Genomic DNA, 60,948 nt, shown 5'->3' on the forward strand with positions numbered 1-60,948 from the left:
ATATTAATGATTTGGAGGAGGGGGCAGAGTGTAATGTATCCAAATTTGCTGATGATACAAAAATAGGTGGGAGGGCATGCTGTGATGAGGGCATAAGGAACCTGCAAGGGGATATAGATAGGTTGAGTGAGTGGGCAAAAACTTGGCAGATGGAGTTTAATGTAGGAAAGTGTGAGGTCATGCACTTTGGTAGGAAGAATCAAAAGACAGACTATTATTTAAATGGAGAGAGACTCCAAAAAAATGCAGCACAGAGGGATCCAGGTGTTCTTGTGCATGAAACACAAAAAGTTAGCATGCACATGCAGCAAGTAATTAAGAAGGCAAATGGAATTTTGGCCTGTATTGCTCGGGGTTGGAGTTTAAAAATACAGAAGTCTTGTTACAACTGTACAGGGTGTTGGTGAGGCCACACCTTGAGTACTGTGTATAGTTTTGGTCCCCGTATTTAAGAAAGGATATACTAGCATTGGAAGCAGTTCAAAAGAGATTCATTAGGCTGATTCCCGGGATGAAAAGGTTGACTTACCAAGAACGGCTAAACAGGTTAGACCTTTATTCATTAGAGTTTAGAAGAATGAGGGGTGATCTTATTGAAACGTACAAGATTCTGAGGGGGCTTGACAGGGTAGTTGTTAAGAAGATGTTTCCACTAGTGGGGGAATCTCAAACTAGGGGACATAGTTGCAGAATAAGGGGACATAAATTTAAAACTGAGATGCGAAGGAATTTCTTCTCTCAGAGGGTAGTGAATGCCTGGAGTTCTCTACCCCAGAGAGTTGTGGAGGCTTGATCACTGAAAGTATTTAAAGACAAGGTAGATAGATTTTTTGAAATATCGGGGAGGTGAGGGTTATGAGGAGCTGGCACGGAAGAGGAGTTGAGGCCTGGGGCAGATCAGCCATGATCTTATTGAATGGCGGGACAGACCTGAGGGGCCAAATGCCCTACTCCTATTTCTTGTTCTTGTGTTAAATCAGTAAAACTGGAAAATGAAGTCCCATTTATATAATTTTAATATTAGACATGTCAGAGAAACAGGTTCCCTGGGTAACCTGAGTGGTTAATTGTACTGTCAGGTCCCAGGCTGGATCAAAGGCCAGTGCTGGATTAATCAATGTCAGTTGGCCTCAGTATCTCTTGGATACAAACTGGGCAAATTGTTTGCTGACAATCACTGAGATGCACAGGATAGGCCAGGCTCAGGTCAATGGTGGTGTTTTATGCAATCTCATGGTTTGTCAACACTCAGACATGGAAGAAAGAATTTGCATTTATATAGCACCCTCACAACCTCTGGACATCCGAAACTACTCTACTGCCAATTAAGTACTTTTTTAAAGTATAATCACTGTTTTAATGCAGGAACTGCAGACGTTTTGTGCATAGAAATGTTCAAAATACAGCAGTGATAATGGCCATATTAGGTGATAGTTGAGGGATAAATATAGAACACCAAGCAGAATTCCCTGCTGTCCTTTCAAATTGTGACATGGGATCTTCTATTTCCACTTCAGAGGGCATGTAGGGACTCTGTTTAATGTCTCATTTAAAGATGGCAACTCCAACAGTGCAGCACTCTCTCCCCACCAACACTGCAATGTAGCTGGAATGAGACTTGGAATCTACAACCTTCCGGCTCAGTTGAGACTGAGACAGGCTTAGCCATAGCTGTGGTCACCTCGATGATGAACAGGAGAGCTGTCGTCAGCCATGGAATAGTATCGCAGCAGAGTTTCAGCACCTTCAGGAGAGCATGAGGGAGAAAGGACAGGGAAGGAGAGCATGAGGGAGAAAGAACAGGGTGCCAGGTATTAACTGAACTTATTTTGTATTTATTGACATGATCCATTTATTTATTTGAACATTTTTTCAGAATCTTCTATCAGAAAAGGCAATGAAATTTCAGGTATTGGTTTCGATGCTGACACCTGTCACAGAACCATAATAAGTTTCATAATGTTATTGTGGTTTATTGTAAAGTAGGTTTATGGGTGAGTGTAGATGGTTCTGTGTGATTTAATTAAATTAGAGTCAGGCTGCAAGCTTGAAATTATCAAAAGAAGTTGGGGTAAAAGACATTTGAAATGCTAATGAGTAAATATGGATGAGGTTTTAGCATGTAGGATGTGAAGGAAATTTCTATTTTTAGATAAGTGGAGTCATTTGGTTTTCAAAGGGATGGTAGAAGGTTTACAGCTAACAAGATAAATAGGGCAAGGTTATGTTTTTTTCCCTGAAAGGTACTGACCATATTGGCAACATGAAAGATTTTTATATTATGGGAAAAGTACATTTCCAAAGACATACTGAACAATGGAATTTACAGATTAAAGAGAGAGAAACATAAAAAGTCAGGAAGGTGAGGTTGTGGGGCCACGTGAGATCTCAGAGAATAGTGCAAAACAGCCTTGGGGAAGCCTCTGGCCATGTACACAAAAGTCTGCTATGTCCAGTAACTGAAGTTAGAGAAAAGCCTTTGGAATTCCACTGTCAAGTGGGTACTGTGATAAATTTGCTGGCTTGTTTTTTAAATTTAAAATCTATTTTGAACTGTTGCCTTAAAGGGGGTGTGTAGTTGGGAGACAGTTTAATTAGGAATTTTGGGATGTTATAATATTAAGTAACTGCAATATTATGTTTGAAATGTTTTCTTTTGTTAATAAATGCTTCAATTTAGTTTTTAAAATCTCAAAAGTGTTAGTGGACTCATTACTTCTGAATTCAGTACCTAAAGCTTCTCATAAATACAAATTGCAAAATCATTGTGACAGCGTGGCCTAGTTTCCCTTGTGGATTTGGTCCACCTGGCACACATCACCAACCACATCATAACACACCCCATGGTCATGCTGTGGTCTTCTCGACACTGAGGACACCAAAAGCAAGTGGGTGATTGCTTTGTGTAATACCTCCGTCAGTTCGCAAGTGTAACGCCAAGCTTCTGATCATTTTAATCCTCCACCTCACTCCCATAGTGTTCTCTGCCTCCTACACTGTTCCACTAAAGTTCAAAGTTAAGGATCGCAAGCTTCAACAACTGGATACCAAAACCCCTCAGGATCTTTCTTCCCCTTTAATTGTCTCTGACCACATCCCTTCTTTCAATTTTACCCCTTACCGTGTTTTCACAATCACCTCTCATTTTTCTCTCTTATGACACTGAACAATCAGTCCTTAGCTTCATCCCCTTAAATGCACCCCCCAACCCCCAAATGCAATTCGAACCCAGTACAAAGCTGAGCTATTCTTCCATCGTCTTCACTTCCCTGCCCATCTTTGTTCAGGAGTCTTTCCCCCACACAGCTGACCACTTATTCTGTCTTCAGAATTCTTATTTCACCTGGACCCCTCCCTCTGGTCTCGTGTTCTGTAGATCTTCTCATTGCAACTATTGGTGACATTGGCGGTGTCAATTTCTCTGCTCCCCTCTCTCACTTTGACCTCTCTCTCTGAACTTACAACATTCATCTTTCATAGTCTCTCAACTCCAGCCTGCCTCTACCTCATTCCCACAATTCATACAGGACTGCCCTGGTAGACCCATAGTTTCAGCCTGTTCTTGCCCCAGAACTGATTTCTTCCTATTTTGAGTACTTTTTCTCCCCTTGTCCAGTCTCTTCCTACCCACGTTTGCAAATCTTCAATGCCCCCTCCACCCATCACAGTAATAATTTCTAGTTTCCTTTTCATCATTGATGTTCGATCTCTTTATATTATGATCCCCCACAAAGGTGGTCTGAGGGCTCTGTTTCTTCCTTAAAGAGGTTCAGCTAGTGGTTTCACCACTTGGCTGAACTTGTTCTCACATTGAACTTCTCCTTTTAACTCTACTCACTTTCTCCAAATATAGATTGTTGTGATGGTAACACATATGGGTTTTCATTTCACTTGCTATTTTGTGGATTTTTTAAAAAAATTGTTCATGGGATATTAGCATTGCTAGCAAGGCCAGAATCTATTGTCCATCCCTAATACCCTTGTAAAGTTTGTGGTGAGCCACCTTTGTGAACTGCTGCAGTCCACGTGGTGTACGCCCACCCACAGTTCTGTTGGGAGTAGCAGGATTTTGACTCAGCAACAGTCAATAGATTGACGAGTTGCTGCAGTGAATTTTGTAGCTAGCTACCACTGTGCACCAATGTTTAAGATGGTGGATGAGGTGCCAATCAAGCAGGATGCTTTGTGCTGAAGATGCAACTCCAGCATGATGCCACCACCAAACACATCTTCCCTTCACCTCCCCTGGCGGCATTCCGCAGGGATTGTTCCCTCTGGGACATCCTGGTCCACTCCTCCATCACCCCCTACACAACCCCCTCCCACGGTACTTTCCCATGCAACACCTGCCCCTTTACTTCCCCTCTCCTCACCGTCCAAGGGCCCAAACACTCCTTTCAAGTGAAGCAGCATTTCACTTGCACTTCCCTCAATTTAGTCTACTGCATTCGTTGCTCCCAATGCGGTTTCCTCTACATTGGAGAGACCAAACGCAGACTGGGTGACCGCTTTGCAGAACACCTTCGGTCTGTCCGCAAGCATGACCCAGACCTCCCTGTCGCTTGCCATTTCAACACTCCACCCTGCTCTCATGCCCACATGTCCGTCCTTGGCCTGCTGCATTGTTCCAGTGAAGCTCAACGCAAACTGGAGGAACAGCACCTCATCTTCCGACTAGGCACTTTACAGCCTTCCGGACTAAATATTGAGTTCAACAATTTTAGATCATGAACACTCTCCTCCATCCCCACCCCCCTTTGCCCCCAATAATTTATAGATTTTTCTTTTCCCACCTATTTCCATTATTTTTAAATGTATTTCCATCCATTGTTTTATCTCTACCTTTTAGCCTATTTCAATCCCTTCCCTTCACCCCACCTCACCCCCACTAGGGCTTTCTACCCTTAATTAGACATTCCTTAGATAATATCACCTTCAACACCTCTTTGTCCTTTTGTCTATCTCCACCTCTCACTGGCCCTCTTATCCAGCTCTACCTGTCCCACCACCCCCCTTAAACCAGCTTATATTTCACCTCTTCTATTTTTACTTAGTTCTGTTGAAGAGTCAAACAGACTCAAAATGTTAACTGTGTTCCTCTCCGCAGATGCTGCCAACCTGCTGAGTTTTTCCAGGTATTTTTATTTTGGATTTCCAGCATCCGCAGTTTTTTGCTTTTATCTTAGTATTCCATCGCATCCTGTACTTTTACCTGATAGATGATAAACAGTAACTCACCACCTGAATCCCCAAAGACTATGTGGTTATTGCAGGCTAGACCAGCATTTATTGTCCATCCCCCATTGCCCTTGAGAAATGATGGCGAGTTGCCTCCTTGAACTGCTTGCTCTCAATACACTCACACTCGCTACAGAGTTCCATCTCTGAACTTATAGCCACAGTACTTATATGGCTGGACCAGGATATTGATAGTGGGAGATTCAGAATGGTAACACTGTTTAATGTCGTGGGAAGATAATTAAATTCTCTCCTGTCTTCCATCCTGTCACAGGCCTTCCCTTTAGTTCCCCCACCCCCTTTGTCTGCTTCTATACTTACTTTATATCTTTTTCCAGTTCTGATGAAAGGTCATTGAACTTGAATGTTTTTTTCCAAATTAGTCAGATTTCCAGCATCAGCAGGATTTTGCTTTTAGTTACTTTAGTGTTCCATTCAACTCAAAACATATGGTTCTGCAATGCATTGTGAAAGGTCTACGTCTAAGTGCATGTTACCATTTATCATAATTGCTTTTGGTAATTATTTTGCTGTTGCCATTTACAGCTTCACTCACATTCAAGGGAAAGTGTGCTATTTTGCTGCAGATCAAGAATCATGTTCACATGAAAGAGCAGCAACTTACAGTTAACAAGCAGTTTACTAACTTAATAGGATCAAATGAATTGCAGTTAAAATGTTTTGTCCAAGAATATCAGCATGTCTTTAACCAAGTGACTCGAAGAGGACATGCCTGGCAATGAAATCTCAGAACTTAGTAAACAGCCATGAAGATTTTTCATAAGAGGCCAGAGCCAGTTAGAGCCTCAGTATTCTAGGCCCCTTTTCCAATAACTAAATAGACTAGCAATTTTGACAGTGGGAGGGTGATCCTAGCAGTTCAGAGGTCAAGTGGTAAGACAACTGTTCTATTTAAGCTGTACAGTTTCAGCTCCTGCTGACATGCCCACTTGGAGGGTTCCCAAATGAAAACAAAGTACTGGAAAAACTCAGTAGGCCTGGCAGCACTTGTGGAGAGAGAAACGGAGTTAACGTTTCAAGTCCAATATTGCCCCTTTTCGAAACGGAGGTTCCCAAGCTTTGGCTCAGGTAAACCAAACCTAATTTCAGGAAAACAAGCGTCCCTCTATGGAGAAGGGACTCCACATCTTGTAAACAAATGATACATTTAGATTTCCCAGCAGTGTGAAGATCAATCCCCGCAACAGGTTTCCCCAGGTGCATCATACATAACAGACTGTGGTGTGGGGGTGCAAGGGGAGGGGGAGAAGAGAAGGAACAAATAATAAGAGACCTAGTTAGGGTCAGCTATTCCGTTTTAGTTGTGACAAGTTGACCACCAATTTTAGTTTAGTTTTACAACCTCTATTATTGCTAATAGAGAAACAATCCACAGATCCAGGTAATAATTGTTTAATGAATTACTGAACCACAGCAAGAATTAACACGTGGCAACGAGCCATACATATACCAAGTATAGGTATAGTGTTCAAAATCACTATGTTGGCACTTCAGTTTGTAGTACACAGAACTCTCCAGATGGCAACTGTAGTTAGTTTATAGTAAAACAAACTTGCAAACTACATTTCACGAAGAATGATAATCCTAGTTTCATGTCACTGGAGAAAAGTGCCTTTAAATTGGTGAATATGCCTCAAGCAGATGTTTTTTTTAACCACTTGCATAGTTCTAATTTACAAGGTCACTTGCATAAACATTAAGCTCTAAGTACTGACACACTGCAAAGAAAATTACTGAGAAAAGGAACACTTAGTTAAATGTCTACTTTTACACTGATACAATTTTGAAAAAAGTTACAATTTAAACAGAACAAAGAAAATATCTTCCACTTATTAGGTGCAAGGAGGACACTAAAGATCTAGGTTTCTCTCACTATTTGGAAACGGCCCGTGTAAGTTGACTACAAGTGTTAATTCAAAATCCTCTTCAAACTTTAGTTGGATCTTCATGCATGGGACATGGTGGAAAAGCAGAGTTTCAAGGTGTAAGGATATGGGCCATCTAAAAACAAAATTGTTTGAGTTTCATTAAAATGTTGGCTTCCAAACAAAACTTTATGAAGTACATTAAACATTGAAAAACAAACTAAAATATACATTTTAACAATACTACAAAGTACAAGTTGTTACTATCTGTAGAATCCCTTGCCATTAATTCATAAATTGGAATTTGAAAACATTTGCTATTTGTTCATTCCAATTTTAATGTTAAAAAAGGCTTCTCGTTGCATACATTGGCACATTATCTAAATTGAGATATCACTTGCTAGCTCAAATATTATTTACAGTTTACAATTATATTCTTTGGCCACATATAACCTACTGTAATCAAGTGTGGGCATATCACAAATCAAAAACCCATTCTATTCTTCTATTAGGAAAGAAGGCTTTACGAAATTGAGCAGGCACAAGCTATTTTGACAACAATAATCCATTATTTATTTGCTGTAAGATGCTGAAAATGAAGACTTTGAAAGATGTACATCTTTTACAAAATGCTCAAGTTTCAATTTCATTCCAATCAACTGCCACCTTTGTTCAACAAAATGTTTCAATTGAATTCTGCCATTCACAACTAACCTACCAGAAATTCCTGTAATGTACAATTGCTCAATCCAAAAACTGCTTTAGCACATGAATAAAGACTCGCTGACCCAGATGTGTGGAATTCAATACTCCTGGATGTACAAACTGCTCAACAAAATTTTTGTTCACCTAAAGTGAAAAAATTTCTCCTTGATAGATATAGTTAGTGATAACATAGCAGCAAATATCTGATCATTGGTCTCTATTATTATTCACTTTTTTTAATGCTCAAGTACTGCTCTCAATACTCATCCTTCTTGTTCTCCTTTTTGAGTCTGCTCTTTCCCACTGAAAATTAGTTAATTACCATACAAAGATTTACGCATTATCTCAGCGTGTAACATGAGGATTCAGCTTTCTGACTGTTTCCTATCGATACATCATGACTCTCATATTTTGGACTCCTTTTGCTCCCTCGAGGGGAGTCAATCTTCAAACTAATACTTACCACCTCCCTCTCCCAAATAAACATACAACAATCCATAAGTATTGATGTAATTGAATCTCACATTTATTGTAAATGCTGTGATCATGATAATCTGTATTGTTTGTAAATTGTGGGGAAATAAACATCAAATATTTGAATATGGACTTGTACAAGAAACTTTAGTTGGCTATTCTTGCTGTTCATCTCAATTCAGAAGAAATATCTGAACTGCACTGACAGCTGGGAGAACAAACCAATTCACCATACCACGACCAGCTTCAGATTCCAAACAAAAACAGAAAACACTAGAAAATGCTCAGCAGGTCTGGCAACATCTGTGGATAGAGAAACAAAATTAATGTTTCCTGTTCTAACAAAGGGTCACCGAGCTGAAATGTTAACTTTGTTTCTCTGCCACAGATGCTGCCAGACTTCCAACATTATTCGGTTTTCAGGTTTCAAACATCTGCAATATTGACCTGTTGTTTTAGATCTCAATCGTGCCATCAGGACACAAATGAGCATGGTTTAAGTGCTTCCTCCCCCTCCCCCAAAGATTAAGGATCAAAGTAGACCACTCTTCTATCTATCCTGAGCATCTGAATCACAGAATCATAGAATTGTTACAGCGCAGAAGAGGCCTTTTGGCCCATCATGCCTGCACTGGCTGACAGGGTAAATTTCTCACTCTGCTCTCATTCTCAACTTGTGGATTGCAGTCCTCATAGCAGCTGTGCAGCCTTTTCCCCAAATTTCCCACATCAACCACTATGGCTCAAAGGGTTTCACCAATTAATTTCATACTGGGGCCCTCAAGTAACTAAATTGAGACTGTTTAAATTCAGCATACAAATTGACAATCCCAGGGTCCAGAGGCGAAGACAATCCTTACCTGTCAAAACAATCTGAACCTTTTAAGCTTCGACAATCTCATTTATCATGGAACACTTACTTGTGTTTTTCATCTGGTAGTGATTCAGGACAGTCAGTGCTTCCACAGCATCGCTTTTAGTTTCCCACTCCAACAAGCCGGATAAACTCCTGTCGGCTAGAAAGACAGATGATTGAAAGTCATCTTGCAAGCAGACTATCATAGCTTACTAAGCATCCAATTAAAGCAAAACTGGAAAGCAATTTTAACCTGGCATCAACGCTATCTGGTCAGTAGTGACTGTTCACATGCAGTCAAGCTTTGTCATGCAGTGTAAAAATGGCTGCAAGCCCATCCTCACATCTTGTCTATTGTCAAACTAACCTCTCTGCAGACGAATAAAGGAGGGCTGGAAACATTTCAGAGAATCCAGAAATTCCAGACTTTAAATACAGCTATCAATTCAGGGTACAGATTTTAAAATCTTAGTCTAGTGTTCCACCTACGAAACCCCTCTCCAATCATACATCCACAACTTGCACCCCTCCGCTCTTCTAGATTTATGTGTGTGTTCTCCTTCCATCTCTTTCAGCTAATACTCCTAGCATTTAAGCTCCGTTTCCATAGCCCAACAGCTTGCACATCCTCAGGAACCTGCTTTCCTTTGGCTATAATTATCTTTCCAAAGCTCCACCTCCTAAACTTTTGTTCAGTGTCCATCGCTGTGTCAGCTGCCTCATTATATTGAAGGTATGAGACATGTAAATGGTTATCAAATTGAAGGTGATGTACAGTTGAAACTAGATTCAAAATTACTCTGAATTACCTTGAGTGGCCGAATGGCCTACTCCTCTTATTTTTTATGTTATGAATGGAAACCTTACTAAACATATGTCAATAATGACAATGCTCAAAGCTGATCTATAGTTAAAAAGCAAAGCATGGTTAATTCTCAAAACATTAAGATATTTATCACAAGTAAATTACATTTTTACAAACTAGCAGAGGATTAAAAATAAAGCATTACCCAATCATTTATAATTGGGCAGTTCTCAATTCTCCACTTTCACAATTGTATTACTTACATTTCCCAGTAAATGTCTTGAAAGTTCTAAAAGGTTTCAGTTCACAATCCTCGCAAACCTAGGCAAGATAGAGTTGCAAGACAGCAGGAAATATTATAACAGTGAGATCATCATCACCTCAGTGCACCACAATTACCAGTGTAGCATTCCTAATGAATGCATAATTGTGAACTCCGCAATTATGTTTTTAAGAGTGCGCACCTTTCCATCCCCCCTTTCCCAAAAGGAAAGAAAACATCTTCAAACAATGGAAGTTCCTAAAATTCCTAAAGGGAAATAATCTGCTTTGGGCCTCCAGACTAGACTTCATGTTCTCCCTTTCACATTCCATTCTAGTCAAACCCCAAAATATCCAGAAACTCCATTGCCAGCATTCTATCCAGTGAACAGCGAGGAGTCTGTTACTAATACTCAGCAGAATTAGGATACAGTATTGGCTAGCAATTTCGTTGTTGAGTTCAAATCCCATTATAGCCAAATTGTGGAATTTAATTCAACAAAACTGCTAATGTGTGACAGGGCAACCATTGGTCAATTGCAGGCAACCCTGCAGAAACCCAACATCTAGGGACTGTGTCCAAGTTAGGAGGAAAACTCCAAAGGCTGGTAAGGCAACAGCCTCACAATGATCCTCACAGAATCTCATCCAGCCTCTTAAGGCTCCATCAACATCCCATGGGACCCATCCCATTGGGAGGAAAGATCCAGAGAGGTAGGATCACTCCTTCCTTTCCCCATAGCCATGCAAATTTTCTCCAGTGTTAATCCAATTTTGTTTTGAAAGCCAACTGAATCTGCCTCCACCAAACTCTCAGGCAGTGTATTCCTACTTGCTATACAAGAAACTTTTCCCTCATGTCACCTTTGGTTCTTTGCCAATCACCTAAACTGGTGTCCTCTGGTTCTCGATCATTAACAATTTATCTCCATCTACTCTGCCCAGACCCTTCATGATTTTCAACATCTCTATCAAATCTTCTCTCCTGAGGAAAACAACCTCCAGCTTCTCCAATCTGTCCACATAGTTGAAGTCTCATCTCCGGAGCCATTTTTGCCTTCACATCCTTCCTAAAATATGTTCAGAATTTATGAAGCACTCCAGCTGAGGCAAACCAGTATTCTATGTACAGGTTCACCAAACCTCCTCACTTTTGCATGCTATGTCACCACTTATACAGCTCAGATCACATATGCCTTTTTAATCATTTCTTCAACCTGCCCTGCCACCTTCAATGATTTGTGCACACTCTCAAGTCTCTCTTGTTCCTACATCCCTTTTAGAATTGTGTCCTTTATTTTATATTGCCTCTTGCCTTTCCTCATTCTTCCTACTAAAACGTAGCACTTCACAGACTCCATGTCTAACAAGAAAATGCCTGCTGACCATCGCTACTGGCTCGCTTCAAGTGACAAAACCAATACTCAATGGTGACTGCTATTTACAGAATGCACTGACCAAAGGCACAGAACTTACTCTGGGTGGGGGCAGGAACACCAAATGGCCAAGGGTTGCTTAATATCATCGAACAAGATAGCTGAATCCTGGTTGATATACTTGCAGATTGGACTGCGAGGGAACCAATATGAGGAAGTAATTTGTTTGAACTGAGCACTTAGCGACCACAGATATGATAACATTGGCATGAATGACCACGATATAATCTTTAAACACAAGACAGTGATATCTTTCTCCATTGTGTTGTGTGGTACAATTGCCATGCAAAGTAGGACAAATAAAGATACGCAGTTTTGGATTGTTGCATGGCGCTAAGAGTCACCAACGAGAGACTTGTATATCATTGCAATCTATTACCTCATAGGCAAACAGATACCTCACCTCTTCTATCATCAACAAAGCAAGCCAAGAGCCCAACCCACATTTATCAGGATGTGTAGGTGGTCATGCTAGGAGCTGTACCATAGAGCAATGTTCCCTCTAATTTTTGTGTGCGCACACGCAGGTGGTTTAGTGCACGGCCACACACAAAAGGCAATAATTTATGTACAGCCTCCATGAGCTCTTTAAGGTTGCTGTGCAACTCCACAGCTTAGGGGGAAAATGTTGCCTAGTAACGCTTTAAAAAAAACGAAGTTACAGATTGCAGTGGTATTCACGTTTCTTTCTGATGGCGCTTAGCCATGTCTTCGACATCAATATTCTGGGTGGGACAGAGTCACCACCAATCAGAAATTTGACTGGGCCAGCCACATCAACATAATGGCTACAAGAGTAGGGCAAAAGTCAGATACTCTAATGAATTGCTCCCCCTTCTACAAACGTTCAAGTCAGGACTGTGGCAGAGCACTCAATACTAGCCTGGATAGGTGCACCTGCAACAATAAAAAACAGCTTGCTTGGTTAGTCCCCCTTGCACTCTCTTCATCACTAGCACTTTGGTTGCAATGTGTGTGAACCACAGGATACAGTGCAGCAACACTCCAGCCTTAACTTCTAACTAGGAATAGTGGAACTCTTCTACTACTCCATTAGCATCATAAATCTTACCTCTTGAAATATTTCCTCTGTTACACAAGGTGGAGCATTGAAGAAATGGAGTACATTGGAAGGAGGCTGGATCCTGTTTTTGGCTGCCTGCCCAGGATTAGTGAAGCGGTTATTCCTCGAGTTGGTGAACTCCTTGTAGCTATCAGTACCATCCACCAACTCATACGACTGACTTGGCACAATCGATGCCTGCTTAGAGACACTGTAGTGGCAAAGTAGTTTAGAATACTGCAGCTGTGCACAGCACAAAAATTGAAACTGCAAATTCTTCTCTATAATTGTGCAAAAATCTTTTAAAAAGGGCTTACCACAAGTTAAGTTTCTTTCCAAACATCTCTACGCTGTTTAGATGGGTGATAGCTCGCTCCACAGAGAATTCATCACCCATTTCCACCATGGCAGCATCAGGCATGCTCTTCATGAACTTGACCTAAGAATAATAAAAAATAGTTTATAGAACGAATACTCGTTTTTTTAAAAAGGGGAGCACCTCCTGAAGCAAAGAATCGTACCAAATCAAGTTACACAGTATTAATCGCAAAAATTAATTTTCTTCTTGCTGTGCTCTTTTCCCTGACTTGGGTGGCTAATTAATTTTCAAAAACATGGTTCCAATATTCTCCAGCCGTTGGAAGGTACGACTCAAGGTTTAAAATGAGATTTGCGCAGGTCCAAATGGAAACCTAGGCTCTCCTTTATATCATAATCACTGGAAAATCAACCACTGCTTTCTGACTGTAGAGCACAGAACTCACTTTTAAAAAGTCAATTCAGGCAAGTTTCAAATTGAGGAGATGCAAGTAGGCCTTATCAACCAAGATCAAGCAGAAACGGGTCAAGTCTTACCTTTTCAATATTGCCATAGAGGCAGAGAAGATTGAAGATTTTTTCACAATTCATTTTGTGCGGATTAAGTCCATAAATCATTATAACCTTGCCTTGGGGCACAAACTCAAAGTCAGGAGCTGAGTAAAGGTGCATGGGTCTGCTGTTGGAAGAGCGAGCATCCATTCTGTGTGTCAATGCCAATGGGTTGGCTTGAAAGCCTGTTCAAAGATTATTAAGTTACCTTATGTCCAATATATAAACCATTTATGCACAGATGTAGTATCAGAAATAAAAAATTTTAAACAGTGCAGCAGTTTTAATTCACCACAAATGTCAATCATGAAGTGTTTGCATCCCTCTCCCTTCCATTATCTGATTAACTATTTTTGTTCCTTTTAACCTCCAAATGTGCCAACCTACATATAAACAACAACTACACATCTGCACATCTAACTGCTCAAGCTTTCCCACCCCAGGGCCTTAGCATGATGGGTTGATGGGAAAAAAATCACGGTGTCAAAGCTTTCTAATCGCACTCATCAGGACTGACACAAGAATACAAAATTTCAAGCAGAACAACAATTTGATGAGTGCAATATGAAAACCTTCAATAGCATGTCTCTTCTTCAGCAAAACTCAAGTTCTGTACTACCAAGCAACTATATGAAGGAATGTCTTATCGCCGTCAATATTCCTTTCCTTCCATTTCTGTATATGCAACCATCATTACATAACTAGGAGCAGGAGTAGGCAATTCAGCCCCTCTAGCCTGCCCCGCCATTCGTTACAATCACAGCTGATCTCATTTCAGCCTCAACTCCAATTCCCCGCCCTCTCCCCATAACCTTTCAACCCATTACTAATTAAAAATCTGTCTATCTCCTCAAATTTATTCAGCGTCCCGGCATCCACTGCACTCTGAGGTAGTGAATTCCACAGATTCACGACCCTTTGAGAAAAGTAATCCCTCCTGACCTGTGATTTAAATCTACCACCCCTTTGCCTTAAACTATGCCCCTCGTTCTAGAATGCCCCACAAGGGGAGACATCCACTCCACGCCTACTTTGTCGAACCCCTTTAGCATCTTGTATACCTCAATTAGATTTCCTCTCATTCTTCTAAACTCTAGGGAGTTTAGGCCTAAACTGCTCAATCTCTCCTCATAAGACAAGCCCCGCATCTCTGGAATCAATCCAGTGTACCTCCTCTGAACCACCTCCAGTGCAACTATATCCTTCCTCAAGTAAGGGGACCAAAACTGTGCACAGTACTCCAGGTGCGGTCTCACCAATGCCTTGTACAGTTGCAACAACACTTCCCTATTTCTATACTCTATTCCTTTAGCAATAAATGCCAAAATTCCATTTGCCTTCCTTATTACCTGCTGTACCTGCATTCTAGCTTTCAGCAATCATGCACGAGGACACCCAGATCCCTCTGCACTGAAGCATTCTGATGTTTCTCTCTATTTCAATAATAAGTCGCCTTTTTATTCTTCCGACCAAAATGGATGACCTCACACTTATCCATGTTAAGCTCCATCTGCCAAATTTTGGCCCATTTACCTAACCTGTCCATATCCATTTGTAAATTTCTTATTTCTTCATTGCAATTTACTTTCCCATCTATTTTGGTGTCATCTGCAAATTTAGCTATAGTACCTTCTATCCCTGAATCCAAATCATTAATACAGACTGTAAATAGTTGGGGCCCAAGGACCGAACCCTGTGGCACCCCACTAGTTACAGCTTGCCATCCAGAAAAAGACCCATTTATCCCGACTCTCTGCTTTCTGTTGGTTAGCCAATCCTCTATCCAAGCTAATATATTACTCCTAACTCAGAGAGATCTTATCTTGTGTATTAATATTTTGTGCGGCACCTTATTAAAGGCCTTCTGGAAGTCCAGATATACTACATCTACAGGATCCTCATTATCCACTTTGCTTGTCACATCTTCAAAGAACTCGAGCAAATTAGTCAAACACGATTTACTCTTCATAAAACCATGCTGACTCTGATGGATTGCATTTTGACTTTCCAAATGCCCCATTACTACTTCCTTCATAACGGATTCCAACAACTTCCCAACGACAGGCGTTAAACTAACTGGTCTATAGTTTCCTACTTTCTACCTCCCACTCCCCACCCTCCCTTTTTTTGAATAAGGGTGTTATATTAGCATTTTTCCAATCCACTGGAACCTTTCCAGAATCCAGGGAATTTTGGAATATTATAGCCAATGCATCCACTATCTCCACAGCCATTTCCTTTAAGACCCTGGGATGTAGGCCATCAGGTCCTGGGGACTTGCCACTCTTTAATCCCAATAGTTTGCTCTGTACTTTTTCTCTAGTGATGGTCATTGTTCTAAGTTCCTCCTCTATATCCTCTGCACTACCTGTTAGTATTGGGGTGGTACTAGTGTCCTCCATTGTGAAAACTGAGGCAAAATATTGATTAAGCGTCTGTCATTTCTGCATTTCCCCCTAACTCCCCAGTCTCATCCTCCAAGGGGGCAACATTCACTTTAGCTACTCTTTCCTTTTATATACTTGTAGAAGCTTTTGCTATCAGTTTTGCACTAGTTTTCTTTCATAATTTACCTTTGCTCTTTTTATTATTTTTTTAGTAACCCTTTGTTGATCTTTAAAAGTTTCCCAATCTTCCAGCCTGCCAATGACCTTTGCAATTTGATAGGCCTTAGTTTTTGCCTTTATGTTATCTTTAACTTCCTTGCTTAGCCATGGATGCTTTCCCACCCCCCCCGCCCCTCCTATCATCTTTCTACTCATATATTTTACTTGGGAGGAATTGAATACCTCCTTAAATATCTGCCACTGTTCATCAACTGTCCTACCTTGTAGTCTTCCTGCCCAGTCCACTGGGGCCAAATATGCCCTCATGTCTATGTAGTTACCTTTGTTTAATTCCAGAACACTAGTGTGGGGCTCAAGTTTCTCGCTTTCAAGCTGAACTTGAAATTCTGGCACGCTATGATCACACTTCCTTAGGAGGATCCTTTATTATGAGATCATTAATTAATCCCATCTCATTATATAAAACCAAATCCAGAATAGCCTGCTCCCTGGTTGGTTCCACAACATATTGCTCCAATAAACACTCTCTAATACGCTCTATGAACTCTCCCTCAAGACTACCCTTGCCAATATGATTAGTCCAGTCTATATGCATATTAAAATCACCCATGAATATTGCCGTGCTTTTCTTACATGCTCCCAGTATTACCTGGTTTATACTGTGCCCTACTGCTAAACTACTGTTTGGGGACCTAGATTACTCCCGCCAGGGACTTCTTTCCCTTGCTATTTCTTATTTCTACCCAGACTGACTCTATGTCTTGCTCTCCAGTGCCCATATCATTCCTCACCAAAGCACTGATCTCTTCCTTTACTCACAAAGCTACACCACCTCCTTTTCTTTCCTGCCTATCCTTCTGAAACACTGAGTACCCTTGGATATTCAACTCCCAAACCTGTTCTCCCTGTAACCGCGTCTCAGTAAATTGCCCCAAATCATACCTATTTATCTCTATTTGCGCTGTTAACTCATTAGTTTTATTCCGAATGTTACGTGCATTCCGATACAAAGCCTTTAAGTTTGCCCTATTGTCAATTTTCCCTACGCTTTTATGATCCTTTGGTGCAATATGGCGTTCACACAGTCCATTCCTTTCACCTTTTGATAGCAATCAGCCTCGTCACTAACCTGCACTCTTACCCTCTCCTTAACCTTGATTTTTTATATTTCCATGTAACTGAGCCCCCACTATTTAGTTTAAAGCCCTATTTACGACCGTAGTTATGCGATCCGCCAGGACACTGGTCCCAGCATGATTCAAGTGGAGCCCGTCCAAACGGAATAGCTCCCTCTTTCCCCAGTACTAGTGGCAATGTCCCATGAATTCAAACCCACTTCTCCCACACTAATCTTTGAGCCACGCATTTACCTCTTTAATCTTATTGATCCTGTGCCATTTAGCTCATGGCTCAGGTAGTAATCTGGGAGATTACCACCTTTTTGGTTCTGCTTTTTAATTTAGCCCCTAGCTGCTCGTATTCCCTCAGCAGAACCTCTTTCCTTCTTCTACCTATATCGTTGGTACCTACGTGGACCACGACAACTGGATCTTTCCCCTCCAACTCCAAGTTCTTCTGCAGCCCAGATGAGATATCCTTAACCCTGGCACCAGGCAGGCAACAGAGCCTTCAGGACTCTCGAACCTGGCTACAGAGAACAGTATCTATTCCCCTAACCATACTATCCCCGATTACAACTACATTTCTCTTTTCTCCTCACACTTGAATGGCTCCCTGTACCATGGTGGTATGGTCAGTTTGCTCATCCTTTCTACAGTCCCAGATTACAGATAGTGAGTAAATATTTAAAGGTAACAGCCAACTTAGTTACCAATTGGAGACAAAAATAAGCATCTGTACATGTCCATTCTTACCCCCAAGTGTAGATAAAACCACACAGCAGCACTCCCATACTTACTTAATGGCTTTCATTATTACCAGTGAATTACCAGAGTTAATTAGTGCAAATTACTTTATAACCAAATTACAAAATTAACATGCCTACAGTGGTGGTGGTGGGTGGTGTGTGGAAGAGAGTAAGGGGGGAAAAGAGCACAAGAATATTAAGAGATGATTGAGGGAGGTATATTCTGGATTGCAGTTTTACAATTAAAGCTTTCTGGGGAGATGAGAAGGGCTGTTGGTAAATCTAAAACTGAGTGAAGATTGACTTCTGGTGGACTCCTTCAACTGGCTGAGAAGTTTAACAACTTCCCATTTGATTCCATGGATTTCTATTTTGCTAAACAAGTCTTATGTGGTGCTTTGAATGGCTTTTGAAAGTCTGCATATGCAACATCAATTCTGTTATTTCATCAAAGAATTCAATCAAGACTGCCAAACATGTTTTGCCTTTAATAAATTTGTGCTGACCTTATCTATATTTTTCCAAGTACCAATTAATTTTGACCGGTTAATGCCTCAAAGTTTCCCCGTTAATGTTGTGCTGCTGCCCATGGACTACACCAGGTCCACGCTCCATTTATTGTGCAGCCTCAAGGCCAATGGAAACAGGGGAAGGGGCACCAGTGTGAAGCACTGCAGAAAAGGCATGGTGCACGGGCAGAGCAACTGTATTAGAATCAAGAGTAGTTCAAAAATAGAATAGCAATGAGGCGCAAAATTTAGATGGATTTATAGTGCATGTAACTAAATGGAACCTCAATGAGCTGAGACACAAGTAGCCAGATGAGATGATATTGCAGGTAATTACTGTGACCTAGCTCAAGAAAGACACTTAATATTCCTGGCTACAATGTATTCAGGAAAGATAAGGTATGAGTAGAAGGAAATGGGCAGTATTGATTGAAGATGCTGTTACAGCACTGGAAAGGGATGTTGTATTTGAGGTTTCCAAGACAGGATCTATTTGGTTAGAATGAAAGAAAATAGAGGCACAATTACATGGCTGGGTGTATTGCAGGCCAAATATTGGGAAGGAGTGTCAAGTAAATTTTCAGCCAAATTTCAGAAAGGTCCAAGTAGCATAATGATAATTTTTTTTGGCGGGGGGGGGTTCCATTATCTTGATTTATGTACTGGAAAAGCATAACATGAGCAAAAAAAGGGGGGGGAGGGGGGTGGGTAGCGTGGTCGGCAGAAGATATTTCCGAAATGTTAATTTTTCAACAGTATATGTACAGCCCAATGAGAAAGGAATCAGTGGTGGGAAATGAAGTGAGGCAAATGGAGCTCCAAGGGCAACTAAAGATAGAGATTAAAATAAAACACAGGAAAGATGTTTAAATTTGCAGGTAATATTAAAAAAAAAAAGAACCCCACAAAGTACTTTATAAACTTAAATAGTAAAACAAGTGGATAAAGGGTCAGGCCAATAATAAACAAAAGAGATAGATCTTCTCGGAGGCAGAGGATACGGCTGAGGTACTAAATGGGTACTTGTATCCACCTTCATTTAAAGGAAATGTTAAAAGGGGACGTAATTAGAGAAATTAGAATAAAAATAGATACAGCAGGCTCTTAAAAGGTTGGCAGTCCTCAAAGGTAGATAAAGCACCTGAGCTGGATAGAATGCAGCCTAGGTTGCTGAGGGAAGCAAAGGTGGATGGAAATTTGGCCACAATTTTACAATCCACTTTAGATATGTAGGTACAACCAGAGAACTAGAGCTTTGCAAATGTTACACCACTGCTTAGAAAAACGAGAGGAATAACTGAGCAACTACTAGGCAGCAGCACATCAGCAATGGGGAAGCATTCAGAGTAATTAACAGGGTCAAAATTAATTGGCACTTTGAAAAGTCAGCACAAATTTATTTAAAGGCAATGATGTTTGACCATCTTGGTTGAATTCTTTGATGAAATAACAGAATTGATGTTGCATATGCAGACTCAGAAGCCATTCAAAGCACCACATAAGACTTGTTTTAACAAAATAGAAATCCATGGAATCAAGTGAGAAGTTGTTAAACTTCTTACAGCCAGTTGGAGACCAGAAGTCAATCTTCAGTTTTAGACTTATTCAAAGTGAAAAGTTACCAATGTATAGCTCCTAATTCTACAACCCACCACTATATCAATAAGTGTATCTTTATACTATGAGTATACCAATTAAACAAATAAACTAATAAACAAGTTAATTAGTTGTCAGCCCCCTAAAGGGGCAGTGCACAAATAATTATCCAAATTAGTGCTCCCCACCTGTACACACAATCTTAATTTATACAATTAACAGAAGTGGCTGCATGGATAAAAAAATGGCCAATTTCTTTAACTGGTTCTACTCAAGAGTAAAAAAAATGGCCAAGCGAGAGACAGAGATAAAATGACCTGACTTGGGTACAAAGTGTATAATTTTGCAGATGAGACAAAACTCAATTGTAGTAAACTTGAGGATAGTAGCAGAGCTCAGGAAGACAGACATATGACAGATGGAATTAAATGCAGCATGAATTAATTCATTTTAAGAGGAATGTGGAGTAGCAATATTAACTATCACTGTTTTAAAGAGGGTGCAGGTACAAGGCTGTGAAGGTTGCAGGGTAAATTGAGAAGGCTATTAAAGAGGAATGAGATCCTAAGCTTTGTAGAGGCAGAGTGCAAAAATAAGGAAACCTTTATAAAACATTAGTTAGGTCCCATCTGGAGTATTATGTTCAATTCCAGACATCTTTCAAAACATGTGGTGTCAAGGCTTTAGTTACGTGCAAAGATTTACTAGTCTGACAGCAGGAATGAAAGACTTCAGTTATTTGGAAAGGCTATAGAACTGAGGTTAATATGATGATAGGTGTTCAAAATCATGAAGGATTTGATTTAGAGTAAATAAGGAGAAACTGTTTCTAATGGCAGAAAGGTTGGTAACCAGTGAACATAGATTTAAGATAATTGTCAAAAGAGCAGAGGTGATAAAGAAAATTATCTTACCAGCAAGTTATGATGATCTGGAATGCACTGCCTGAAAGGGCAGTCAAAGCAGATTCAATAACTTTCAAAAAGGAACTGGATAAATATTGGGAAAGATAAAACTTTGTAGAGCTATGGGGAAGAAAGAACAGGGGCAGGGAGTAGGACTAATCGGATAGCTCCTTCAAAGAGCTGGCACCTGCACGATGGGTCTATTAGTATCATTGTGATTCTTTAGACTTTGCAATTACAACGAGGTTCCCTTTTCTGTAGAATTTACAGTAAATATTGCAGGGCAGATTCAGGTTCAGCAATGAAAATATCAATAGCTTCCTCAATGGTATTAAAAATCCAAAGATTTTCCTGCATTTTCTAATAAAGAAAAGAAAATTAAAGAATTGTACTTCTGGTTAAAAGGTTGAGGGGAAAAGGTTTTTAAAAAATAAAGTGAAATAGGTCAACGGTCACAACATTGGGGTTGGAGCGAGCCGCTTAAAAGATTCTACTAGAACTATTAATTACCCCCATATGTTGAAGGGTGATCTCCCAGAAGGGCTGGCTGTCCTTGTCGCCTTCTTTCATCTAGAATCAAGGAAAGGAGAAGAAATTAAGTGGTTTGCCGATGCTTGTGTGATTAAATAAGTACTTAAATTCAGCACCTAGGTTCCCCCTGTGCAGTATTTAAAAACAAAAACAAAACTACACATTTTGCATCAACACATTGTACAGAAATCAAAAAACATTTGCACATTTGGTCAATTTTACAATTGATAAAAATACAATTTTGAAAAAACAGTACCTGTTCTTTGTACCATAAGCTTCAAACAGCAAGATAGAGCAGTTTCAAAACGGCCTTCTTAATAACTTGCAGGAGGATTCAGCAAAAGCGAGATGCTTCGCCCCTGCATTACAGTTTTATAATCAGTAAATACAGGGTTTTAAAGGTGAAATACATCATAAACTTTACACATGGTAAAATCAGGAGAACACTTGGTTGGCCAAATCCAATGGCTTTAAACCATTAAAAATAACCATATTCTATCCAGATATTTGCTTAGGTCACTGGTTAGTGACTTCGCCGCTTAACTGATGCAGCAAGTTAAATGTTAAGTATCCAGAATTGCAGCAGAATATTGAAACTAAAGCCATCAATTTTAATGGTATGGACTTGGTCAACCAATACTGAAGCTTTATCACAAATCCAGAAACAATTTAGTGTAATGCAAAAGATGGAGTAGAATGGTCAGCCAAAACATTTCTACAACTTTTAAGACCCAAAAAACCCTGCCTTTCAAAATTAACAGCATTGTCCTAAAAACACTATTTATCATTTTTTAAAAAACATTTTTAACAGATCAACGTTTCCGCTACATTTTACTGCAAGTTAGGTTAAAAATAGGCCACTGAAAGATCTGTCAAATACGATTATTGTACTCAGTTACATCCCAAATCAATTATTGACACTATTCTACTACCAGCAATGAGTCAGACCAAGGCAGGTATATGTGCAATATTGCCACTCAACTGCAAAAAAGGGTCCACTTCTGATCTGGATAAAGAAACCTTTCTTCCAATATAGAATGCACTTAAGTAGTGAGGTGGTTAAAACTGGGAAGACATTTTTCCTCTCTTTCTCCTTTTCAGGGAGAGTCCAGCACATCTCTGCCGAGGCATCCAAACATGGAAGCCAGTAGAGCAGAGGCTGGTGCTGCTCAAAAGGTCCATATCCCAGAGTGACAGCGTTTGAAAACTACCAAACTGCTATAGTTACTACCAGAACTGCATCTTCATTCAATCTACTGGCTGCAAGTAGATTGCAGGGACCTAAGAGGAGAGAAAGAAAAAATGTGCGCAAGTGAGTGCGTCAGGCAACAAATTTCATCCATTGGGCTTTAAACAGTAATTCCAAGCACCCAGTCAGGTGCTATATAGGCCAAAACCAGAAAGATGCTCCTTTACTCTGCCCAATTTACATAAGAATTTGTGGGCAGTTTATGGGCACGCACCAATTTACACTTTCAGCACCACAATCTATACAACTGTCACAGCAGTTGGTACAGTAACTGCCCCCATCAGTTTCTCCTCCACCCCCTTTACAGCCCGATCCCTAGGCAAGTGAAACTGACTGATGCTTAACCCACTTAAGATCAATTAATATTTTTGGGTTAACTCAGTTCCACCTCATGAAGAGCACCTCCCACTAACTGCACTAGTCATGATAAAACCCTTGCTATTCCCTTAAAAACCTGTGTTATTTTCTAAATTTAGAATTTTCCAACGTTCAGATTGATTTTAATGGAAGTAAAACTTATTAAGAAAGATTTCCATTATGTAAACAATTTAAGGTTGCTTCAACAGGACAACTTTCATATAATGCCTCTAATGACCTTGGGATATCCCAAAAATACGTTACAGCCAATTAACTGTAAAGTCACTTATTTAGAAAACAAGGCAGCAATATCCCACAAACAGCAATGTGGTAATGACAAGATAATCTATTTTTTCAGGATTGAATGAGATCACGAGAACTTCCCTACTGTTAAATAAATGAATATTTGAATACATGCGTGTACATCACTGGACAGGGCGGACAGGATTTCGATTTAACGTCTCTTATCTGAGCGACAGCACCTGTGATAGTGTAGCATTCCTTTGGTGCTGCAGTGAAAGTGTCAGCCTAGATAACGGGCTCAAGTTTCTGCAGTAGGACTTGGGACACCCATTATCTTCTGATTCAGTTGAGGGTGCTACCTACCGAGTCACAAAAACATAACGGCTTCGTAACTTGAACCAAAGTTTAAAAAAAAGAAACACAAGTTCCTGAAACATCTTGTACCACTGATATTTTAGGTCTTAAAAGCATGTAAAGTATGAAGATCATTGGTGCTGTAATTTTTAAAATGACCACACTCCCCGTAGTCATTATCCCATTAAACACACTACAAACATTCTAATTGTTATATGGTGTTGGAGTTAACCATAAAAAGAAACAATTTTCCCCGATAGTCCTTATAGCCCTCCATCCAGTGGGCATTCAATGGTTCCTGGATTTGTCAAAAACCTTAAGTTAATTCAGTCTGAAACTCAACCTCAGAAGTCTCCACAGGATTTTTTAAAAAAACAGCAGTCATTAAGTAGACTTCTTTTCTTCATTTGAAATTTACAAGAGTTGCTTTTTCTTTAATGATTTATTTCACAGCATTTAATGCATTCAAATAGAATTTCATTTCAGTCTTACGATGGCACTTTGCAAACATATCCTCTGTGCACCGATGAATGGGGGGTAAGAAAAGTGTCCTTCCTGATCAAGTTTCCTGAGGATGTGTTTGCATGCAGTCTGGGTGAGCTGAGACTTATTAAGAGTCTGTTCTGTTTCTGAAGGCTGGATTGCTGTCATTTGTATCTGCGGAATGCTGGCATTCGTTGGCGAGGTGCATGAAGTGGTTAGTTTGCCTGGCTTGCCCCTCTTCTCTTTCTGTGGTGTCACTTTCGCTGGTGTACCTGAGAAAATGTCTTGCTCCAGTAGGGAAGGGGGGAAAGATCAATATCCTTTCGGCAGTGAAGATATTAATCTGCAGAAGGTGAATGTAGCTTTGAAGATTTAGTATCTCTGTAACTGAAGTCTTGGTTCTCTCTTTCCCCTTTGAGTGAAATGCTCTTGAGTACTGCGTGCGACTTTGAAAGCTGCGATTTTCTGTGCCGTAGCCTTGTTTGCATGTACAGTTCATGTAGGTGAGCTGCAGCTACAGTGCTATAACAAGTGTTGCAAGTGAACTTCAGAACATCCAGCAGAGGACAGTGCAGTTCAACACAGGCAGCTAAAACTTCTGATTTTTTTTTCCAAACAGATGTTAGACTACCAGCAATTACTGTACAAATATACAAACCATCAAGTATCAAGTGGTTACAACAATTAGAAGAGTACTGTGCATTAATAGTAGGAACCATAAAGAACTATAACTTTGGATCATATCTTCAGCTCCTATATGCAGAATGAGTACTCAAATTTCACTCCTCGATAAAAAGCTGAAGATAGCTAATTTGTTTGGCCTGTTCATTGAAGAGTCATACCTCAAACCTCTCTTTAAAAAAAAAGTTTAAAATCTCTTGATTAGTTCAGGAAACTTTGAAGAATGGAAACCAAGCTAAAGCTGTTTTTTTCCCCCCTTTTAAAAGTTACAGGATTGTAAAACATCTGAGTGCTGCATTACTGAAAAGTTACAAATGCGAATTCCACCCCCCCAAAAAATTAAGAGGCCCCTCATTTTTATACAAGAGTTAGGTGACTCAGTTTAAACCGTAGCACTGCTCTAACAAGCTGCACCACTCAGATCATACATGGGTTGCACCTGGTCTCCCTACGTTTCCTACTCTCTTCTGAAACCAGAAACTCTCACAAGGCTTTGGTCCCACAAGTGAGAATGGCTACTTTCCACATATAAAGACCAGCAATTCTATAGCGTCTTTCGCGACCTCAGGATGTCTCAAAGCTCTTTACAACCAATGAAGTACTTTTTGAAATACAGTCACTGTTGTAATTTAGGAAAAATACCAATGCCTTGTGCAAGTCAATTAATTCAGAAGAAATGTATCTTTCACACTATTAATTGTGTGTAGTTTCCACTGGGAAGCCACAGAATAGCAATTAGGAGAAGGAACCCAGTATAAATTTTCCCCTTTGGGAGCTCAGAACACCAAGGCACATCTGTCACTGCCCTCTGTTTAAAGATCAATTTTCCAGTTTCCATTAGGCAAGGGCAAGAAACACTTTACTGTGAAAGTTTAAAATGCAGATATGAATCCTCAGCTGCTAGTCAAAACAGATAGCAGTTAGTCCATTTTATGTGCGCAAACCAACTAAAAATTAGAATATGGCAATAATGCAGACTAATACACAGCTTTTAGCAGATCCTGATTTTAGCACATTTTCTGTTGCTAAGTTAGAGAAATTTCTGTCACGATTCCAATCCTGCACTCGAGGCAAAACTGACATTTGTTGCTGGAGGTCTAACATGGAACACAGAATTCTTCATGCGCACATAAAATCTAAAAACCTACACAAATAATGAGGGTACACCATACCTCGTGCAGTCAAATCAGGATTAGTGTAGTCCCAGGACTCGCTATCATTCTTGAACACATTCAGTCGAGTAGGCTAGTGAATTGAAAGAACATCTCTTTGTTTTAATATGTGAAAAAATTGAATTGTTATTTAGAAAAGTAACACAATGCTTTAACAGATTACCTTTGCGTACTCTATTTTTAGTGTGCAGCAACCAGAATAAATGTCTGCACCATTCAGAGAAGCCTTAGCCTTTTGGGCACTTTGGACTGAATCAAATGTGCACAATGTTAAGGAGTCAACAGAAATTTAAGTAAGTTAATGTTAATAATTAAACAACAGTCATGCCCAAACCCATTTCTGTCCTGTTAGTAAGAATATATGCTCTCTCTCTCTCATCCCCTTCTATCTTGCATATTTCCCCCTAACCCCTCACTCAAAACTTTCCTTGCTCCCTGAATAAAATACTTGGACTTGAGGATAAAGGAGTGACAATTCAGGACAAAAAAGAAGAAATTCACAATAGTTGGAATTCTCTTCCCCAGTGCACTGCGGATGTTTACTCATTGAGTACATTCAAGGCAGAGATCAATAGATTTTTGGACACTAAAGGAATCAAGGGATATGGGGATAGAGCAGGAAGGTGGAGTCATGGTAGATGATCAGTCATGATCTCTCTGAATGGAGCAGGCTCAAAGAGCTGCATTGCCTACTCATGCTATGGTCTAATAGGCACTTTTCAAAACCTCAGAACATCCCAATGAACTTTACAGCCCATTAAGTACCTTTGAAATGTTGTCACATTGTAATGTAGGAAACTCGGTAGCCAATCTGCATACAGCAAGATCTCACGAACAACTGACCAGGTAAGCTGCTTTAGTGACATTGGTAGAGGGATAGATTTCTGGGCTCCCTTCTCTTCACTGAATAGTGTCAAGGGGTCTTTTACATCCACTTGAGGGGGAAGACAGGGCCTCTGTTTAATATCTCATCCAAACAGTGCAGCCCCCCCTCTCAGTACTGACATGAGGCCAAATTGCATACTTTCTGGATAGAATTAAGATTTCTGGACTAGAATCATAGAATGGTTAAAAACACGCAGAGGTCATTCACCCTGTTGTCTCTGCGCCAGCTCTCTGGAAGGCCAATTCACTTAGTCCTACTCCTCTGTCTTCAAGTAATTATCCAATTCCTTTTTAAAAACCATGATTGAATCTGCCTCCACCATACTCACAGGCAGTATATTTCAGATCTTAACCATTCATTGCATAAAAAGGATTTCCCTCATCTTACTTTTGCTTCTTTTGTCACTTTAAAATCTGTGCAGTCTAGTTTTGAATCCTTCTGTCAATTGCAACAATTTCTCACCAGCTACTCTGTCCAGACCCCTCATGATTTTGAGCACCTCCATCAAAATCTCTCAAGCTCAGGATCCCACACCTTATTAACACTTTCTCAACCTGCACTGCCACCTTCAGCGAATTGTGCATTTATACCCTCAGGTCCCTTAACTTTTGCAACCCCTTGAGAATGGTATCCTTTATATTGCCTCTCCTCATTCTTCCTACAAAATGTATCACTTCACATTAAATTTCATCTGGTACATGTCCACTCACATTTCCTCCTAAAGTCTATCACTATCTTCCTCAGTCTGTAGCACCTGTAAATTTTGAAACTGTGCCCTGCATATTCAAACTTAGGTCATTAATATAAGTCATGAAAAGCAGTGGTCCTAGTACTCCTGGGGAACCCCACTATATATCTTCCCAAAAAAAAACACCATTCGCCCCTACTCTATCCCATCACTCAGCCAACTTCTTATCCATGCTACCAGTGCCCCTTTTATTCCATGGACTTCAAATTTGTTGACAAGCTGTTATGTGGCACTTTATCAAACTGTTTTTTGGAAGTCTACATATACCACATCAACTGCATTACCCACACTAATCCCACCATTAATGCATTTGTGGTCACAAGGTTGGGGCTGATGATTAATACAGGCTCTGAAAATAAATGGTGTGCTGAAGCAGCCACTAGGGGGCACACTACAAGTGGAAGAATCCAAAACCAATCCCCCAGCAAAATAAATTACACTTGTGCCCTATAACTTGATCATCAACTGGAACTGAAAGTCAACTAGAGTTGCACTTGGGGCAATGCATTTCTCCTACTGCAAAAAGATATTCAACCAGAGCCTGTATTCCATTCTTCTTGAATATTACAATACGCAGGACTGGACCACACGCGTTGCAGACAGTGTACAGAACATCCTGAAAGATAAGACAGAGATTGGTTTGGCAGAATTTTACACACACACAAAAAAAAGCAAATAGGATTAAGATGCAACAGGTTTAAAGTGCTGCCTTTTCTATCAGAGTTTGAATTTGGTCCAGACTGCAATTCATTTATTTTTCTCTTGAGCATGATGAAGACTTAAGACAGACATGCTTCAAATAAAAGATACTTCAGTAAGTTAGGTTAAGTTACCAATAGTCAGTCAGTACACCATGCTACGAGTTGCAATGAATTAAAAACAACTCTGAAGTTAGCTTCAACACTTTCAATAAAAGGCAAACCTACCGTTGTGATTGGATAAAGAGGATTCTGAATGGATAAGAACAGAACATTGTTGACATGCTTTGGGTCTTCAGGGCCCCCAGGGCGAGTAATCCTTTGACTGGTAGAGAAATTGAAGAATGCGGGGTGTCCGGCAATATTGACAATCCGCCTTTTAGAGTAAGCAACACACTTCTGGGCACTTCGCAAATCTTGAAACTCCACCAAAGCTTGTCGTTTGTTGGGCAACATCATCACATAGCTGTAATGAGAAGTCCATCAGCTATGAAGCATTGCTTTTAAATTTCCCTTTGGACTAAAAACACCTCCACAACCCAAGAAGCCTATGAGATACAAGACACCTCTTTGATCACCCCAAATATCTCCTAGAGCAGGATGTAAATCAGCACAAGTCAACATTAGCATCTAGCCCAGGGTGGCAGGCTAATCCAGTGATTAGCTCCCCATTACTACCCCTGTCCCACCCAAAGACAAACTGCATACTGACCATAAGGAATATCATTAAATATTCCATAAATATTTGTGGTCATCAGATTTAATTGATAACATGGCAGAATTTGCCCAATTAAATGCAACAGCAAATAACTAGGTTTCCTTTTAAATGTAATTTTCTATATGTAAAAACGTTTGTAATATTACATTCTATAATCATCTTAAAACAGTCTGGAATGGAGCTGTTCAACTTGATGAGCACCTTGAGAACAGATTTGATAGAGGTTTTCAAAGAGTAAATAAGGAGAAATTGTTCCTATTGGCAGAAGGCTCACGAACCAAAAGACACTGATTTAAGGTGAATGGCAAAAGAGAGGCAACATGAGGAAAAACTTATTTTTAAAAAAAGGGAGCAAGTGGTTAAGATCTGGAATGTGCTGCCCAAGAGTGCGATGGAGGCAAATTAAATTATGGCTTTCAAAGGAGAATTGGATAATTACAAAATGGAACATTTGCAGGACTACAGGAAAAAGGGAGTGGGATTACCCGAGTTTCTCCAACAGAAAACTGGCACAGACAAAATGGACATGGCCATCTGATGATACTACAATCTGATTTTATGTTGATGTAATCTTTAAGACACAAGTCAACATTTATCCCCAGTGCTAAGCTATACAAAATTACTTGGACATCAAAACTAAAAAAAGGTGTCAATAAAAACAAGAATACCTCTGGGAACTTACTGTTGTAAATGTAGAGTACAAGTATCGCAAAAAACAGTTTGCCAACTTAAGCAGCAACTGCCATACTAAGGATTGGTGACTTCAATGCTGCGAGGATAACCACACGAGGGAAAAAAATAATTAAATAAACTAACAATAACCTGGATTGTTATCTAAATCCAGCCTTAATCTAACCAGGGACAGATTAAAGATCAGTATTCTAGGTCAGGAAAGAGGCCAGGTCACAAGATTACATGCTCTAGTAGTTTAATTCCCATTAAGAGAAAGAACATATTCAGCAGACTACAGCAATGTATAGAAAGCAGAGCATGCCAACAAATAAAACCCAAGCTGAGAGAGAGGAGCATTTACATTGAAAGAGCATTCCAACAAACCCCACTGGTTCCTTTCAAAAGCATTGTTCGTTTTGGAAACTGAAAGGGAGGTACATAAAGGCCACTGGGAATTCTAAGTACTCTGAGCCATACAAGTGATTCATTTACCTTATGAGTCCAAATCGGTCAACACCTTTCACCAGATCAGCTTCAATGACGGAATCACATAGAGCACGGACATGAACCACAGGTGATGGGGCAGTCTTGTATTGACTTCTTGGTCGATCACGATCTCGGTCTCTGTCTCTATCTCTATCGCGGTCCCGATCTCTATCACGATCCTAAAATTGAAATGGTTTTATTGCTGTAAATGAATTATCTTCAAAAACTATTCTCCCATTTTAGCCCCATATTTGTTTGTGGGCTATTGTTTAAATCAAAAGTCTATGAAGTCTCACTAGTGCTATTTCTCCAATGTCTAATTTAGAACACTAGGCTGTAAAAATCAACTTCAAAAAGTCTCCAGCAGCCAAATGTAGGTGCTTCAGCTGTTGTTAACTGACAACAGTTGTGGCTCAGGATGCAGCACTCACACTTCATGAATCAGAAGGGCATGGGTTCAAATCCCAATTCAGAGACATGAGCACTTAAATCTAGACTGACACTAGTACAGTACTGTACTGAGGGAGTAGTGGTTGGTGTTGGGAATGGGGCAGGAGAGACACCTTTCAGATAAAAAGATTAAACCAAGGCCTGCTGACCTTCAGGTAGATGTAAAAAGTCCCACAGCAATATTTCAAAGAGCTGGGGAACTCTCCACTGCCATGGTCAATATTTATCCCTCGGACATCAGTGCAACAGATTCTGATCGTGATCACATTTCTGTTTATGGGACCTGTGTCTGGTAGTTTCCTGCTTTCTCTGTCTCCCTTTTTGACTAATGGAGTTACATTTGCTGCTTTCCAATCTAATGGAACCTTCCCCAAATATAAGGAGTTCTGGAAAATTAAAACCAATGCATCAACTATCTCACTAGCCACTTCTTTTAAGACCCAAGGATAAAGTCCATCAGGACCCAGGCACTTCTCAGCCCGCAGCTCTAACAATTTACTCAGCACCACTTCTCTGGTGATTGTAATTTTTGAGAGTTCCTCCCTCCCTTCCATTTCCTGATTTATAGCTGCTTCTGGGATGTTACTTGTATCCTCTATAGTGAGGACTGATGCAAAATACCTATTCAATTCATCTGCCATTTCCTTTTTTCCCCCATTATCAATTCTCCAGACTCTCATTCTTAGGGCCAACGCTCACTTCATTAACTAGTTTCTTTTAAAAATATCTATAGAAACTGTTTTTATATTTCTGGCTAGCTTTATCTCGTACTCTAATTTTTCCTCCTTATTGATCTTATCCTTATATTCTGTCCAATCCTCTGGCCTTCTACCTATCTTTGCACAATTATATACTTTTTCTTTAAGTTTGCTACTATCTTTAATCTTTCCAGTTAACCACAAATGATGTCCCCATCCCTTGGACTTTTCTTACTCTTTGGAATGTATCTATTCTATGTATTCTGAAATATCCCCTTAAATGTTTGCCTCTGCATCTCTATTGACCAATTCCTTAACCTAATTTGCTAATTCACTTTAGCAAGCTCTGCTTTCATGCCCTCATAATTGCCCTTATTTAAAGGTTAAAAACATAGCCTCAGACCCACTCCTCTCTCCCTCAAACTGAATGTAAAATTCAATCATATTATGGTCGCTGTTACCTAGGGGCGCCTTCACCACGAGGTCATTAATTAATCCTGTCTCTTTGCACAATTCCAGATCTAGGAAAGCATGCCCTCTGGTTGGCTCCAAAACATGCTGTTCTAAGAAACTATCCCAGAAACATTCTATAAACTCATCTAGGCTATTTTTGCCCATCTGACTTTTTCAGTCTATACGCAGATTAAAATCTCCCATGATTATCGCTGTGCCTTTCTGACAAGCTCCCATTATTTCTTCCTTGATCCTCCATCCTACCATGTGGTTACTATTAGGGGTCCTGTACACAGCTCCCGTAAGTGACTTCCTGCCATTTCTCATCTCTACTCAAACTGCTTCTACATCCTGGTTTCCTGAACTTAGGTCATCCCTCTCTATTGTGCTAATAAATAATGGTATTAACAGAGTCACCCCTCCACCTTTTCCTAGCTTCCTGTCCTTCCTAAATGTGCTATACCCTTTAATATTCAGGTCCCAATCAATGTCTTCCTGCAGCTATGTCTCTGTAATGGCTATCAAATCATACTTATTTATTTCTGTATGTGCTCTCAGTTCCATCTGTTTTGTTTCGAATGCTTCGTGCATTTTGATACAGAGCCTTTAGTTTTACCCTTTGATTATTTTTATAGCCTCTAGATTCTCATCCGTTGATTTGTTAGATTTGTACTCTCTATCCTTTCCTGTCACAGTCTGTTTTTCATGTCCCATAATAATACCTTTCTCAGTAAGTATGCCCCACAACAGAGCAAATATATAAACCTTGAATCTCTGGTTCTTAAGCAAGCACCAACACAAACTCAAACAAAGTAGCAGAACAGTCTCAACTGAAGGATACATAAGTAAACTGAAAGAAAAATTGCAAGAATTTGAAGATATAAATAATTTTGCTAACAGGTCACTGAAAATTTAGAATTAGTGATAATGGAGACAGCACAAATTATTTAAATCTGCAAACAGGTCATAAATCCAAGGGCGCAGGATATCACTTCCATTGAGTGCATATTAAAAATGTTAACCGAGGAGAAAATTCTTTCAGGAATGACAAGGCATGAGGGAGGTGGGGATCAGGAAATAAATGGTTGATGGGTGGCTGAGTGCCTGGATTTGAATCTTAAACTTGGCAGACAGAAAAAAAAGTCTCCTAATTAGGGAGGAGGCCAAGTGATGGAATGGACAACTTACATAAAATCATAGGTTACAATACAAATGGATGAAGTTGACTACTTCACTCAAAGGTCAGGCCATTAGGATGATCAATTAATTCACAGAATCATTACAGCACAGGAGGCCATTCGGCTCTCTGAATGAGAAATTTCCTTAGTCCGATTGTCCTGCCTTCTCCCTGTAACCTTGCACATTCTTCTCATGTCGCCTTTGCTTCTTTTGCCAATTACTTTAAATCTGAGCCCCCTCATTCTTGATTCTTTCACCAGTGGTAAAGGCTTCGGTCCATCTATTCTGTCTGGACTCTGCATGATTTTGAACAACTCCATCAAATCTCCTCTCAGCCTTCTTTTCTCCAAGGAAAAAAGTCTTAACTTCTCCAATCTATCTTTTCTACACTCTCTCTCTAATGCCTTCATGTCCCTCCTAAAGTGCAGTGCCCAGGACTGGATGCAATATTCCAGCTAAGGCTGAACTAGTGTCTTGTACAAGTTCAACATAACCTCCTTGCTCTTGTAATCTATGCCCCTATTAATAAAATCTAGGTTATTGTATGCTTTATTAGCTGCTCTTCCAACCTGTCCTGCCACCTTCAATGACTTATGCACCCAGGTCCTTCTGCGCCTGTATCCCCTTCAGAATTGTACCCATTTTTAAAAAAAGCCACTGTATCTCCTGCCAACACAATATGGCCATGCAAGATGGCCACTGATACCAGTCTGTACTGGTCCACGCATGTGCAGAAATCCAATGGCACGCACCCATGTTTACCAGGCACACTGCCAACTTATTTTGCTTTCTAACTCTTGTTGCAATATGCTCTTAGTTTGTGGATTCCACACATCACTTAAGTCAGCAAGTTGCTCAGAAGATCTAGCTCTCAAACATTTTATTGACACTTAGAGAAAGTGTTACAGTATTTTATGAGGAGTGACAAGGACAACTCAGAATCATATTGAACAAGGATCAATGAATTACTGATGCAGAACTAAATATGATTTTTGAAAAATACAGGCAGTCACTTGATTTTGACGCATGGTTCATAGCTCTTGAAAGTAAATAAGTTGGGTTCATATCACACATTGCCCCCTATAAAGATGGCAGGCATTAACACAGGCATTAAAGATACAGTGGCTTTTTTTTAACATCAGCATACAACTACGCATCCTTTCATATTGTCTCTCCATGTTCTTCTCACCAAAATTAACCAGAGACTAAACTGAACCAACCATATAAATACTGCAGCTACAAGAGCATATCAGAGGCTAGGAATTTTGTGACAAGTAACTTCTGACTCCCCAAAGCCTGTCCACCATCTACAAGGCACAAGTCAGGAGTGTGATGGAATACTCTCCACTTGCCTGGATGAGTGCAGCTCTAACACATGAAGCTTGACACAATCCAGGACAAAGCGGCCTGCTTGATGGCACCCCATCCACAAACATTCACACCCTCCACCACTGATGCACAGTAACAGCAATGTGTACCACTGGCGAAGGCGCAGTGGTATTGTCGCTGGACTAGTAACCCAGAGACCCAGGGTAATGCTCTGGGGACCCAGGGTCAAATACCACCATGGCAGAAAAATAAAAATCTGGAATTAAAAGTCTGATGACCTTGATAACCACGAAACCATTGTCGATTGTTGTAAAAACCCATCTGACTCACTAAGAACAAGGAGGAGTAGACAATTCAGCCCCAAGCCTGCCCTGCCATTCAATACAATAATGGCTGATCTCATTTCGGCCTTTAGGAAAGGAAATATGCCATCCTTACCTGGTCTGGCCTACATGTGACCCCAGGCTCACAGCAATGTGGTTGCCTCTTAACTGCCCTCTGAAACGACCTAGCAAGCCACTCAGTTGCATCAAACTGCTACAAAGTCTCAAAAAAAAAGGAATTAAATCAGACGGACCAACCAGCATCGACCTAAGCACCAGAAATGACAATGGCAGGCTCAGTCCTGTCGACCCTGCAAGTCCTCCTTACTAACATCTGGGGGCGTTATGACACAGCAGTTGGTAAAGCCAGAGTTGTTTAAATCCCAGAGAAAAACTTGAACAACTGTCATAACCTATATTTTCAATTGGTATGTTTGAGGCGCAGCTCTGAATTCATGAATAAGACCACTGAACCACGAAAGGTTTTTTAAATATAAAACTAAGTTAAACATTTATTAACTTAATTAAACACATACACATCTACAAATTACTACCATAATAACTATTAAATAAATCTCCAAATTAATCACTACCAGGTAAATCTTCACCAAGGCAGTAATCCATAGACTTTAAACAGCCACCAGGCAAAGCACATTTGACTTTACGAATTCAAAACGAGGTTCCTTTCAATTTGTTTCCTTTGCAGACACAACTGGATAGATCGTAAATGCCTCTGACTTATACAGAAACTCCTTTCTGTTTATACCTAGCTTCCCCTTTGAATGTAAATTTACCATTGTATCGTAGGCTTTTAACACCATATCTAACATATGCATCCCACTAATTTTAATAATGATATAAACACATCATTTGGCATCTCCCAGCTAAGTGAAGATTTTACTCCCACTCAAATGCTTTATTCGACAAATGCAAATTTACACTTTACCTTTTAACTTCCTTACGTTTATCCAATTAACATCTCAAAACTACTGTACGTCAAAGCACCTAGACTAGATGGCTTTAATCCAATTAAGACACACACATAGACACAGACCCTACCACAAGTCCAATTTAACAATAATATCCAATATTATAGACCTTAATATCTCTTCATGACAGGAGGCTTGTGCCAAAATTGGGAGAGCTGTCTCACAGACTAGTCAAGCAACAGCCTGACAGTCATCCTCAAGGAATTATGCCTTACAAATAATGTCCCAGACACCACCATCACCATCCCATGGTATGTCCTGTCCTACCGGCAGCACAGACCCATCAGAGGTGGCGGCACAGCAGTATACAGGTGGGAGGAGCTGCCCTGGGAGCCCTCAGCATCAAGTCCGGACCCCATGAAATCTCATGGCATCAGGTCAAACCTGGGCAAAGAAACCTCATGCTGATTACCACATACCGCCATCCCTCAGCTGATGAATCAGTGCTCCTCCATGTTGAACACCACTTAGGGGAAGCACTGAGGACGGCAAGGGCACAGAATGTACTGTGTGGGGGACTTCAATGTCCATCACCAAGAGTGGCTGGGTAGCACCACTACTAACCAAGCTGGCCGAGTCCTAAATGACATAGCTGCTATACTGGGTCTACAGCAGGCGGTGAGGAAACCAAGAGGGAAAAACATACTTGAACTCATCCTCACCAACCTGCCTGCTACAGATGCATCTGCCCGTGACAGTATTGGTAGGAGTGAGCACCGCACAGTCCTTGTGCAGACGAAGTCCTGCCTTCGCATTGAGGGTACCCTTCATTGTGCTGTGTGGGACTACCACCGTGCTAAATGGGATAGATTTTGAACAGATCTAGCAACTCAAGACTGGGTGTCCATGGAAGCACTGTGGGCCATCAGCAGAGGCAGATTTGTACTCGAACACAATCTGTAACCTCGGACTGGCATATCCCCCACTCTACCATTACCTTCAAGCCAGGGGATCAACCTTGGTTCAATTAAGAGTGCAGGAGGGCATACCAGGAGAAGCACCAGGCATACCTAAAACTGAGGTGTCAACCTGGTGAAGCTATAACAGGACAGACCTAAGCAATCCCATAACAAATCAGATCCAAACTTTGCAGTCCTGCCACATCCAGTCGTGAATACTGGTGGACAATTAAACAACTCACTGGAGGAGGAGACGACTCCACAAGTATCCCCATCCTCAATGACGGAGGAGCCCACCATATCAGTGCAAAAGATAAGGCTGAAGCATTTATTACAATCTTCAGCCAGAAGTGCCGAGTGGATGATCCATATTAGCCACCTTTGGAGGTCCCCAGCATTACAGATGCCAGTCTTCAGCCAATTTGATTCACTCCACGCGATGTCAAGAAACGGCTGAAGGCACTGGATAGTGCAAAGGCTATAGGCCCTGACAATATTCCGGTAATAATGGAGACTCGTGCTCCAGAACTTGCCACGCCCCTAGCCAAGCTGTTCCAGTACAGCTACAACACTGGCATCTACTCGGCTATCTGGAAAATTGCCCAGGTACGTCCTGTACAGAAAAAGCAGGACAAATCCACTCCAGCCAATTACCGCTCCATCAGTCTACTCTCCATCATCAGTAAAGTGTTATCAAGTGGCACTTGCTTAGCAATAACCTGCTCACTGACGCTTATTTTGGGTTCTGCCAGGGCCAGAGCTCCTGACCTCATTACAGCCTTGGTTCAAACATGGACAAAAGAGCTGAACTCCCGAGGGGAGGCGAGAGTGACTGCCCTTGACATCGAGGCAGTATTTGGCCGAGTGCGGCATCAAGCAACCCTAGCAAAACTGGAGTCAATGGGAATTGGGGGAAAGCTCTCCACTGGGTGGAATCATACCTAGCACAAAGGACGATGGTTGTGGTTGTTGCAGGTCAGTCATCTCAGCTCCAGGACATCACTGCAGGAGTTCCTCAGGGTAGTGCCCTCAGCCTTACCATCTTCAGCTGCTTCATCAATGACCTTCCTTCCATCATAAGGTCAGAAAAGGGCTGTTCATTGATGATTGCACAAATTTCAGCAGCATTTGTGACTCCTCAGATACTGAAGCAGTCCATGTCCAAATATAACAAGACCTGGACAATATTCAGGCTTGGACTGACAATTGGCAAGTAACAGTCACGCCACACAAGTGCCAGGCAATGGCCATCTCCAACAAAAGAGAATCTAACCATCGCCCTTTGACGTTTAATGGCATTACCATCACTGAACCCCCACTAACATCATCCTGGGGGTTACCATTGACCAGAATCTAAACTGGGCTAGCCATATAAATACTGTGGCTACAAGAGCAGGTCAGAGACTAGGAATCCTGCAGCAATTAACTCACCTGACTCCCCAAAGCCTGTCCACCATCTACAAGGCACAAGTCAAGAATGTGATGGAACACTCCCCACTTGCCTGGATGACTGCAGCTCCCACAAGAAGCTTGACACTGTCCAGGACAAAGCAGCCTGACTGATTGGCACTACATCCACAAACATACAAACATTCACACTCTCGACCACTGACGCACAGTAGCAACAGTGTACACATTTATAAGCTGCACTGCAGAAATTCACCAAGGCTCCTTAGACAGCACCTTCCAAACCCACGAACACTACCATATAGAAGGACATACAAGGGCAGCACATTGATAGGAGTACAACCACCTGGAATTTCGCCAGCCACTCACCATCCTGACTTGGTAATATATCACCATTCCTTCGCTGTCACTGGCTCAAAATCCTGGAACTCCCTTCCTAAAAGCACCGTGGGTGTACCTACACCACATGGGCTGCAGCAGTTCAAGAAAGCAGGCCCAGCCAGCGAAGCCCACACCCCATGCATGCATAAAAATTAACTGATAGGCAAATAGAAATAAGTAATACCTGATTGCCATTACAGAGACATGGCTGCAAGATGACAGATTGGGACCTGAACATTGAAGGGTACATGGCATTTAAGAAGGGCAGGAGGTTAGGAAAAGGTGGAGGCATGGCTCTGTTAATTAATGACTGTATTAACACAAGAGAGGGGAGTTGACCTAAGTTCAGGAAACCAAGATGTAGAAGCAGTTCAGGTAGAGATGAGAAATGATAAAGGTAAGAAGTCACTTGTAGGAGTGGTGTGTAGGCCCTCTAACAGTCACCACACAGTAGGACGAGGTATAAAGGAAGAGATAATGGGAGCTTGTCAGAAAGGTATGGCAATAGCCATGGGGGATTTAAATCTACATATAGACTGGAAAAATCGGATGGGCAAAGGTAGCCTAGATGTAGAAGTTGTAGAATATTTTTAGGATAGTTTTTGAATGACAGGGCAGGCTCAAGGGGCAGAGTGGCCTATTCCTGCTCCTAATTCATAATTTGCTCTCCTAGCTACAATGTGGGATCCAACGACAAACTGAATGGAGAGGCCTGTCTTCAACTCAATGAAATGTGGTTTTTAATGATTTTCATTTTTTAAAAATTGGATGTACTTTTAATTTAATTGTAATTACTTTTAATCCCCACCACCCAAGGTTCCTCTCCACCACCTTCAAGACTTTCGCCTGCACAAAGGGCAGTTTCCGACATTTGTGGTGATGCTGGGTGGGGGAATAAGGCAGCAGGGAGGAGGGAGAGAAGCCAGGGATAGGGATGTATTCACACTCAAACAAAGCCGTGTAAAAACTAGTGCAATTGCTTAGCAATCAACCAAGTTCCTGCATCACAGGTCCTGGCAGAACCATCACCATGGGCTCCAGAGGTACACCTGATTTCCAGGTTTGAGTGCAAGTGGACTCTCCAGAAGTTGCTGCCCTCAATAGCAACAAACCTCTCAGCATTCACTGCTACTGCAAGATCCAGGCCTTTGAAAATTAATGGCAATCTCAGATTTGAGCGACTCCTGAATTTTGCCAAGTCACAAAACCAGTCCATAGAAGGAATTAGCCAGTCTTGATGCTAACATTACAAAATTGAAGGAACATGCGCCGTAGAGCAACCAAAAACTTAAGACTCAAGATAATTTGCAAAAGAATTGGAGGGGAGAAATGTTTTAATATAAATGCAGCAAGCTATGAACAGGAATTCACTGCCTCTAGAAGCAGATTCAAAAGTAACTTTGCGTTATGTACTCGAAAAGGAAAAGTTTTGTAAGGTTATAGGAAAAGAACAGGGTAATGAGACTAATTGGTAGCCCTTCCAAATGGCTGGCACAGGCACACAAGGCCAAATGGCCTCTTCCTGCACTGAGAGATTCAATAAGTACTGTGAACAGAGCAGCTTAGGGATGTATAACAATCGTTATAGAATTTCTGCTCTATGCAAATTGCACCCACATCAACAGCAAAGTAAAAATTCTCAGGAAACCTGCAGAATTGCACAATCACACAATGAATGATCAAAACTTGAAGCTGCCTGTCCTGGCTCTACACAGCAATCAGAAAAGCATCCACTTCACTTCCACAGCTTTTACTTTGCTGTAACAATACAAATCTAACAGGGTGTACTCCATAATGACACAACAGTGGGAATTATATACATTTGTAAAATACTATTCCCAATATAGAGGAAAGAACTTGCATTTACAGAGCACCTCTCATGACCTTAAGATATTCCAAAGTGCTTTACAGCCAACGAACATTATTGTAATGTAGGAAATCTGTTAGCCAATTTACACAGCAAGGTCCCACAAACAGCAACATGACCAGATAATTTGTTTTGCTAACGTTGCTTACGAGATAAATACTGATCAGGACACCTGCCCTTCTTCAAAAGAGTGCTATCCAATCTTTTACATCCACTACAGGGACAGAAAGGTCTTGGTTTAACATTTCAACTGCAAAACGACACTAGTGTAACACTACTTGGTACTGCACCGGAGTGCCAACCAAGTTGAAGTGCTCAAGTCTCTGGAGTGGGGCTTGAAGCCACAACCATTTGAGTAAAAAGCAAAAATGCTGCCAGAAGCAAGAATGTTACCAGCAAGCCATGGGTGACATATTTGAAAGTAGCAGATACTGTGTACGAAAAAAATGTTTTAAACCATGTTGCAAAGACCGAAAAACACCCACCCAAGATTGACATGGCTCTAAAACTCAATATTAAGTCTTATTTAACCAATTAAGGCACAAGGCAGATTGAGATCAAGAGATTTTTGTTGGGCAAGGGTGTCATGGGATAAGGTGCAAAGACAGGAAAATGATCTAAGTGAATGGTAGGCTTCAGCGACTTAATGGTCTGCCCCTGCTATGTCCCAAAAACGTGCTTTAATTACTTGGTATCCATGTTGAAAAATAAAAATTCAACTTAAGGGGGAAGAGAAGGGAGCAGATTTAACTGATAAGAAATAACTAATCTTGTTCTAAGTATAGAAAGTGCAGCTGGTTGGGGAAGATAATAAAATGGTCACAAAATAGTTGCATTCAACTGGAGCTGCAAAAAAAGTACATTGTAACACTGATTTTTCAAAGTATTATATTACTTAAGTTAATTTATGGCTATTTAATAACTCATTACTCCAAATTATTCACTACCGAACAAGAATAATGCGTTAGCTGCATAATTTCTCATTTATAAACGGAAAGAAAATTGAAACGTCAACCATTTCCCAAGAGTACTAGGCTTCAAAGGAGCACTTCAATGAAATGTTACTTTCTCCCCCCCCCCCACCCCACCTAAAAAGCTGATCATTTTATCTTACAATACTTCAGAGCTGCTTTATACCAAAGATCTGGGATACAAATTGCTTACAAACCACAGAAACCAAAGTCTCACAATACAGCATTGTGAAAATGGATGGCGAAATATAATAACATCAGAATACGTAAACTGGGGAAAAAAGTGTGGCTTCAAAAGCTGAAAAATAAAATAAGGAAGACACCAACTAACCATAAAAAAAAATGTAACAGGTTAGGGGCTCTTTTGAAAAGAGCCTTAAAATCAGGAGATAAATATGATAGTTACTAAGATATCCAAAAAAATCTTCACCCAGAGAGAAACTTGGTATCTCATGGAGTTGTTAGGCAAATATATTCGTGAGCAAGGCCATGAGGAATTCACTTAGATATATAGTCACACATTGGCCTCTATTGAGTCTGCAGCAATGTAAGTCAGCATCAAGTATTTGGTCACAACTGATTGTGCAGTTTGGAAGTCTGCTTTTAAAAGATCAGTGCCTAATTATCAGATCATAGCACCATAATGTGTGGCAACAATATGAAACCAAGTTCTGAGTGTTCTGAAGAGTCATACGAACTAGAAGCTTTCTCTTTCCACAGATCCTGCCAGACCTGCTTAGTTTTTTCAGCACTTTTTTTATTTCAAATTTCCAGAATCCACAGTATTTTGATTTTATCTGAAATGATTATCAGGAACAAAGCATGTCATAACAAGGAACATAAATTCTACTTTGAATAACTATGATCACCCACTAACCAGAGCGGCTGACGAGTTACTGCATTTGGCCTTAGAAATGCGAAGAATCAACCAATCCTTTCCAGAATAGTCTGCCTTTCAGGGCGTGCGCCTCCAGGAAAGAGATCAAAACTCTCACTGGGGAATGTAAAATGTTCAACACACACTCAGGACTTCTGTTTCCAACTTATATAAAAAGGTTTCTTTTGTACATTCCATTTCCTGTTACAATTCACACCAGACAAGCCTTTTTTGGGTTTAAAAAAGCCAGTAGTAGAACGCTTTTTGTCTTTACCTTCAATTACTTCCATAGTATTTAAAGTCCCAGACTGTTTTCAAAATCAAACTAGGCACCAGCTAACAAATAATTTTCTTCTGCAGTTTATATAATAAACCTCTTTCTTTTGCACAAAGTGCCGATAGCTTAGTCAGTATTTGTACTGACAAGTCCCCAAATATAAAAGCAGGAACCTGGATAGAACTTCATAAGAACTGTAGGCAATTCAGCCCTTTGAGCCTGCCCCGCCATTCATTACGATCACGGCTGACCTCATTTCGGCTTCAACTCCAATTCCCCGCCCTCACCTCACAACCTTTCAACCCATTACTAATTAAAAATCTGTCTATATCCTCAAATTTATTCAGCATCCTGGCATCCACTGCACTGAGGTAGTGAATTCCACACATTCACGGCCCTTTGAGAAAAGTAATCCCTCATCTGTGATTTAAATCTACCACCCCTTAGCCTTAAACTATGGCCTCTCATTCTAGAATGCCCCACAAGGGGAAACATCCACTCCACGTCTACTTTGTCGATCCCCATTAGCATCTCACATATCTCAATTAGATCTCGTCTCATCCTTCTAAACTCAGGCGAGTATGGGCCTAAACTGCTCAATCTCTCTTCATAAGACCAGCCCCACATTTCTGGAATCAATCTAGTGAACCTCCTCTGAACAGCCACCAATGCAACTACATCCTTAAGGGGACCAAAACCGTGCACAGTACTCCAGGTGTGGTCTCACCAATGCCTTGTACAGTTGCAACAACACTTCCCTATTTCTATACTCTATTCTTTTAGCAATAAATGCCAAAATTCCATTTGCCTTCCTTATTACCTGCTGTACCTGCATACTAGCTTTCAGCAATTCATGCACGAGGACACCCAGATCCCTCTGCACTGAAGCATTCTGAAGGTTCTTTCCATTTCAATAATGAGTCTCCTTTTTATTCTTCCGACCAAAATGGATAACCTCACACTTATCCACATTAAACTCCATCTGTCAAATTTTGGCCCATTCACCTAACATGTCCATATCCATTTGTAAATTTCTTATTTCTTCATTGCTACTTACTTTCCCACCTATTTTGGTGTCATCCGCAAATTTAGCTATAGTACCTTCGAGCCCTGAATTGAAATCATTAGTGTAGATTGTAAATAGTTGGGGCCCAAGGATCGAACCCTGGGGCACTCCACTAGTTACAGCTTGCCATCCAGAAAGAGACCCATTTATCCCGACTCTCTGCTTTCTGTTGGTTAGCCAATCCTCTATCCAAATTAATATATTACCCCTAACTCAGAGAGATCTCATCTTGTGTATTAATCTTTTGTGCGGCAACTTATCAAGGGCCTTCTGGAAGTCCAGATGTACTGCATCTGCAGGATCCTCATTATCTACTTTGCTTGTCACATCTTCAAAGAACTCGAGCAAATTAGTCAAACACGATTTACTCTTCATAAAACCATGCTATGATGAATTGCATTTTGACTTTCCAAATGCCCCATTACCACTTCCTTAATAATGGATTCCAACAATTTTCCAACAACAGACGTTAAACTAACTGGTCTATAGTTTCCTACTTTCTGCCTCCCCCCTTTTTGAATAAGGCATTATATGAGCATTTTTCCAATCCACTGGAACCTTTCCAGAATCCAGGAAATTTTGGAATATTATAACGAATGCATCCACTATCTCTGCTGCCACTTCCTTTAAGGCCGTGGGATGTAGGCCATCAGGTCCTGGGGACTTGTCACCCTTTAATCCCAATAGTTGCTCTGTACTTTTTCTCTAGTGGTGGTGATTGTTTTAAGTTCCTCATTCTCTATACCCTCTGCACTACCTGTTACTAGTGTCCTCCACTGTGAAAACTGAGGCAAAATATTGATTAAGCATCTCTGCCATTCTGCGTTCCCTACTATTAACTCCCCAGTCTCATCCTCCAAGGGGACAACATTCACTTTAGCTACTCTCTTTCCTTTTATATACTTGTAGAATCTTTTGCTATCAGTTTTTACATTTTGCTAGTTTTCTTTCATAATTTACCTTTGCTCGTTATTATTTTTTTAGTAACACTCTGTTGATTTTTTAAAAGTTTCCCAATCTTCCAGCCTGCCACTGACCTTTGCAATTTGGTATGCCTTAGTTTTTGCCTTTATGTTATCTTTAACTTCCTTGCTTAGCCATGGATGCTTTTTCCCCCTCTTACCATCTTTCTTCCTCTTTAGAATGTATTTTACTTAGGAGGAATTGAATACCTCCTTAAATATCTGCCACTGTTCATCAACTGTCCTACCTTGTAGTCTTCCGGCCTAGTCCACCAGAGCCAAATCTGCCCTCATACCTATGTAGTTACCTTTGTTTAACTCCAGAACACTAGTGTGGGGCTCAATTTTCTCACTCTCAAACTGAACTTGAAATTCTGGCACGCTATGATCACTCTTCCCTAGGAGGATCCTTTACTATGAGATCATTAATTAATCCCATCTCATTACACAAAACCAAATCCAGAATAGCCTGCTCCCTGGTTGGTTCCACACCATATTGCTCCAATAAACACTCTCTAATACGCTCTATGAACTCTCCCTCAAGGTTACCCTTGCCAATTTGATTAGTCCATTAGAACTTCGAAGGAAACAAAAAAATCTAAACATATTTATCAAAAGCAAACCAATTTTTGTTGCCTTAAAAAAATTCAGTTAAGCTAGTAACAGTGCAGAAGTTAATGAAATGCGCGTGTTTTGTTAAAACCCAGTATTCCCTTGCTTGTATTACGACTTCACCAAAATCACTGAAAGCTTATGGCTTAAAAGGTGTTTCAATAAACCCTGAGTTTCAGACAAACCTTTAGAGTCAGAAAAAAAATTGAATCTCGTTGAGGAGCTGCCGCCTATAAAGGCATTGCTTCCGTTTATTTGTAATATGGGGGTTTAGTTCGTGTGAATTTAAATCTCAAGCTGTCAAAGCTCTGCAGTTCACATTTTAAAACATTCAGAAGGAAATATGAAACGCATTTGACAGAAAGTCCCCAAAAGAGGGGAAGGGGGAAAAAAAATCAGCAAACATTCATTACCTTCGCTTCCAAACACTTGGTTTGTAAGGTAAGTAAAAATGCCCCCAATGGTTAGTGAGCCTGCATTCCACGAGGTTGCAGATCTCCATCGCTCAGATGTACCGCACCTGTTCTACTTCAGGACACCAGAACAATTTTGATTAAGTTACTTCTTCACATGTTTCATATATTGCAATTTGGACTATACGGCTGAAAAACTGTAAAACGGGTTCACCCACCCCTCCATATTAACCACACACCCAATATGGCTGGCATATTTACTCAGTAAACAGCCATGTTTTACTCACACTGAGCATCAACAGCCAGTTTCCATGGGCCTTTCAAACTGAGGAGCTTTAGGGTCAGCGGCTTTACAGTAACACATTACACTTCTCAGCAAAAATACACCCACACAGGATTTGTAACAGAATCTTTATTTCAGGATGCAATTTATTTAAAAACTCAAATTAAATTGATCATCTGTAGTTAAACAGGATGGACTTAAAAACGTTTAACATTTTAATTTGGTTTTAGACACCATTCCTTGGTGTCTTCATCTCACTAGAAAAATATAGCATCAACATTTTTATCCGCATTATAAAGCAGAAAATCCACGGGTATGCCGACTCGTTGGACAGGCATGCACAAAAGCGTCTGCCACACCAAACCAATTTCTTGTGATAATAAACCGGTAGACTATCCCACGATGGTGCCAGATTGACGTCGCTTTATGTAATATGCAAATATATATACATGCTTCAGAACTTCAGTTTCAAGACACCAGCCCACCACATCTCGCACCCGCGTTGAAATACAAGGTTAGCAGCAGCTGCACTTTGGTACCAGTGCACCAGAAAAGTGTCACGCTGGCACATTTGGTGCAGTGCGAAAGAAAGGCAGATTAAAAAGAGAGTTAGGGGGCGACGCCGAAAGAATGAACCGGGGCTAAACAATTTTTGTTAAAAAAAACCACTTATGCGCGTACTGTCTATGAATTATTAAAGTCGGGATGAAATTTCAGTGGTGTGGTGTGTGTTTGTGTTTAAATATTAAAAAAAAAGGACCAAGAGTGCGGGAGCCGCAGCGCGGGGTGGAATTTGGAACGTTAATCTCCTTTGTTCGAATCCCTCCCGTTCCACGGAACGTTACATAACGTTCCGACGCCGATTATTCGAAACGCCCCTCCCCCCACCCACCCCCTTCCCAACCGCCAGTCCTCACTCCCCTCCCCCTCCCCTCCCCACTCCCAGCTTACCCCGGCATCCGAGCCGCCAACGTCGCGTCCCTCGTCCTCCTCGCTGTCGAAATCGGAGTCGCTTTCGTCGACCTTGAGCCGTTTAGACGGGTGTCGGGAGGATTCGTAATATTCGTCCAGATAGTCCGTCGACTCGTAATAGTCCACCGAAGACATTTTTTTACCCCCCCCCTCCCACCGGCCCTCCAAAAATACTTGTAAGGAAGGAAACTTGAGTCTTTCGACCGAGGCCGCGGCTGTTATGTAACTTGAAAGAAAACTAGAAGCTTCCACAAAACTAAAGGCCCGATTGGTCAAAGCACTGTTCGATACTGAGTTCTTTTACCGAATAAAAAGGATTCGATTCAGGGGGGGAAGGTGGTGCGGGGTGGGGAAGAAACCGTTTCAGCCAAAGACGTCTCTTTCCCAACAACTCGCCGCTTCGCTCTTTTGTCCACGACCCCGAAAATGCAGTCGTCGGGCTCGGCTCGAGGCGCGCGCACCCACCTCCTAGCCTTTCGCTGATTGGCCACAGGTGTCCCCGACGGCCAGTCCGGATTGGGCGCTGGAACAAAGGGGGAAGACGCTGCTTGTGATTCCGCATCCCGATTGGTCGCAGCTATCAGCTCTGAGCCTGCCCCTTCACCCCGCTTTCGCCCCCTACCGTTGGTGCTCAGTAGGTACAGCGTTGGGCCGATGGAATGGAAGGAGGTCATTCAGCCCCTGAAACCCCTTCTACCCCATTTAATCTGTATTTCACCCACTTTGGCTCCAAATCCTTTAATACCTTGGTCAACAACAAAAAAAATCTGTTAATCTCAGATCTAAAATTGTTAATGGGCTAACATCTACAGCTTTTTGTGGAGACAGTTCAGGACGTCTACCACCCTTTGCATGAAGAGTTGTGCCTTAACTCCTCCCCTGAATAGACCACAAATACCACCTCTCGCAAATTTGTCGCAAGAATCGTCATGATTTCTCTGTCAAATACAGCCTCACTCGTGATCTCACGAGAGGGCTATGAAATTTCAGGATTTGTCTGTTGGGGAGATGGATCAGGACCGGGTTTGCTGGTTGGCAATTCAGGGAGTAGCTCTGCAAAGCCCTGAAGCTGGCTTTTTTACCCACTCCAACCGCCCATCTGTCGAACTATAATCGTCACCTTTCAAGTATCGGGGACGGGGAGACTGGAAACATGAAGCCAGAAATCAGAGTGTTATCTCCGCCTTTCTCTTGGCTCGGACACTACACAAGTCCTAGAGAGCTGACTTAAATGTTTTGCCTAATTTTCAAATTTCTGTATTCCTCCACCAAGCTTCGTAGTGTTTTTCACTTCTGCACTATTTAGCTAATAAAGACCCGTCCTCTGTATTCAGTTCTCCCCACCCTGCTGTGAAATAAAAATCCCTCAAACACTTTTTTTTCCATAGTGCGTTTCTTTTCCCAACTTATTCTTCATTTTTAAACTTTCCCCTCCTGCCCAGCATGCACTGTTTTGCATTCTTCAGCACAAAGCACATTTGATGTGTCCCTGCCTAAGGAGAATTGAAATTTTTGTTGGTATATTCACTAATTTTCTGTTACTCTACATTTGTCCATTTGTTGTATTAAATTGTTTAAAGATATTTCATGTGTTTAGAAATAAAGATAGTTTAAGTAAGTTATATTGTTTTTTGTAAGTGTTAGGAATGAGCATTAGCTTTAATGTTTAGGTTTGATTTGTATTTCTGCATCTGTGTGTTAAGAAAAGATCAAATTGAGTTTTAGTTTCACTTTAAAAAAGGTACCTGCATTTCTAATGAGATATTTACCACTGTTTCAGCTAAGGTAAACAAATATGAGCAGCAAAAAGTGCTGTTGTCTAGAAACAGGGGTCCAGAGAGGCGGGTCCTTCCCAAAGACACACACAAGAAGAAAAACAGCAGTTTGTTTTGGAAGCTGCTTGAGTTCAGTTGGTTTTGAAAGTAGCTGCCAGGAGAGACTGGATCAAAGGGGACAGATGGCAAGTCCCAAGCTAAAGAAAAGATCCCAAATCCAGGGGAGTGGAACAGGAGAAAGTCCCAAGAAGACCTTCTAGTCAAAGGAAGGACAGAAACCTGGAAAAGGTCCTGTTAAGTGAAGTTAAGAGTGAGGGTCAGAGAAAAAGGCTCCAAGCTTCAAATTTAAAGAGACAAAATCTGCAGAAAGCAGATTTAAAGTGAAAACAGCTTTCAAGAGACAAGAAGATCCAAAGAAACAACTGAAGGTCTGTAATTCTTTCTATGGGTATGTGAAGCAGTGGTACTGTTGATGGCTGAGTCGTTGAGAGAGAGAGTGTGTGGAAGACAGCCTGAATGTATGTGGTGGCCAAGGGAAGAGGAACATCAGAAGGAGAGTTTGAAACCCTTGCAGAAGGCGTCTGAGAGAAAGCGTTGGTTTGGGCGAAGATTCCAAAGTGAGTTCTTGGAGAGTGGAGATTGGAAACCCTTGTGTGAAAGACGGAGTTCAGTGAGACCAGTTGGCTCACGGTGTGACAAGCGCCTGGGGGTAGTTGAGAAGAGATCCATAGCATCCGGTTGAGGTGGCATCTGTCACTTGGTTTCAGAGTGGGGTGTGTCTGACCACAGGGTGCCTATTGGTTTACATGGACTGTGTACTTACTGTGAACATTAAAATGTAAGATAGCTTTTATAACTTGTGTGATCCTTACAAATCTGTGTATGTAAAGATATAGTTGTAGATGAAGGAGTATTGTAATATAGTTCACCTTTTCTTGTTGAACAAATGTTTTATTCTTTTGTTAAGAGTTCATTAGCTGACTCCTGTGACTCTGTTCAGTAGCTACTCTCCACGTATCTAAACAAACAGATAAAAGTTAGGATCTATCAAGCTAGGTTGCACCCCGGAATCAGGCTTGTCCAGGAGTAATCTTAGCTGGGGAACATAACACAAGTGAAAGTAAGGATTAAAACTGATTTTTGAAATGGATAATTTTATAGGTGAAGAATATTCTGAGATTGGGTCATGTCTTGGACCCTAAGCATGGGACTTGGGGCAGAATTTGATGGCCCCTCCCACTGGCAGGATTTTCTGGTCCCAGCAAAACCAATGGACTTTTGAATGGCTCGTCACATTTTACGGCCCTGCCCCCACCGTGATGGGGCTGTAAAATTCTGCCCTTTGATAGACTATAGACATACTCTGGTATCTGCTTAACACGTGTTTATTAGGACTACATCTAAACAGGTTATATAGTGGGCACATAGCTCATTGGCATGATTCCAACCTCTCTCTTGAGAGAGAGTCTAATACATGACTGACTAGTGTCAGTGGTGCATCCTCATCTACGTCACATATTAGCATATCCCACCTGTTAACCCTTTGTACTATACCTTCCCCTAAGTATACCATCCTACTTTTTAACACCAACATGAAACTATGTCTTTAACTATTTACATTACATTTCTGTAACTCCCTTTTTACAACTACAGACCCTACTCAACTCTAATTCCTACTCTTGCCCTCCCCAAGTCACAGTTCTGGGGGATTCAATCTCCCTCAGTATCCCTGTCCCTTTCGGAAGATGGCTTGGAGACATAACAAAGGGAACTATGCTTGGTGAGACCACACTTGGAATATTGTGTGCAGTTTTGGTCTCCTTATCTGAGGAAGGATGTTCTTGCTATAGAGGGAGTGCAGCGAAGGTTTACCAGACTGATTCCTGGGATGGCGGGACTGACATATGAGGAGAGATTGAGTCGGTTAGGATTATATTCGCTGGAGTTCAGAAGAATGAGAGGGGGATCTCATAAAAACCTATAAAATTCTAACAGGACTAGACAGTGTAGATGCAGGAAGGATGTTCCCGATGGTGGGGGAGTCCAGAACCAGGGGTCACAGTCTGAGGTTACGGGGTAGACCATTTAGGATTGAGATGAGGAGAAATTTCTTCACCCAGAGAGTGGTGAGCCTGTGGAATTCGCTACCACAGAAAGTTGTTGAGGCCAAAACATTGTATGTTTTCAAGAAGGAGTTAGATATAGCTCTTGGGTCGAAAGGGATCAAAGGATATGGGGAGAAAGTAGGAGCAGGCTATTGAGTTGGATGATCAGCCATGATCATAATGAATGGTGGAGCAGGCTCGAAGGGCCGAATGGCCTACTCTTGCTCCTATTTTCTATGTTTCCATGTTTAAGATATGAGGCGTGGGTTGGCTAAGATAGATTGGGGAACTTCATTAAAAGGCATGACGGTGGATAGACAATGCTAATATTTAAGGAATGAATATATGCATTGCAACAATTATACGTTCCTTTCTGGTGCAAAAACACAACAGGAAAAGCAGCCCAACCATGGCTAACAAAAGAAATTAAAGATAGTATTAGATCCAAAGAGGAGTCATATAAAGCTGCTAGAAAAAATAGCAAGCCTGAGGATTGGGAGCAGTTTAGAATTCAGTAAAGGAGGACCAAGAGATTGATTAAGAGGGGAAAAATAGAGTATGAGAGTAAACTTGCAAGGAACATAAAAGCAGACAGTAAGAGCTTCTATAAGTATGTAAAAAGAAAAAGATTATTGAAGACAAATGTAGGTCCCTTACAGTCTGAAACAGGAGAATTTATAATAGAAAACACGGAAATGGCAGAGCAATTAATCAACTACTTTAATATAGAAGCAAAACACTGTGGATGCTGGAAATCTAGAACAAAAACAAAAATACCTGGAAAAACTCAGCTGGTCTGACAGCATCTGCAGAGAGGGATACAGTTGACATTTCGAGTCCGTATGACCCTTCATCAGAACTAAAACATATAGAAATGAGATGAAATATAAGCTGGTAGAGGGGGGTGGGTGGGACAGGTAGAGCTCGATAGAGGGCCAATGATAGGAGGAGGCCAAGAAGAGACTGCCAAAGATGTCATAGACAAAAGAACAAAGGGGTGTTGACGGTGGTGATATTATCTAAAGGATATGCTAATGGGGACATTAAGGGTAGAAAGCAGGACGAGCAAGTGGCAGATGGCCCTAGTCGGGGTGGGGGGAAGGGATTGAAATGGGCTAAAAGGTGGAGATGAAAGAATAGATTGAAATAAATTTAAAAATAGGAGGGAAAAGAAAAATATATTTGTTAAAAAATTATAAATTATTGGAAAAAGGGGGATAGAACTACTTTAGTTCTGTCCTCATGGAGGAAGACACAGATAACTTCCCAGAAATACTAGGGAACCAAGGGTCTAGTGAGAAGGAGGAACTGAAAGAAATTATTATTACTAAAACAATAGTGCTGGAGAAATTAATGGGACTGAAAGCCAATAAATCCCCAGGGCCCGTTAATCTACATCCCAGGGTACTAAAGGAGGCGGCTATGGAAATAGTGGATGCGTTGGTTGTCATCTTCCAAAATTCTGTAGATCCTGGAACAGTCCCAGCAGACTGGAGGGTGGCAAATATAACCCCACTATTTAAAAAAGGAGGGAGGGAGAAAACAGTTAATTACAGAACCTTTAGCCTAACCTCAGTAGTAGGGAAAATGCTAGAGTCTAGTATAAAGGACGTGATAACAGGACACTTAGAAAATATCAACAGGATTAGACAAAGTCAACACGGATTTATGAAAGGGAAATCATGTTTGAAAAACCTACTGGAGTTCTTTGAGGACGTAACTAGCAGAATTGATAAGGGAGAACCAGTGGACATGGTGTATTTGGATTTTCAGAAAGCTTTTGATAAAGTCCCACATAAGAAGTTAGTGTGTAAAATCAAAGTACATGGGATTTGGGGTAATATATTTGCATGGATTGAGGATTGGTTATCAAACAGGAAACAGAGCAGGAATACATGGGTCTTTCTCGGAGTGGCAGGCGGTGACTAGTGGGTTACCGCAGGGATCAGTGCTTGGGCCCCAGCTATTCACAATATATATCAATGATTTGGATGAGGGAACTGAATGTAATATTTCCAAGTTTGCTGACAACATAAAACTTGGTAGGAATGTGAGCAATGAGGAGGACATTAAGAAGCTTCAGGGCGATTTAGACAGGTTGAGTGAGTGGGCAGATACATGGCAGATGCAGTATAACGTGGCTAAGTGTGAAGTTATCCACTTCGGTAGGAAAAACAGTATGGCAGATTATTATTTTAAAGTTTTGTTAAAGTCTTGACAATGATGTTGGCATATCTGATGGCCTGTCTCAGAGTTTAAGGCTATGTAATTTTGTCCTAGACCCGCAAAAAACATTTCTATCTACCCCGTCAATTCTTTTCAAAATCCTAAAAATCTCAATCAACTCAGCCCTTAACATATATTCCAGGGAATACAAGCCTGTTTTTTGCAACTTCTACTTACAATTTAACCCTTGTAGCCCTGGGAACAGTCTGGTGAAATTGCATTGCACTCCTTCCAGGGCCAATGGATCCTTTCTAAGATACGGTGATCAGAACTAGACAAGCTACTTCAGATGTGGTCTAACCAGAGTTTTGTATAACTTTTGCAATACTTCCTCTCCTTTATATTCTCGCTCTCTAATTATAAAAGTCGACACTCTCTTAAGTTTTTTTTAATTAGTTTTTTTGTACCTGCCCACTACATTTAATGATCTGTGTTTGTGGACCCCTAAATTCCTTTGGACTGCCACATTTCCTAGCCTTGCACCATTTAAAAAAATACTCTTATCTATCCTTTATTAACCCAAATAGGTGACATCACACTTGCCAGCGTTGAAATCCATGCCAGCAGCCATTTTGAAATGCCTGCATTATGGCATGAAAACCCAGCATAGATGCCAAGACTGTCCACAGAGGACATGGAAAGCTTCCAGTGTGGCAAAACTGGACACTTCAAGCATTTCTGCAAATCCAGCAATTTTAACTGAAGTCGCAGACCAGCAAGTATTTATGAAACGCATTCCATCCAAGAATTGGAAAGTCTATAAGAAGACAAAACTACAGAGTTCCTAGGGGAAGCAGATAATCTTAATCCAGACTACTGGTCAGTTACAATCCAAGTTCAAGGCTTTGATACTCCTTTTAAAATTGATTCTGGAATGGCTGTAAACATGTTAGCAGATGACCTTGACTGGTTTCAGCCGATGACCTTTATCCATCAGACATCAAGTTACAAGGTCCAGGCAGCATAGACCTTCCAAGCAATGGCAGGGTTGCTCCCCCTAGCAAAAAGGGACAACAGATTGTTGATTCTCTCTATGTTCTTTACAATCAACATACATCTTTATTGAGTGGTGATGTTAGCATACTTCTAGGAACCCTAGAAAAACCAGATGATGCTCATCATTTTAACAACGTATTGTGCTTCATGCAACAATCTTCAACCTTTTATTTAGAAGTAGTGGAAATTCAGCCTTCAGAAGCTGAGGACGTTTATACACAGCTTTCTTTCACAGAGACACCATCCACTAGACCCAGGGCAGAGGTTGAAGTTATGAGTCTCTCAGTTCTTCACAAAGTACGGCCAAAGGATACAGAAAGCACTGAAGCACATGGTGAACACCCCCACGAAGATCTGCTGGACTTGAATTGACTCTTCCTGGAGAGTGATGAGGAAGAATCCCTTGCAGTACTGAGTAATCTCCTGGAGGTTGAGGTTCTAGAGAATGATTCATCTTTCCCATTGATGGATGCACCTTATTAAACATTGCCCTTCACCTGTGTATCCTAACAAAATAATTAACATACCATTAACATTGGACACTTAACCATTTAAAACAAATGTTCTTGGGTGAGACAAAAAGTCGACAAATGGCAAAGCTATTCCAAACAGATAAGAGATTTATTAAATAAAGGTTATACTTAACAAACAGGCAGCAGTTGACAGACTGCTGGTCTTTACTTCCATGCAACCTGGGCACAGTTCAAAGTGTACTAATTTCTCTTTTATTCTTTTGGATTCTGCTTCTCCTGCTTTCTCTCTCCTCTGTCTCTTTTCTTCTGTAGGATGAAACTTTGCACAAGATCTCTCCAGAGAGCCCTTCTTTTCTTTCTCTAGCTCCTATCTCTAGGATTTCCCCTACTTTATTTGGTAAAAGTCCAGCAATCAATTTGTACGATAATCAATATAATCAATGAACCATTTACAGCTACATCAGTGGACTGTTAAAACCTAGTCAGAGCTATATCCTGAACTACAATCAATGAAGTTAGCATGCAGATATCTTAATAGGCTTATGCTGTTCTTTACAAGTAGGGTTTTTAGTAATACAATCAAAAGTATGCAGACAGCATAACTGTTTAACCATCCTCTTTCTGCCTTTTACTATACATTCCACGGGCAGACTCAATCATTTTAAACTGATCTCATTTCCATTCAGTCTTCCTGCATTGTTCTAACATCCTACCCTATGGCTGGGATTTTCTGGCCCTGACACTGGCAGGTATTGTTGCGGGCAGGATGGGGACATTTGGAGAGCCATTGAAATTATTTCTATAAATGTCCAGATTCATGCAATATGCTATCCCTAATCATTGTGAGACATTCTTTACTTACGCCTAATCTAATCAGTAAATTTCCACGTAAAACCCACCAGTAAAAACCACGCTGTTTTTAATAAATTTTCCCATAACTTGCCCACAATGATTTCAAATGAATGGATTCATAATTTCCACATTTCTCTCTCACCTTTCTTAAGTGATTGGTATGAAGAGCCAACTATGCAACAGGAGGTTGTCAACCTTTACCAAACCCAAATTTGATCAGAAAGATAGTAGTTCTGTTAAGTTTCCTTAGTTATAATGAAAATCGAGTCAAGTCTTAACTAATTTTATCCCATAGATCAGTACAGAAGGTAAAACACATTAAAATCCTTCTTTTAATGTTATGACTAAAATGATTAAATTAGGAGGATAGGTTGCCAATACTAGTCTCCTTTTCCTTCAACACTAGAAGATTAAGGGGCGGTCTAGTTGAGGTGTTTAAAATGATTAAAGGAGTTGACAGAGTAGATATATAGGAACAATATCCTCTGCTGTGGGAGTCCAGAACAAAGGGGCATTGGCTTAAAATTAGAACTTGGCAAGTCAGGGGTGAATTCATGAAGCACTTCTTCACACAGAGTAGCGGAAATCTTAGAATAGTACAGCACAGAAGGAGGCCATTCAAGCCCATTGAGTCTGCACCAGCTGTTTCCACCATCCTATCAAGCAGTGCATTCCAAATCCTTACCACTCGTTGTAGAAAAAAGTTTCTTCATGTTGCCTCTTGTTCTTTGCTAACACCTTAAATCTGTGCCCTATAGTTATTGACCCTTCAGCCATTGGAAACTGTTCCTCTTTATTTACTCTATATAAACCCTTTATGATTTCAAGTACTCCAATCAAATCTCAGCTTTCTCTGGTCCAAGGATAACAAGTCTAGTGTCTTTATTCTATCCATGGAAATATAACTCCTCATCCGTGGAACCATTCTATTAAATCTCTTTTGTACCCTCTTCAAAGCCTCTGTGCCCTTCCTAAAATGTGGTATCCAGAATTGGACACCATCCATACTGCAGATGGGGGTAAGCTAGTGTCTTGCAAAGGTTTAGCATAACTTCCTGACTTTCATACTCCATGCATCTATTTATAAAGTCCACAATCCCATATGCTTTAACTGCTTTTGTTAACTTGTCCTGCCACTTTCAAAGATTTGTTCACAATAAACCCCATTGAAAGTGTACCATTGAGCTTGTCCTCATTCTTCCAACCAAAATATATTGCCTCAGGCTTTTCTGCATTAAATTTCAGCTGCCATTCAGCACATTCCTTTTGATGTCTATTACTATCTTCCTCACTGCTTACTGCACTTCCACATTTTTTGTCATCTGAAAATTTAAAAATTGTGCCCTGTACCTGCTAAGATCAAATCATGAATATATATCAAAAGCAGCAGTAGTCCTAGTGCTAAAACCTGGGGAGCACTACTGTATACTTTCTTCCAGTCTGAAAAACTTTGTACCCATGATGGTGCTATCCATTTAATCCCATGGGCTTCAATTTTGCTAACAAGCCTATTCTATGGTACTTCATCAAACACCTTTTGAAACTCCATATACACACCATCAACTGTGCTGCCTCATTCACCCTCACTGTTACCTCAACAGAAAGCTACCAAGTTAGTCAAACACAATTTGCCCAAAACAAATTCATGCTGGCTCTCTTTTATTAGTCCATACAGGCCCAAGTAGCTGTTAATTTTCTCCCAGATTATGGTTCCTAAAAGTTAACCCACCACTGATGTTAAATGGTTGACTCATAATGGGCCTCTGAAATAGTCTAGCAGTACACTCCCACCCCACCTAGCAGCATTTAACGTGGACCTGAACATGTGGGTCTGCTTGCCCTCCTTGGTGCTAGCCATTCGTGGGAACTTTGAAATAGGTTTGTTGAGATCATGGAACAGGAACCAGGATTGGTGGTATTGGCAGCACATGGAATAATCTGTGTCCAGTTTTCCGTGCTCTGGGTCAATCCTCCTGATCCTCATGTTCTTACTCTGGCTCCCCTGCGTCCTGGAGCTCAGGCCAGGCCTCCTCATGAAGCTGTGCTTGGTATCACCTCTCCCTTCTTCTCCTCCTCCACTGTATTAGAACCCTCAAAAAGGCAGCATTATCCTTATTTCTGAAATGATAGATTAATGAATAACGGGTGAACATAGTCAAGCTCACAATCCTAAATCAATAGCAACCAATAGCAATAGTCTATAGTGGCTTCTGCTCTACTAGCTTTATCGCTGATGCAGCCTTGTATCTGAGGTGCTAACAGACACATCGAAGTGACCAAGAAGCCATCCCTGAGACTTAACATCTGAATCCCACAGTGGTTGGAGAAAGTTTGAATGACATGCGTGACCTGACCTAGCTTGATTCTCCAATTTCTGATTAGGCATACTGATTAACAATAAGTTGATCATGATTAATGACAGGATGCCCTTTGGCAATTCTGGAAAGCACATGAAAGCCTTCCATTGATGGGGTGCCATATATGCTACCCTGTGCCTCCTTAACGGTTGCCTGCATTCCCAAATTTCACATTCCTGTGTGTTAATGTTAAAATCCAGTGACTGTGATGTCAAGCCAGAGACTTCTACATTTCCCTGTTACAGCACTGAAAAAGGTATGGGTTTTAATGGCTAGATTCTCAAGGAGATCTTCCTCCTTTCTCAGCCAGACTCCACTTTAATTTTGTGACACTAACAAGTTAGAGGACATCCCCAGAAAGGGCCCCTTGGTCCAGCAGTGCACTCCTCCCAGGCTGCCTCAGAACCCTGCCATGCAAATTCACTTCTTTTGATTTATAACTACATCATTAGTTTAATGGTGCAAACTGGTGGTTCCGTGCTTTTACTTGATGATCAGCTTCAATGCTCCCTTTCTAACTGTCTGCGTCCCAGAAATCTACCTGGAACCTCACGATGTGAAGGTAAAGCTCCCTCCTCTTATTCTCCAGCCTCCTCCAGTAATACTGGATCCCATTGTTGTTGCGGTCGATATTCCCCACTGAGCCCATCACTGTTGGCGTGCCCATGCGCCACGTGGACCTCTACCCTCCCCATCTAGAAGCTGTGTGCACAGTCACCTATCAAGGAGAACCCAACCCGCACCCCCCCCCACCCCCCAGGAAAGCTTCACATACCCGCCTTTATAATGTTTTCCCCAAATACATGCTGCAGTTGCCTCCCAATAACCATCATCATCCCATCTGCAGCCCAGTACAGAGACAGACAAGCCCATGGGCAGCGACTGTGAAAACGCCCGGCACACCAAGCTGTGCATTATTCCAATTGAGCACACAGCCCTTGCCCCTCCCTGAAGCTGAAGTACAATGTCTTTGTCATGTATAGCCCTGCAGCCTGGCCTGCTGCACCCCATGACTGTCTCTACTCTCTGACTACTGACTGTGAGCCCAAGGAGCATCTCTATTGTCAAACTCTGACCCACTAGACCCAGACCAAGGACTTTAACTTTCAATGAGCTCCCCATTGCCCTCATGACTGAAAACTACACTGTCTCCCTTCCCAACACCCCCACTTATGAGTCTCCGTGTTACCCATCCTTCTTGTCCCACGCTGACACCTCCCCAGCCCCATTTCCTATTTTAGAGTCTGCATGTATCCCCTCCCATTTATACATGCGGTATCCCATTCACCTTGTTTGTCAGTGTTTCAGTTTCCCTTGTTGGTCTCCCCTTTGCCTGCCATCATTCACCCCCTCCCCCACCTCCTCCGCCCCCTTGTAAAGCCTTTCTGCCTTTCATCATTTTCCCCCTCCCCAACCCCTTGCAAAGCCTTCCTGCCCCTTTGCCCCATGTTGCCCCTCCGCCAACCCCTTGCAAAGCCTTCCTGCCCCTTTGTCCCCTGTGTGCTTGTTATCTTTCCCCACCACCACCCCCGCCACCCCATAGTCGAAATGTTGGTTTCTGAATGTTCAGCCCTGTCTGAGTACTGCTGCACAGTTGCATTCTTCAGGACAAAAGTGGCACCCACCTGGAGCAGACTATCCCTACACCTCTCCCAGTCACAACACTGGTGTCCGTCTGAATGTTGATCCCTGCCTGAGTACCAGTCCACAGTGGTTTCCTTCTGACTATGGAGGCAACCACTTGGAGCAGACCAACAATACACCCCTAGCAGTGTGGCATTCCATTGGCATCGCATCAAGGCCAGCACAGCGTTGCGGCAGGTAGGCTATGTAAGTTGCCCTTACCTCAAAGTCACAAGTGAAATGAGGTCTGACCAGTGTATGCCACTCTTTTTCAAATGAGATTCAGGCCAACGTGATTTCCCACTGGTGTGATGGAAGATTGGAAGGCGGCACGCGATTCCAGCGAGAAGCTTTTTAATGAGCATTCATGAGATGGTAATGAATGCAAATTGTGCTCACATCACTGGTCAACGGGATACCCAACCCACCATTAACCCGCCATTGGAAGAATTGCAAATTGTTTTTACACCAGCGGGTTTCTGACTTTTTGGTTCCCGCTAGATTCTCCGCTCCCACCTGCCATGAAACCCGCCACAGGCAGGATGGAAAAATTCCGCCCTTGGTGTCTGTCTTCACAGAGGAAGATACAGAAAATCTCCCAGTAATACTGTGGTACCAAGTGACTTGTGAAAATGAGGAACTGGAAGAAATTAGTATCAACATACTAATAAAGAAGTAGTACTCAAAAAATGAATTGGATTGAAGGTTGATAAATCCCCTGGACCTATGAGCCACATCCCAAATTGCTGAAGGAAGTGGCTATAGAGATAGTTACATTGGTGGTTATCTTATAAAATTCTATAGATTCTGGAAAGGTTCCTACAGACTGGAAAGTAACAAATGTAACCTCACTATTTAAGAAAGGAGGGAGGGAGAAAATGGAGAACTACAGTTAGTTTGACATCAGTAGCAGGGAAAATGTTAGAATCTATTATAAAAGATAACTGGACACTTAGAAAATAATGATATGATTGGGCAGAGTCAACAAATTCTGAATGGAAATCCTGTTTGACAAACCTGTTGGAGTTTTTTGAGGATGTTACCAGTAGCATAGATAAAGGAGAACCAATGGACGTGGTGTATTTGGATTTTCAGAAGGCTTTTGATAAGGTCCACACAGGAGGTTAGCAAACAAAATTAGAGTACATGGGCTTGGGAGCAGAATACTGGTATGGATTGAGAATTGGTTAACAGATATAAAACAGAGCATAGGAATAAACGAGTCATTCTCAGGATGGCAGGCTGTTACTAATGGGGTACTGCAAGAATCAGTGCTGGACACACAGCTGTTCACAATCTATATAAATAATTGGATGTGGGGACCAAATGTAACATTTCCAAATTTGCTGATGACACAAAACTAGATGAAAATGTAAGTTGTGAGGAGAATGCAAAGAGGTTTCAAGGGGATTTGGTTAAGCTAAGTGAATGGGCAAGAACATGGCTGTTAGAACATAATGTAAATGTGTGAAATTATCCATTTTGGTAGAAAAAACAGAAAGGCAGAATACTTCATAAATGATGAGGGGTTGGGAAGTGTTGATGTCCAAAGGGACCTGGATGTTCCTGTTCATGAGTCACTATAAGTTAGCTTGCAGGGTCAGCAAGCAATGCATTTATCCACATTATACTGCATCTGCCATGCATTTGCGCACTCACTCAGCTTGTCCAAATCACACTGAAGCATCTCTGCATCCTCCTCACAGCTCACCCTCCCACCCAGCTTTGTGTCATCTGCAAATTTGGAGATATTACATTTAGTTCCCTCAGCTAAATCATTAATATATATTGTGAATAGCTGGGGTCCCAGCACTGAT

The 60,948-nt window shown here is 41.1% G+C and overlaps 1 protein-coding gene across 1 annotated transcript; it reads right to left on the reverse strand.

Moving 5' to 3' along the window:
- Positions 1–6,635: 6,635 nt before the first annotated feature.
- On the reverse strand, positions 6,636–47,167 carry LOC144689520 (heterogeneous nuclear ribonucleoprotein L-like). The gene is made up of 13 exons (XM_078556664.1): positions 46,704–47,167; positions 30,323–30,495; positions 28,669–28,906; positions 28,273–28,358; positions 26,272–26,368; positions 26,109–26,181; positions 21,549–21,608; positions 13,580–13,779; positions 13,042–13,163; positions 12,734–12,935; positions 10,228–10,285; positions 9,224–9,319; positions 6,636–7,260 (listed from the first exon to the last, which is right to left on the reverse strand). Exons 1-13 carry the CDS (start codon positions 46,857–46,859, stop codon positions 7,205–7,207), a joined length of 1,617 nt encoding a protein of 538 aa, XP_078412790.1. The 5' UTR covers positions 46,860–47,167; the 3' UTR covers positions 6,636–7,204.
- Between the last annotated feature and the right edge of the window lie 13,781 nt (positions 47,168–60,948).

This window comes from Cetorhinus maximus, chromosome 14 (assembly GCF_964194155.1).
Source record: "Cetorhinus maximus chromosome 14, sCetMax3.hap1.1, whole genome shotgun sequence".
In the NCBI taxonomy this organism is placed as follows: Eukaryota; Metazoa; Chordata; class Chondrichthyes; order Lamniformes; family Cetorhinidae; genus Cetorhinus; species Cetorhinus maximus.

What these genes read in the sequence shown, in the direction of transcription:
- LOC144689520 (XM_078556664.1), bottom strand. Translation starts at nt 46,859, where the DNA reads ATGTCTTCGGTGGACTATTACGAGTCGACGGACTATCTGGACGAATAT. An exon ending in GACCGATTTGGACTCATAAG is followed by an intron (nt 28,907 to 30,322) that starts GTAAATGAATCA and finishes TTCTCATTACAG; the next exon opens with CTATGTGATGATGTTGCCCA. An exon ending in TCACCCTTCAACATATGGGG is followed by an intron (nt 13,780 to 21,548) that starts GTAATTAATAGT and finishes ATCTTTGAACAG; the next exon opens with GCTTTCAAGCCAACCCATTG.